The sequence below is a fragment of the Diabrotica virgifera genome, chromosome 1 (genome assembly GCF_917563875.1).
Source record: "Diabrotica virgifera virgifera chromosome 1, PGI_DIABVI_V3a".
Taxonomy (NCBI): Eukaryota; Metazoa; Arthropoda; class Insecta; order Coleoptera; family Chrysomelidae; genus Diabrotica; species Diabrotica virgifera.
In genome coordinates, this window is record NC_065443.1 from 27,604,847 (window position 1) to 27,676,935 (window position 72,089).

Genomic DNA, 72,089 nt, shown 5'->3' on the forward strand with positions numbered 1-72,089 from the left:
CATCCTATCATTGTATTTCCCATTTTGCAATTCCTTGTTAATTTCCAATTGTTGGACTTTTCCCCAGAAATAATTCAAAAATTTTTGTTCAAATTGTTGCCAACTGTCAAATTCTTCTTCTTTGCAATCGAACCATAGGCTTGCTTCATATTTTAGATGATTTCTGATAGTTTCTTTTGCTGTTTCGAAATTTCCGATGTGCTGTATTTTCTTTTTCAGGCTATTTATGAACGGCACTGGGTGTAATCTTCTTATATCCCCGCCAAACCTTATCTTCACGTCATCTGTGCTATGTATAACCATTTCTCTTCTTTCTCCTACATTTTGTTGAATATTGATTTCCGCAATCTTTCTTTCCATTTCTTCTCTGATTGCTTGAATAGCGTTTTCAAACTTGTTTTCCAAATTTTCTATTTCCTTTTTCTTGCAATTCGTTATTTCCTTTATTTTGATTTTGATTTCTTTAATCTCTAACTCCTGTTTCTTGCTTTTTTCTGCAATCTCTTCTATTTTTTTAACCATTTCCTTCTTAATACTCTCTATATTTCTGTTGTTTTCTTCTATGGCTTGTTTTGTTTCCTGTTGATTGTCATCCATTTTTTTCTGTGTTTCATCCATTTTTTGATCCACTTTATCCATTTTCTTTGATGTTTCTTCCTGATTTTTATCCATTTTTTGTTGTGTTTCATCCATTTTCTGTTCTATTCTTTGTGACTGGAGTTGCATCATTTGTAATAATTTATCTATTCCTGATAATTCTTGCTGTTCTGATGCCATGATTGTCGTGTCTAAAATATCTTCTTGGTCTGAATTATTCTCTTGATTTGAATGTTCTTTTTGTTTTTTGTTGTCTTTGCTTTGGCTTCTTGTCACAGACATTTGTTTTCAAGAAGTACTGTCCCCGCCAAATATGAAATTTTACTAGTATGTTACCAAGACGACTTTTTCTCACCCAAATATTATAAATTGTCAATAAATATATCAAATGTAAATATCGTAAAAATAAAATATTAAATCAGTTATGTAAAATTTGTACCTAAAGAGATCTAAAATTTTATGTTATCAAATGTAAGTATCTCACTTTTTACCACAGGCATATAAATTTTCAAATACCGGCTTTACTCTTTCTATCCTTCAAATTTGCCACTAGAAATACTTTATAATGCCCTCCACGTTGGACGACAGTTGTTGTGATCTTGATTATTGATATGAGATAATAATTTTATATGTCATTTAATTTAATCAATGCTTTAATAATAATCTAATTAATTTACCAGATCACATATCAATATGTTTTCAATCTCAGGGCTTTTTTATAAAATTAATTACTTACATACGTGGCTTCTAAGTATTTCTTAATGGTTCCTAATCGGGATAGGAAAGAAAAGAGTAGAATAATAACACATATGGGTTACAATTGTAATCAAAATATTGTTTATTTTATTTAAATGGCAATCACTGCTTAATATTTGCTATATCTTATTATTCTTAAACATAACATTTATACATGGGAATCTTATTTCCTTTTGATTTCCAAATTGAAAGTTTTTATTAACATTTAACTATTATGATTTATCAGCAACAATTCTATTTAAGTTTGATGACTTTTCTGATATTATTGATTATGTTTTTTCAATTTTAAATGTGGTATTTACTACGAAAAACCCATACATTCATGTCCAAACAAATGAGACTGACCTTTTTCTGGTGCACTGAGAATGTCTTCACACAAGACCCGTTTCCTGCTATCCTTGGCTGCAATCAAAACCTCGTCCTGGCTTCCAGTAATGTTCTCCTCCGAAACTAGCTCGTATAGCTCTCGTTTCCTGCTTCTGTCGTGATGCTGTGTTCTACCTTTTTCGAAACTGCAATCAGCTACCGGGAACTCTTGGCTCAAGGAGGTTCTTTTACTCTCAACTTGGCCTACCTCTCGTTCTACGATAGATACTCCACACTCACGGAACTACACCAGCTTTCTCACTCTCCGTACACTACCGTCTACGACTCGACTTCACTTCTCGACAGTTCAAAACATTCTGCTCTCTATTTGTCATTCATTCCCCTACTTTCTAAATATCCCTTCCAGATTCACAAATCAAACTTCCACCACCAACTCTCATTCGCAGTATTCCTCAAAACCAATTTTTAAACTTTCTAAATATGCTTAATGGATTTCAAAGAAAATAGTTAATTCCCATTCTAAAATTACTTTCTACTATATACAAATTTTTAATGACCTATTCTCTATTTCCACTTAGTCTTATTTAGCATCGGCTAATGATCGATCCTTCCGCGAACAACGATAATGACCTATTAACGATTTCACTTGAGTCTTATTTAATCACTTCTTAAAATTAAATATAACAATTTGTTGTATACAGGTTGTTCTAAATTTATATGCCCGTGGTTGAGAAAATTGAAAATATTTTATATTAAATTGAATTCTGTTTATAATTATCAAATTTTAATTTTCATATCAAATAGAAATATAACAATATTTATATATATTTTATATATATTTAAAACAACCATATCATTTACATTTAAAGGGTTTTTACCCAATACATTTTGGTGGCAAAGGCATGCAATTTTTGTAAGTATGGCTTATTGTTTTTAAAACCCCTGCCAATTTTTAACTTTTCTCTAAATTAATTAGGTTATACTTAATTTTAGGGCTTTTAAACACTGATGATGGATTCCTTAATCCGAAAACGTTTTGTATTGTGACCCTTATTTAGGGTATTTTAATATATACCTTTTACAAGAAACTTGGTATTTTTGTGATTTATGGTATACAGCCAGCTACAGGAAGTTTATTTTCCTCGTGGATTTTAATAAATGAAACATTAATTTGAATACAATTAAATTTATTTATTTATTTATACGCACAACAGGCCATTATGACCTAGGACATTTTATAAAATATAATCATAAGATTAACTAATTACATTATTTTAAAAACAAATTGAACTTAAGTAAAGGGTGATTCATTTTAGTATAGTATAGTTGATCCAAAAGATGGCATAACCCAGACATCCAAAGTGAAAGTTATCCTCCTTCAACTCCAAATTGTTGTATATGGTCCAGACAATGTCCAGAAAAAAGTCACACCATTTTGAGCGTCGGGTTTGGGGGGGGAGAGGGGTGAGAAATCGGTAAATTCGTAGTTTTTTAAGTTTTTCGCCAATACTTCTAAAACTATGCGGTTTAGCATGAACAACCCTCTATACAAAATTGTTCTACATTAAATTTGAAATAAAAAAGTCCCTATGCATAATCGTTCTAAAATGAATGGTTCCAAAGTTACGGAGGTAGTATAGTATAACTGGCCCAAAAAAAGGCCTAACCCAAACATCCAAAGTAAAAGTTTTCCTCCAACACCAAAATGTTCTATACGGTCCACATATTGTTCAGTAAAAAGTTACACCATTTTGAGCGTCCGGTTTGGGAGGGAGATGGGAGAGAAGCCGGTAAATTAGTAGTTTTTTTAAGTTTTTTTATTTTCCTTCCAATTTGTCAGAGGCGCTGATGTCGGCATCGTGATTGGTGGAACATGACTTTTGACAAATCTTGCGCTATCTGATTGGCTATCTGTGTTCAGTCATTATATGGCATATGGTCATGGTCGGTTATATGTTTCATGTGTTTGTGTCACCATAAAAAGCTGATATTCAGTCTTGTTTTTTGATATTTTTATTTAGTAATGAGTACCTTTTTAAAGGTTTTTCTGATTGTAAGGTAGAGATTTTCTGATTTTAGGTACTGTTTATCCAACAGTTTTAAAATACACATTTTATTTCGCGTTTTATTGTTAGGTCTAATGGCTCCGATCAGGTGTTGTGTACAGACGGTGGAAAAATTCAACAAGTAAACATATATTTAATCCAAATTAAATACTCATATTTCTATGTAAAATGTCACATTATTGTATAAATAAATAATTAAGAAACAAAAGTTGTTTGTGTTGTACCTTTACTATCCACTTGAATAAAATATTAAATATTGGAAGTACCGTATGGAGGCTATGATGTACCTAGCATGGAGGCTAGATTACGCCACTCTTCCTATCCAATCAACAACAAGAACGTTTAAAATTTCACACTTATCATGTCGAAGCTACAGACCACTTATGTGGAGGCCAGATTTGTAGTATCCTTCCAATTAACCAGGTGCTGAAGTACGTGACATATTTTTTGAAGAGTAAAATCGCATTCTACCCAATCACACAACACTTTTTTCTATGGTATTACGAAAATAGGCGTTTAATAAGGAATGTGTTTCGTGAGCTTAGAGCAACTTATAGTCCACAAAATTGGCTTACCGAAGGCACAATTCGCTATACCATCAGTATGTTTGAAAACCAGTTAGACAAGCCGAAAACGGCGGGTTCGTTTGAAAAAATATTTCCATGAGATTTTTTCCATAATCACATTCGTGAGACATCCCAGAATAAGGTTTGAGAAGTCGCCCACGTGAAAAGTGGTCCAAATTTTTTTTAACAATTTTTTTTAATCAAATTTTATATTTTTGGCGCGAACAAATTTTTATTTTTTTAGGGTTTTTTGGATCATTCTGGATAAAAAAGGTCTCTTATAATTTTTCTATAAAGTTGATCGTTTTCGAGTTATAAACAATTTGAAAAAAACGAGAAAGGGCCATTTTCAAGGCTTAACAACTAAGTTAAAAGTTATTATTCTGAAAGTCAAAAAGTCGCTAAATCAAAGTTTAAAGCCCTCCCTACAAGATACTGAAGAAATTTTTGTCATTATTTTATTACTAAGCTGTTATTTTTAAGTAATAATAATGAGCGCCATGCACGTGTTACGCGGCCTTAAATGCTGAGTGCGAGAGAGATGCCATTCCGGCAGTCCAATTGTGCATCTTACTCGCACTCACATTTACAGCCGCGTCAATACGATCTAACCGCTCATTGTTATTAATTAAAAATAACAGCTTAGTAATAAATTAATGACACAGATATCTTCAGGATCATGTAGTGGGAGCTTTAAACTTTGTTTTAGTCTTTTTTGACTTTCATAAGAATAATTTTTAACCGAGTTACTACGCCTTAAAAATGGCAATTTTCGTGTTTTTAAAATTTTAAATTGCTTATAACTCGAAAAAGGTCAACTTTAGAGAAAAATTATAAGAGACCTATTTTTGTCCATTATGGTCCAAAAAACCTAAAAAATTGTCCGGGCCAAAAATATTAATTTGTGCAATTTGATTAAAAAAAATTGTTAAAAAAAATTTAGACCACTTTTCACGTGGGCGACTTCTGGGATGTCTCACGAATATGATTATGTAAAAAAATCTCATGGGAATATTTTCCCAACGAACTCGCCGTTTTCGCCTTGTCTAAGTTTTCATTATTGGATAACACCCGATCAAATAAACTACATTCAGCAAGTACTGAAGGAAACATAGCCGCGGTAGCGGATAACGAAGAATCGATCCGTCGCCGTTCCCAACAGCTTGGCTTATCGTATGCAACAACTTGGCGTATATTACGTAAGAATCTTACTTTGAAATCCTACAAAATTCAATTAGTGCAATATGTGAGGCCAATTGACCTTCCGAATCGTCACCGTTTCAGTCGAAATGCTCTTGATAAGCTTGTAGAAGATCCACTTCTACAAGTATGTATGTATGTAACTAGTTTAGGCGTTCTATTCACTGCCATTCTTTCTACATATCTACAAGTTCTACATGTTCTACATACAATTAAACTTAGTTGTAATAAAAACTTATAATGGTAAACATGAGATTAACATTGCAAAGTATATCTTACACACGTGGCATACGCTATTTTTCATTATGCTGCAATGATAACGGGACATCGCTTGCCACTAGGCCTCCTCTCTGTACCGACACACTCACCATCCATATACCACTACCATCGATATGCGCTAGCGATAAAATACCAGCCAAAAGTATAAAATGCCGCGAAAAACAACAGAGAACTAAATTTGATTTGGAGTATTGACCGGGCCAAACATCGACCTCGGTCTCTGAGTACTGATCGTTCCATCGTCCTTTCTCGCTGCTCGTTGCTGGTATTGATCTATCCTATTTCATTTTTCTGATCAGCTCTTTTTATTTTGTGTTGTTGTCATTTTTAAATCCATTCCGGTGAGCGTTTCTGGCTTTCTTATGGTGTTATGTTGTTTCCTTTCTTTCATCTTTTAAAATTCCTTTTTTTAAAATGACAAATATGCAAACTCATGGTTGGATGGACAGTACAAACAATACATCATGTCATTGTTAACTCACATAGACTGGAAGATATTATACAGAAGTTAGGCCACGATTTTCTGAGTCCTGCCTTTTGCAATAATACTGGAAGGGTCGACGAGGTACTTACAATTTGTGGAAACATCCACAAATCCTGTGACATTTTCCTAAAATAGATTTTACCAAAAAATAAAAATAGGGTTTTGCGATGAATTTCTGTGTCCTGCCATATCCGTAGGATGACAGGATACTATGGATTTTATGAAGAAAATTGTTTGGACATAAGGGGTGCAAACGGGCTAACGGAGTATACAGGGTGTCCCGAAAAGATTGGTCATAAATTATACCACACATTCTGAGGTCAAAAATAGTTCGATTGAACCTAACTTACCTTAGTACAAATGTGCTCATAAAAAAAGTTACAGCCCTTTGAATTTACAAAATGAAAATCAATTTTTTTCGATATATCGAAAACTATTAGAGATTTTATATTGAAATTGGACATGTATCATTCTTATGGCAGGAACATCTTAAAACAAAATTGTAGTGAAATTTGTCCACCCCATAAAAAATTTATGGGGATTTTGTTCCCTTAAACTCCCCCAAACTTTTGTGTACGTTCTAATTAATTCATTATTGTGGTACCATTAGTTAAACACATCGTTTTTAAAACTTTTTTGACTCTTAGTATTTTTTCGATAAGCCAGTTTTATCGAGATGCGGCTAATTTTTCAATATATTTACGTAAAAATTTTATGGGGGTTTTGTTCCTTTAAACCCCCCCAAATGTTTGTGTACGTTCCAATTAAACTATTATTGTGGTACCATTAGTTAAACACAGTGTTTTTAAGACTTTTGCCTCTTAGTCTTTTTTTTATAAGTCACCTTTTATCGAGATGTAGCTTCTTTTTCAAAATATACCTAAAAATGTAAATTATAAATAAATTTTCAGATTATTAACAGGTCTTTATAACCGTACTTAACCATATATAAATATGTGGTGGATTCGACAAATATTCAAAATATCTCGATAAACACTGACTTATCGAAAAAGTAATAAAAGATAAAAAAGTTTTAGAAACATTGTGTTTAACTAATGGTGCCACAATAATAATTCAATTGGAACGTACACAAAAGTTTGGGGGGGTTTAAGGGAACAAAACCCCATAATATTTTTATGGGGTGCACAAATTTCACTTTAATTTTTATTTAAGATGTTGCTGCCATAAAAATGCCACATGTCCATTTTCAATAAAAAATATCTGAGAGTTTTCGATATATGAAAAAAAATCGATTTTCATTTTGTAATTTCAAAGGGCTGTAACTTTTTTTGTGTGCACTATTGTATATAGGTGAGTGAGGTCCAATCAATCTATTTTGACCCCAGAATCTGTGGTATAATTTATGACCAATCTTTTCGGGACACCCTGTATATGTATACAAACATGTAAGGAAAATAATGAAATTTTCATGATTTTCTGGGTCCTGCCAACTAAATAAATTAAACATATTTATTTCAAAATTATCAAAAAAATTCCCTTGTCCCTTGGAAAATTCTGCGGAAAATTTTCACCCTGATTCCATGATTTTCTGAGTCCTGTCTTTAAAAAGTTATAATACTCAAATTTACTCAATACTTTTTCGGTACTCGGCAGGAACGTTAAACGGTTCTTGTAAGACGGCAGGAGTCCTAGATTTTCTAAGAAAATTCGTGAAAAATTCCACGATTTTCTGAGTCATGCCATTTTGCATATGTTTCAAGAATCTTTATATAAGTCTATTTACAAAGAGTCTATAAGTCTATTTACAAACTTATGTTTTTTAATGGAACACCCTGTATATAATTTTAAGATTCCTAAGCAAATTTTAAGACAACTTAACACAATTCACCTGATTCAAAAATGTTTCCTAAGGGAGCTCGTGCTCTTTGAAGATGGCGCCTTGTAATTAGTTTTTTTATATCTCCAGAACGCTTCCACTTCGATAGCCAAAAACTGGTCCGCCTTTTTTTCTTCCAGAGATAAATCGATTCCATCAATTGCGAATCTCTAGTACCGGTCACAGGAGACCGTTATGGGTAGGGCAACGGTTATTTTATCGTCTAACTTTTGTGTCTTTAACTTTTAACCATTTTTAACACTAGAATATTAAATTGTGAGGTATTCTAGTACTAAAAGTTACTCATGCTTTAAGTCGGTAGAAAATGGTGTACTTACCGACTTAAAGCAATAGTAAATTTTAATACTAGAAAACCTCATTGACAATTTAATACTCTACTATCAAAAATGCTTAAAAATTAAAGACCAATAAGTTATGAGATAAAATATACGTTGATCTACCCAAGACGGACGTCCATGACCGGTACTAGAAATTCACAATTGATAAAATCGATTTATCTCTGGAAAAGAAAGAAACGTACCAGGTTTCGTTTAAACGGCATTTTGATATTTCTAACCGTCTTCGAGATAATCGACCTCAAAATCGAAAATGTGACGTCACAATCCGGTTATCTCCTACCAGGCACTAAACGTCAGCTGAAATCTTTGATTAGGAAGTAGGCTACTTTTTTAACCTGAATTTGTTAAGCAAAGCAAATGTTACTATTTACATTTGAGTTTGACACTTCGTGAATGTCAAACTAAATTTTAAATTATTTAGCTATTAATAAAATATAAATGACATTTTATAGTGAATTTAATTATTATATAAAATAATATGTGTAATAAATGTATAAAAATACAATTTAAGTATATTTTGAAAGCAATAATACATATTATACTATATTAATAATGAATCAGTAGAAACGATTATATTTAAATTTGGTAAATTATCTATAACTCCACTCGACCAGTGACCAGCGCACACAACTCAAAACACAAGTACGCAAATACGGTTGCGTGAAGCGTGGCGCAAAGCCGTGGAATTTACGAGACTCGCTAGGTCTGTAGATCCAAGTAAAGTTCATCAGTAAAAGTATCTTTATCATGTATGTATTATTTATTTTACAATATTGGAAAATTGTTATTTAAAATGTGGTTTGGAATAAAAAAGTATGTTCTGATATATGAAATTACATCCTTCTAATGGAAAAAAATATTTGACGAATTTTCTCAAATTATGGATACCAACATCATTTTCATTTATAACTCTTGTATTTTTAATTTGACGAAGAAAAGTTATTCTTCATAAAAATCTCTTCTTGGTCTAAGATTTATGATGCAACCATCACGAATCAAATTTTATTAATTTTATACGAGGTATGTAAAAAAATATGAATTTCGAGTAAAGTATCTTTATAGTTCACAACATTTATATTAGAATGATGTACTTGCACATTAAAACATAATTTTTAATTCTAAACAGTTTTTCGTAATAGCAATTTTCTATATTATGAATTTAAATAGGTATATAGACAAAGTTTTCGTTATGATAATGCTCGCATTTTCAGCTTGTTTTTTATAAAAATGTATACCATTTTTATTTAGTTTTTTTTAATTCTTTTTCCAAATTCAAAAACGAAAAATTTTTCAAATCGATTTTTCTAGAACACGGCGTATCCTACCGACTTAAAGGAAGAGTACCTTTTAGTACAAAAATACCCCAGAATTTAATAATACAGTGTCAAAAATGCTTTAAAGTTAAACACAGAAAAGTTATGCGATATATATCCGTTTCCCTACTCAAAATGGACGCTTATGACTGGTACTAAAAATTGACAATTGATGGAATCGATTTATCTCTGGAAGATAGGTAAATAGGTGTACAAGTTTTCGTTTTTCTAAATAGAAGCGTTCTGGAGCTATTTTAAAAAAACTAATTACAATACGCCATTTTTAAAGAGCTGTAGCTTCCTTAGGAAGCATTTTCGGACTAGGTGAATGAGTTGAATTTTCTTAAAATTTTCTGAGGAATCTCTGGTCTTCGTTTGTTAGGAGAGTTTCTGGACACCCTGTATAATAGTTACATTCCCTACTATAACCAATAAATTGTAAAAATTACTGATTTTCTTCCTATTATTTTTATTGCGTGTACATAGATAAAACTATGATATAAGACATTAATCAGGAAAATAATAATTAATACCGTACGATTGTTTTAACGATACAAAAATTAATTTTTATGTATTAAACATCTTTGCGGTTATCCTGACTCGTTGTAAACGGTTTTAGATTAGCGTTTTTTAAGCATACTCGATATGGCATGACTCCGAAAATTGTGGTGATATGAATAAATATGTTTGTATAACCACTTGCAATAATTTTATAAACTTAAAATTTTATTTTTATATACGAAATAACTATACAACCATTCTGCCTCTTTTTAAATATATTTAAATTAATATTATTGAGATATGTGCAAAATGGCATGACTCAGAAAATCGTGTAAATTTCCACGAATTTTTTTACACATTTTTTAATTATGTATAGTAAAAAAGGTGTAACTAAATATCATGCCATTTTGAATTATGTCTACTTAAATTATTTATTTTATAATAAAATTTATTTTATGACTCAGAACACCATGGAACCAGGGTAAAAATTCTCCACAGAATTTTCCAAGGGGCAAGGTGCAGTTAAACATTGGGAGACGTCATGCAACATTTTTTTGATTATTTTGAAATAATTATGTTTAAGTTAATAAGTTGGCAGGACTCAGAAAATTATGAAATTTTAATTATATGTATTATATGTTTTTGCAACCATCCTGCCCAAAAAATTTTCTTAATAAAATCGATAGTATCCTATCATTCTATGGACATGGCAGGACTCAGAAATTCATTGCAACTCCCCATTTTTTTCCTCATTGAAAATCTAATTTTCACAAGCAAATATCAGAGGAAACCCGTGGATATTTCCACAAATTCTAAGTACCTTTTCTAACCTTCCAGTATTGCAAAGGGCAGGACTCAGAAAATCCTTAAAATGCCTTAAGGTTTTTGAAATTCAGTGTGTTCTTAAACTAACAGCGTATCGGGCACACTAGGGTATTGAAATCAGTTAGGGTTTGGAAAAACAGTACATTTACAAATACTAACAGATTTGGACACCAGAGTGTTCAAAGCACTAGCTTTTTTAGTGGTTATACATGCATATATGATAACTGTTATTGACATTGATTTTATATACCTACTGCTGTTGAAAAATATTTAAGTGATTTATGTTTTCAGCAACCCAATCAAAGTTGTCATTGACCGTCGGTCACAGTAATTAAATATTTGATAGTGATCATTGTTGATTAGCGTTCGAACAACCGGCCCTTAGGTATTAAGAAATAGTAATTAAACGTTGTTGGGATATAAACATTAAGATATTAACCCAAAAGAACAACATACAAAATAATGTTGTTCTTAGGCTATTTCCTTGTGGCATTTTTATAATAATTAACTATTTAGATGGGAAATATGAATAGATATTAACACCCAATACTTTACCCTTGAGGAATACTTCATTACTCACGGGTCATTACTCACGGGCTGAAGTAAGTTTCAAGTAGTGCATGCCACTTTTAGTATATTAGTTGTATATAAACCGCAGATAATAGTATATTATTCAACGAGCTTCATCATGTAATGATGGCTATTACTCACGATGATGAAGTTTGCAGCACGAGCCGAAGGCGAGTAATTCATCAGAGTGAATAATAGCCATTACGTGCGAGTATAATCCTATACTTTTTCTACGACCTTTTTTTATTTTAATTAGTAAAAAAACATGATTATCAACTACTTGAGATTAAAATTATACAGAATTATAAAAAATGTAACAATGGTTGAGTATACTTTTACGTTTATACCTTGTTTAATATGTATGAATTTTGACGGTTATCATTTTTAGTGAGAGTGACATTAGCGCATTTGCTGTGTTTATTGGAATTTACCACTTACACTTATTGTGTTTATTTTATAAAGTTATATTGTCTTAAATATATTATAAAATATTTATAATATTTCATTTTCCCTTAGTTATAATATTATATTATATTATAAAGTTAAATTTAAAAACGTACAATATAACTTTATAACATACGTCCACGAATAATAGCCATTTCTTATTTATTACATTGACAATAGGTACAAAGTGTTTAAAATTTTCGGAAGCTCATAGAACTTGAATTGACTATTTCTTGTTGGATTTTTACAATACATAAGACAGTATTTGCTTTTTTTAAATTTTATAAAGCAACATTTATTTCTGTAAATTATAATTTGAATCCCGAATACCTAGCTGAGAATATTATTTTTTTTTACTAATTAAAATAAAAAAAAGGTAGAAAAAGTATAGTATTCTACTCTCATGTAATGGCAATTACTCCGATGAATTACGACACTCGCCTTCGGCTCGTACCGCAAACTTCATCTTGAGTAGTAGCTGCCTATCAATGCATGTTCGTTGAATAATATACTATGAAGACCTAAGTGGAAGAAGGGGGTATGTAACATTTTCTAAAATTTTGAGTTTCTTGGTGAATGAAGGTGGTATGTAACTTCACTATCATATGACACTTAAACTGTACTTCTAAAAAGCTTAATAAGAGATATTCCAGTGGATGAAGGAGGTATGTAACCTTTAAAATACGATTCTTGAATGGAAGAAGGAGGTATGAAATATTTTTCGTCTTTTTCAGGTTTAACTTGTTTATAACTCGAAAACTATTAACTGTAGAGAAAAGTTACAACAGACCTTTTTTGTTTCTAACGATCAAAAGAACCTAAAATAATGTACCCGGGTTGAAAAAATTGATTTTTTTAAATTTGTTTAATTTTTTTTTAATAAATGTAGCTAAATAACTACGAAATTATGGTATTTAGATATAGGGAATATAACACGAAAAATAATCAGCATTTCTTAAGGACTTCAAAACGCAAAAATATACTGGGTGTTCCATTTGAAATAAGAAAATTCATTAGATTTACAGAAAAGCGGAAGTTCTGACAACAATGTAATTGTCACTATTATATCGGCCGCTTTAGAAAACCCTTTGTCAGTAAAATCTATAAAAAATCGTGCATGCCGTTTCCGAGATAATTGAGGCTTTCCATATATAAAACTCAGTCTGTATAATATACACCATTTAATAATACAAAGCAAGGTATACGGAAGAAGAAAGGCCAGGTCGAAGAAGATTGTCATGGCTTAGACACCTTTGAGAATGGTTTAACAGATCCTCTGCATCCCTTTACCGAGCTGCCATTAACAAAATTACTATAGCCAATTTGATAACCAACGCTCAATAATCGAGCACGGCACAGGAAGAAAAAGATTATTTTGTATTCAATTACATAAATTTCTGTAAAGCTGATTATAGAGTATTATTTCATGCCACATGCATGCCACATATATTTCATTCCACAATGGAAGAAGGCGGTATGTACAGTTTTTATTTATTTTTAGAAAAAATACTAAAAATAAAAACAAATTATCAACATTATAAAGGAATGCTTATAATAGCAATATAAATGAAACCAAATAACACAAACAATATTTTCATGATAAAAGTAGAGGAATAAAAACTTTAACTGCCCATATCTCAAAAGGTAGGCTTTGTAACATACCTTCTTCTTCCACTTAGGTCTTCAATTAATATCTTCCATTAATATCGATAAAAGTCTAAATATTTTATCTCCCTTATTGACTAATGTAATTAAATTTGTTTATTAACTAATTTTTCATACTAATTTATGTAAACTGTTATATTCTCCCAATATTTTTTCGCAAACCAGCAACGCAATAGCCGCCATGCCAGTTGCATTTAAAAGCAGTCTCAATAGAAGCTAGCATCTATGTCAACACATATCTATGCATGTATGCCTAGTGTCAACACACGCTAGCATCTGTAAACATACTGTTTTTCCAAAACCGAGGCAACAAAAGGAAAAAAGAAGCAGAAACCTGATGAGAAAAATCACAGAGAACCAACCAAACGCTAAAGTGCATGGATCTGCGCAATACCCTAATATTTTTTTATGTTGTTCTTTTATGTTAATAAATATATTATTGTTTACATCCCAACAACGTTTAATTTTATTTGTTCATACCTAAATCACTTAAATATTTTTCCACAGCAGTAGATAATATAAGTAAATATATAAAATCAACAATAGGCGTTAGCATCTATTCATGTATAAAAACTAAAAAAGCTAGCTGCTTTCAACACTTTGGTATCCAAATCTGTTAGTATTTGTAAATGTACTGTTTTTCCAAACCCTAACTGATTTCAACACCCTAGTGTGAACACACGCTTGCATCTGTAAACGTACTGTTTTTCCAAAACCGAGGCAACAAAAGGGGAAAAAAGAAGCAGAAACCTGATGAGAAATCACAGAGAACCAACCTAACGCTAAAGGGCATGGATCTGCTCATTAAGCTAATATTATTTTTTAAAATTAACTATTTAGATGGGAAATAATAAACAATTAAATTTAAAAAAAAAATAATTTTATTAACGTTTCGACGCCCAAATCGGGTGTCGTTGTCAAAATACAAAATCCTACTAAATTAAACAAAAATATTGTTGCTTAGTAAAAAATACTTTAAAATGTATAATATATGTCTGAATTGCCAATATAAATGAGTCAGATTAAATAAATTATTACAAGAATTTTTTACTAAGCAACAACATTTTTGTTTAATTTAGTAGAATTTTGTATTTTGACAACGACACCCGATTTGGGGAAACGTTATTAAAATTATTTTTTTCAATTTAATTGTGGCTTATTTCACATCTAAATAGTTAATTATAAAAATGCCACAAGGAAATAGCCTTAGAACAACATTATTTTTATGTTGTTTTTTGTGTTAATATATTATTGTTTATATCCCAACAACGTTTAATTATTTATTAATACCTAAATCACTTAAATATTTTTTCACAGGAGTAGGTACATAAAATCAGTGTCAATAGCCGTTAGCATCTATGCATGTATAACCACTAAAAAGCTGCTAGCTAGCTGCTTTCAACACTCTGGTGTCCAAATCTGTTAGTATTTGTAAATGTACTGTTTTTCCATACCCTAACTGATTTCAACACCCTAGTGTCAACACACGCTAGCATCTGTAAACGTACTGTTTTTCTAAACCCTAACTGATTTCAACACCGTGGTGTCAACACGCGCTAGCATCTGTAATTGTACTGTTTTTTCAAACCCTAACTGATTTCAACACCCTGGTGTCTACACACGCTAGCATCTGTAAATATGCTTCCGGGTCATGTCAGTATACGAATTGTATGCTTGCAACTGTGGAACTAAAAATACATTTTTGTTCCAGATTTATCTTATTGTGACTCGTAGGAGGCTTTCGCAAAGTTGGACCCTTTTAAAATAATTATATTTTTTAAAGTATTGTTTGGTATTTTGTTGATGTTTTATATCTAGGAGAGATACTAGCACTAAAATTTGTTTTGTTATTTCTAATGTGTTGTTTAAAAAGAGACTTTCAATACTATTCGCTACAGGACTGTCCATGGACGTTATAACTCACGTTCTGTGGACAAGATAAAAACGCAAAAAATGAAACTCTTTAAATATGGATAATAACGCTTTTAAAACAGGGCAAATTTACCAATACAAAAATAGTTGAAAGGAATATCAATTATTATAATAATAAAAAGTAGTTCTGACCTACTTTCTTCCTATTTGATAAGAACAACCCAAATTCTAGTACAAATAGTAGTATAATGAAAATAATATATAATAAGATAGAAGATAAAGGAGATAAAAACTGGATGAAATATTCCACAATATTTACTAAGTCAAATAAATTGGGCAAGATTATTTAACGATATATTTTTAACACCCATCTGCGGCTTGTTTTTTTGCCTATAACTGATCCATCATCATTTTATTTCTAACGATAAATTCCAGCTAGTTGCCATTTACCTTCGAGTTTATTTTTTCGCCAGAATTGCATTAATTTTAAATAATCCGAAAGAAAAACTGGCCTAAAAAGAAAGCAAATTGCTTAATTAAGTACGGCCTCAATTTAGGCATTAGCGTTACTTCTATTTTCTTGTAAAAATTAAGTGACTACGCTTAAGCCCGAGAAATGGGATTATTCTTAAATTCATTATGATAATGTCAAATTTACTGAGATTAATAAAAAGCTCGCTACCGAAATACCGGCTGAAATAAAATACACAAAATAAGGCAGTTTTTAAAGTTAGGAGTTATTGTTAAACTTTATCTTACGAAATATACCGCGAGATAAAAAACAGTCTAAAAATCTTTAAAACTTTATTATTATTATGTATTTGCTTGGAAAACGAAAACAGTTATACCTAGGTTTATACCAGTGCGGCTGAGTCACAATTATTATAGTATAATACAATTGGTCCAAAAAAGGGCTAACTCAGACATCCAAAGTAGAAGTTCCTTGCCAACACCAAATTGTTTTATATGGTCCACATATTTTCAGTAAAAAGTTACACTATTTTGAGAGTCGTGTTTGGGGGGAGGGGGGAAGAAGTCGGTAAATTAGTAGTGTTTTACGTTTTTCGTCACTATTTCTAAAACTAATCGGTTTAGCGTGAACAATGTTCCCTAAAAAATGTTCTACATTAAATTTTAAACAAAAAAGACTCTATAAATAATCCTTCTAAAACGAACGGTTCCAAAGTTACGGAGGGTGTATATGACATGTGATATTATCGTAATTTTTAGTAAAAGATTTTTCAGTAAAATAAAGCTGAACAGCAACAACTAATGGCATTTATTAAACATCCATATTGTGCAATGATATTGTTGTCTATTAGAGGATAAAAGGCACGACAAAGGATTATCATAATATTGTATTTGATGGATACTGGCAAGGACATACAAAAGATGAAGGACACATACGCAGAGCACGTTCTAGCATTGAAATAAAAGGTGAAGACTCAGTCCATGTAAGTATAAACCAAAGTGAATTTTTAGCTATCGCTAACAACAAAATGGGCCTTATTTTACTTCTTACAGTGCACTTGCAAAGATGTGGTTGCACAGTTCATCAAGCATCAGGTGACGATTACTTATTAATAGTTTTAACAGCTATTAATGGAACTAAGAAATACATTGAATCTTGTATTATTGGTGATGACACGGACCTACTAGTCTTGTTGACTGTTCACGCACTATCAGAGAAGAAATGGAAACTCCTGATACCAATGAAAGGCAATCAGCAGGAAAAAGTCGACACTATTGCTGATATTCAGCGAGGCATTGGGAATATCAAGGATGTATTACTTGCAATATACGCCTTAACAGGATGTGAGACGATATCAGCTATCTACAAGAGGAGAAAAATTACAACGAATATGACAGTGCAAGCCAACGACGCTCTTCGTAGAAAACTTCTAGTCCTTCTTCTTGCGAAATTTGATGCCAGGAACATGGAAGACCTAGATTGCTTTCGCTACCAGTCTTACTTGAAGGCTATTGCAAAACAGCCTATACCCTATACAGGGTGATTGATTAGTAGGGTAAAGCTCAATAGCTCCGCTATAGTAATAGATAGCAATAAAAGTTAATAACAAAAATTTTAGCCACCTTTAAGCTTCACATTACAAAATTAGTTACAATGTTACAAGGTGTTCGATAACACAGTGGCAGACCTAACTTATGTTTTTTTAAACAGAACACCCTATATTTTATTTTATATTCGAAATCCTGTTAACTTCTCCATCACAAAAATATAAAGGTTTGTAATGTTATACAGGGTATTTACAAAGTTATAACCAATTTTGTATGAAGATCGTAACAAGTTCAACTCGCTGTATAAATAAAAATAAGCAAAACAACAATGGTTTATTAATGCCATATTTTTTAACGTATTGTCAAAATTTTTAAGAATGGTCGATATTGCTAATTTTCTTTGTATCAAATACAGGGTGAGTCAAAACGCAAGTACATTATTTTCTCAGTAATGTTAAAAGGAACATCCTATATTTTATATCATTATTGAAAAGTAACATTAGCGTACTTTAATTTTTATATAACATTCCCTATGCCCAAATTTATTAGTTTCCGAGATATTTTCATTTTTCAGAGCAAATTATTTTAGGTGTTTAAATTTATCCAAATTTTAAGTAAGCCATGACTGAATTGACAATTGAAGATTACCGATTATCAATCCGGTAATCAATGTAAGACTGTAGCAAATAAAGAAATAAAAATAATTTATTATAAATACATTTTACAGACAAAAACCCAACCACTACATGCAACATTTTTGAAACAATTAAAAACTACCTTTTTATGTAAATGCAACAAATAAACAAAGAAAATTAGTAATAAATTTTACAAAAAAACACACAAACACAAAATACAATATTTTGTGAAGACAATTAAACACTACTTTTGTATGTAAATGTAACAATGTAACAAATAAAAAACGAAACATAATTTATCAGATAAATCACCAAATTCTTGCAAAGTGTAAATAAGTGAATTAAGTAATTTAGAGTGTAAACTAAACAAGAATTTTAAAAGTAAGATCCAACCATTATTAACCTAACCTAGTTTTATTAAAAATATAATTTAAATTACTAACAGTAAAACAATAATTATCATTAAGTTTATTGGTACTGATAAGAAGTCACGGTCCGCTGGATCGACTAGCCGGGCTTCTTTCCGCAGTGATAATTACTAATAGATAAATTCAAGTTTTTTTCACCTATCGAAAAATACAGAGTCGTAATATTATTGTTCATATAAATAAATAATCGATAATTAAACAATTTTTAAATAATTTTAAACGTAAAATAAAAAATTAAAAATTAAATAATTAATAAATAAGATAACAATAATATTAATACATAGTAATAAGTAAATACAGAAATAGGTCTCTAAACAAAAACACAATGAAAAAGAAACTAAACGAAAGAGAACGGAAGGAAATGGGGACAGTTTTGAAAGAAATAAAAAAGCAAAGAGAACACAACAGAAAAATGAAGCAGACAAAGGTACAAATGCAGTTATGATTAGAATGATGAAAGAACTTATGGAGAGAAATGAAGAAATGATGAATGAATAAAACAGGTCAGGAAGGAACAAGCCGAAAACAATAAGCAATTAATGGAAATAAGGCAAGGGAATGAGAACTTGAAAATAGAAGTAAAGCAACTACAGAAAAGAATCGAATACATAGAAAAATACAGTAAGAAGAAAAACCTGATAATATCAGGATTAAAAATAAACACAAACGACGACAGAAACATTAGAGAAGAGATGGAAAATTTCCTAGTCAGAGAACTGCAAGTTAAAGTGAAATTAAGGAAGGCCACAAAAATTGGAGAGAATTTCTGTGTTATAGAAACGGAAACAATGACTGAAAAAATGGAGATATTGAAAAACAATAGAAGCTAAAAAACCATAACGAACGCATTTACATTAACAGTGACCTAACGATGAAAGAAAAAGAAATACAGAAACAATTAAGCAAGGTGGCGAAAGAAGAAAGAAAAAGGAAAAATGGCAAGAATTGGATACAAAAAGTTAATAGGAGACGGTAGAGAATGGAGATGGGATGAAAAGAAGGAGCAGCTATACGAAATAAAAAAAAGGAGAAGCTGCACCAGGGGGGGTAAAAAAACTAATAAAGAATAATCAACAAGAGAAAAATGGTAACGAAATGGCTACAATAAGGACGATGAATTCGGAGAAAGGAAAAGAAGATAAGAAAGGAAATAAACAAATTGAAAATGTACTGAATGTGGGCACATGGAATGTAAGAGGTACCTACGATGAAGGAGCATTAAGAAATTTAGATGAAATACGAGAGAAATATAGAATCGAAATAATGGCCTTGCGAGAGACCAAGCAACTAGGAAGTGAGGTAGTAAAAGTTGGGAAAAGTACCCTTTTTAAAAGCAGCGGGCCGAATAGATACCTGGGAACTGGTTTTATAGTGTCAGACAGAATAAGTCGAGTAGTAACTGACTTCCAAGCAATATCAGAAAGACTGTGCTATTTAAGATTTCGCGGGAAGTATAGAAAAATTAGCATAATAAATGCACATGCTCCTACAGAAGAGAAAGACATGGAAACATAAAATGAGTTCTACGAACAACTCGGCGAGCTAATTGGGAAAATACCAAAATGTGATTTAAAAATAATTGTGGGAGATATGAATATGAAAGTAGGAACAGAAGAAATTTATATGAACATAACAGGAGGTAAAAGCCTACATAAAGAAAGTAATGACAATGGCAAAAAACTAATAGAACTTTCAATGGAACATAACCTTAAGATAGTAAATACACAATTTGATCATAAAGACATACACAAAGTAACCTGGATCTCTCCTGATGGGAAAACGAGAAACCAAATAGACCATGTCCTCATTGAAAGACAACAGATCTGTGACTGATTGTAGAAGTTACAGAGGAGCAGACGCGGATAGCGATCATATATTGAAAATAGTCAAACTTAATCAAGAAACTCCCAAGCTACCAAGAAAAGGAACACAACGGAAAAAATACCAATTAGAGCGAATTTAAGATAAAGAGGTATCAAAAAGAACAGAGGAAAAGATAGACAAGAGTATTAGCAAAAATTATAAGAACTAGATTGAAAGCTTATGAATCAGAGATAATAGGAGAATACCAGGCTGGTTTCAGAGAGGGAAGAGGAACAACCGATCAAATTTTTTTGCTCAAGTTATTACAAAACAATAGTTATGAATAAAATCTAGGCTTACATATGCTCTTTATCGATTTTAAACAGGCTTACGACTCAATCTCACGAAACGGGCTATACGAAGCAATGAGAGCACTAGGAATATCAGAGAAACTGATACGATCAGTTAAAATGACGTTAACCAACACAGTCAATAAAGTCATGATAAAAGGCAGTTTTTCAAATCAATTTAACGTCAACAGAGGATTAAAACAAGGGGACCCCCTGTCAACAGACTTATTCAATCTAGTACTAGAAAATATAATTAGAGGAGCCAATATCCAGACAAGCGGCACGATTCTTAACAGAAGACAACAGTGTATAGGTTTTGCAGATGATTTGGTGTTTCTGACGCGTTCAAGAATAGAACTTCAAAAAATGTTCAAGCAATTTGAAGAAGAAGCAAAAAAATAAGGCCTGACAATAAACCAAGGAAAAACCAAGTATATGGAAATGAGAGGAGAAAATGCTGAAGAAAATAAGTGGATTACTCTAAGGACAAATGACAAAGATTATAAATTTGAGAAGGTAACTGAATTTGAGTACATTGGAGTCACAGTTACAAATAGAGGAGACGAAGAGAAAAAGATAGACAAACGGTTGTTAAAAGGTAGCAAAGCAGTAGGTTCATTAAAGGCACTGTTGAAGGCATAAAACGTGTCCAGGGCAGCCAAGATCCGAGCGTATGAAACAATAGTGAGACCAACGGTGCTGTGTGCATGTAAAACTTGGACAGTGAACCAGAAAGTAGAAAAGAAGCTAGAGATTTGGGAGAGAAAAATATTGAGAAAAATTTTTGGTGGTATAAAGGAGACTAACGGGGAATGGCGCAGAAAAACAAACCTGGAGATAATGTAGATGTATAAGAAACATAAAATAACTCAGAAAATCAAGGCACAGAGAGTTAGATAGTTGGGCCATGTTTTACGAATGCCGCAAGAAAGAAACGTCCTAAGAGTTTTATCAGCAGGAGAACAAGGGAAGAAAAGAAGAGGGAGACCACGAAGGAAGTGGTTTGATGCCGTCCGGACTAACCTAGAAGAAATGGGTACAAGAGACTGGAGAGGACAAGTACAGGACCGCAAAAAGTGGAAGAAATTAGTCAAGACTATCGAAGCCAAGGGCCTCTAAGGCCTGTAGGGCTGTTATATATATCAGTGTTTTTATTTACAAAAAATGGTACAGCTCTTACAAATAAGGTGATATTCGAATAATTCAAAAAAATAAATTTTAGTGATGCCTTCGCGATAATAAGGCAGGACTATGAAACAACATCAGCTCTTCCATTTTTCCATAGAATGTTTTAAAGTTAGGAAAAAATACAACGCTTCCATTCACCTCTGTATAATGCCATGCAAGCAAAATTTTTGTAATAGCGGAATAATACCAAACGATACTAATACATGTATTATACCTATAAACTGGTGTAAAAATCTTGAAAATCGGAGCACAAATGACAAAGTTATAAATTGTCAAACTTAATCAAAAAAATTGGGTGGCGGAATTTTGTGCCGGTGAGTCTATATAAATAATATGTTATAACATATTTATCACAATATAACTTAAAAAAAACACAACGTTAGTTATAAATTCCAATTAACATAAACAAAATGCGGTAATGTCACTGTCAATTAAATAAATGATAAACGTCAAATTTTGTTGGAAAACGCAAAAGAGGGAATACCCATTAATGGTATGCTTATGAACAATTTCAGATATGTAGATGACACCTTGTTACTGACAGGATCAATTAAACATCTTCAAGCGTTATTGAACCGAATGGTGGCATTCTGCGCGATATATGGACTCAAACTCAACGCAAGAAAAACAAAGTTTATGGTTATTAGTAAACAGGCAGCCGTTAACAATAATAATTATAACGTAACAATCGGTAGTGACTCAATTGAACGAGTAAGTAATCTTGTATATCTGGGTACTCATATTAATAAAAGCTGGAACCCTAGTACAGAAATAAAAAGTAGAATTGCCAAAGCAAGAACAAGTTTTATGAAAATCCTGTGCAGTCATGATCTAAATTTGGAACTTCGCATAAGAATGGTTCGATGTCATATATTCCCAGTACTACTTTACCGGGTTGAAGCATGGACCCTGACAGAATCGCTTTTAAAAAACCTAGAAGCATTTGAGATGTGGGTCTACCGCCCTATTCTGAAGAGCAGTTGGGTAGAAAGAGTCACAAACGAAAGGGTTTTGCAACGTTTGAATAAAAGTTGCGAAGTAGTTAACACGGTTGAAGGGCGCAAATTGAAATTCTTTGGTCACATAATGCGTCACCAAGAAAAATATGACATACTTCACCTTGTCATGCAAGGTAAAATAATGAGAAAAAGAAGTGTGGGCCGCCGTACAACTCTTGGCTTAAAAACCTACGCCAATGGTTTGAAAAAACTAGCACTGAACTATTTCGTGCGGCTGTAAATAAGACAATGATTGTTAATATGCTGGGCAACATGAGAGCCAACGATCGACAAGCGGTCTCGGCACCTTAAGAAGAAGAAGTCAACTTTTTTAGTAAACAAGATATAAACATAAAAAATATACTGACATTGTTACAGTTAAAATTCCTTTAAAATTTTTTCGGAGTTAAGTATTGATATAAATTGCCATAATTTTTAAATTATAATTAATTGTAATTATAAATAATAATTAATTTTTGTATTAAATAAACAATTTTAAGTAATTTTATTTGCAGTTTATATACGATTAATATTAAAAGTGGCATGCGTCACTTGAAGCCCGTGAGTAATGACCCGTGAGTACCTTCAGCCCGTCAGTAACGAACTATTACTCGTGGGTAAAGTAATGGGTGTTATTATCTATTAAAAAATAGCGAATAATGAGCATATTATTAAACGGTCGTAGAAAAAAATCAGTACAAATATTTATACTGAATATTTCCTCCTCTGCGATGTATGACACTTTCCATGAGAGATATTAAGGACCTTATTAATTTCCTGACTGGTTTATGAACAGTTGCTTCCTACTTCTCATCTAATGAAGTTTTAGTTCCGCTACTGTCGTTGGTGCTGGATTACGGACCCGAACCCTGCACTTGAACTCATCCCATAGATGCTCATGCTCGATTCGATTCATCTCCGGACTAAATGGAGGCCAGTCTATTGTTGTTATATTGGTGTTGGCCAGATAATCTTTTTTAATCCGCGCTGTGATATCGAGCAGTGTTATGCATGAAACCGTCGGCGTCGCCTATGTAGCCGGCGCGGCGCGGCGTAAGGAACAACCTGGAATTGGAGAATATCCGTAATGTAACGACCCACTCTCATACCCCCTCCGCGACCATCACCGGGCACGAACAGAAGCTCCGTTTTTCCATCTAAAGATATACTACCCCAAAACATATACAAACTACCTCCATTGCTCACTGTTTTGACACTACAGCACTGGATAAACGGTGCTCTGGGCCTCCGAGTGACGCGTCATCTTCTGTCACTCGATATAGTGTGTGTGTGTTGAGTAAGTGTCTTGTTACTTTGCAAAGTCGACGTCATTGTCTTTGCAAAGAGACGTTAATTGTATCCGAACGTCTGCGGTCCCTCCGGTGAGTGCCGATCTCATAAGGACAGAAACTATTTTCATTCATTAATTTATAATAAACGAAAAATTCCTGACCCTGGTGAGATTCGAACTCACGACCATTCGAACCTTTCGATCCAAAGGTAGGCGCTCTTACCACTGAGCCACAGAGGGCTCACGACCATTTGAACCTTTCGATCCAAAGGTAGGCGCTCTTACCACTGAGCCACAGAGGGGGTTATTTTTCAATATAAAATAGGCACTATTTTTTTGCATCACGTCGAACTAATCTGTAAACTGCATAACTCCATTTATCCAAATTTTACAGAAGAAAAAAAATATCTCCATAAGTATAACTAATGCGAATCCTTCGTATCTCCCATTTTAAAAGATACGATGGTAATACGGAAATGTTTTATAGATATACACATATCACTAACATTGTATATTTTTTAATAAGTAACTATATAATATTACTTACCACCAACTTATTCTTGAAAATATCACTTTCTAAACAGTGATAGGTCAGTCGTGTGGTATGACAAACTAACGAGTTGCGTATTTTTCGTACTAAATTTGGCGACAAGGGAGATACGGTGTATACGAATAAGAGGTCGCTTTTTACACATCTGGTAAAATTATGCACGTGGGCCCTTTCTTAAACGATAAGTAGGGAATTTTTGGAAGAGATGACAGTAACAACTCATTTTCAGATAATTATGGAGTTACGCAGTTTTCAGATTAGGATAACGATAACTTGTTTTAATTCAAAGAAGACAACATGAAATGACTAATCATAAACTACGATTCATTGAGTGAGTCGATTTTTTTCTTGCTAGTGTAGAACATATTATGTAATTTATTTTCGTACGCTACTGTTACCGATAATATAAATAATAAAATGATAGATATTTTGGTATATCAATACACCAATAATTTAAACACTAGCTAGTAAGTGTAATAGATAGTTGTTTGGTGTGCAAAAGTGTATGAAAGATCAGAATATGGCCAAAGATATAGATAAAACCATATCTGTTTTTGAACTAGAACCATTAACGCATGTGAAGGTGAAGGAAATCGTTCCAAATAAAGAAAAATCTGCATTACAGATTATAGCAATATTAACAGGTAAGCAGCACATCGATTCTATAATTATTATACTTTAGGCGTAGATCCCAAGCAATAAAAAAAAATATTAATAGCAAGCTGAAAATTTGTTAATAGCTTAACGGTATCTATTCCGTCTAGTCGGACAAACTTTGATGCACGGGAATACTGGACCAGGGGAAGATTTAATTGTGGAACAGGTTACAGGTTTAGAACGTCAGACTATGAAAACGCCCCCTGTTCTTTGTCGGACAGACCTTCCAATTGATTTGTTACCATTTCATTAAACTCTCATGCAAAAATCAGACTGCTATTTATTACCAACATAATTCCTGTCATGTGTCATGTTCTACGTGTCAGACTTATTAAAATGCCCAACATATTTGTCGGAAAAACATTTTTTCTTATAATATATACAAAGTTTGCTATTGAATAAACTTAAAACAGCCTGCTAAATTTCACATTTATAAACTTGTCAGGATTAAACAATTAAAATCACGTTCCACAATTAAAAGATTCCAGATACTGTTAAGCTGTTAACAAATTTTCAGCTTGCTAGTAATAAACTTTGCTTTTTTTTGCTACGCGGGAAACCCTTATCCGGTTAACACATTTTACTTATGTAACAGAGCAACTCGGGTATGTTCGACCCACCACTGTCCTTGAATGTATTATTCATTTTTACCTAGATATTTATAATATTCGTTTTTGATTTTTTATTGTTAAGGTATTTGTCTAAATAATAGATATATTCGGTTCGGTAAACTCAGACACAACTGGCTAGTGATTTTAGTAGGTAATTTTTGTTGTTTTTGGCCAATTTTGCCAAAATTGGCATTTATTGTTAAGGTATTTGTCTAAATAATAGATATATTCGATTTGGTAAACTCAGACACAACTGGCTAGTGATTTAGTAGGTAATTTTTGTTGTTTTTGGTCAATTTAGCCAAAATTGGCAAAATTACCAACTATTTAGTAATTATTAACTATTTAGTTATTCTTTTTTTTTTGTCAATTTTACCAAATTGGCTAAATTACTTACCAAAATCACTAGCCAGTTGTGTCTGAGTTTAGCGAAGCGACTATAAAAATTGTCGAGATCAGTGTTTCCCAAAGTGGTCTATATTGACCCTCGGGGGTCAATCAAAACCTGTATGTTGTCAACGTGGGCAAAAAAAATTGGAAGTCTATGAGATGCAACTGGCGGTCAATGGCAAGAAATTTAAAAAATTGCAAAAAAACGGTATAATTTTGACATTCAAAACATTACCGAAAATATAATATTTTAATATAATAATTATTAATATCGTCTACTCCAGGGAAATAAGCAAGAAATAGACCATGTTCGTGACACTGAAATATTCAGGTAGCTGACTACTGTTTTAGTTATTGTAGACCTATAGGATGAAATCCTACCTGTTTCCTGCCTAGAGTTTGCGTCCGTTTTTTAATTATTAACAATTTAGTGCAAAAACGCGATGTTTTCGATTTTTTGCACTCCATTGAAAACTAAATATGTAGTTGACATAAAATTACAAAATTTAATTTTTTATGTCATACCGGTTTAATACTGTGCATTTATTACTTAGTTACGAACCACATAATGGAATACTTTATGCCCGCGCGGGCATAATGTTATACCTTATGCCCGCGCTGGCATAAAGAAATTATTGCAATCGGAAACAACAAAAATTAAACATTTACGCATTCAGTATTATTTTCTGCCATCCATTGTTGTTTAGCGTATTCCTTGTCGTACGTTTCTTTGGATTTTTTCGGTAACAGATTCTTAGTCGCTTTTTTGGCTTTCTTTTTAATATTTCTTCAGAAATATTGAATTTCTCTTGTATTCTGACATTTTTTTTTGACAATCTCACATAGGAAAACTTTGTTTACGTTAATTACAAATTGCTAACCAACATCACTTTCCTAGCAACGGTACTAACTACCTGCTGCGATACAATATTACTTCTAATTAATATGAAATAAATTTAAAACTTTAATTTATGCAATGAACCTATATAACATAAAGTTTTCTACGAACCACGGGCATTATTAGATGTTTATACCCTCGGGCGACATATAAATATTGATACATAAGTAACTATTAGAACATTAAAAACCTTCAAAATGCCGATTTTTGAAAGTTAAGAAGTTAATTTGTTGCTTCGCAAACTACAAAATAAGTGAAAATCGTTATTTGTTAATAACTTTTACTTAAACTAACTTGGAACTTTAATATTTCACCCAAAGTTGGGTATTGTGGTACTTAACAAACCCTTAAAATTTAATACCGATCCATTAATTAGTTTAAAAGTTATTCTATTTGTTTATCACAGAGACCGTTTGAAACCATTTGAACTATATATTTGAAAATTCGTAGAGGGTCCTGTGAAGGTACAATGTTTGTGCAAATTTTTTAACAAAAAATACAAATCCCCTTCTTTAAAATGGGCGTCATTGAGATTCCTTAATTATTATAAATACATCAGCTGTGAATTAAAACAAACACATGGTTAACCTTGGCCCAAATGAATCTAGGCTTAAGTTTTTTATTTGAATATTCGTGTTGAGGTATTACCTTTTCGAATATATAAAAAGATTTTTTCTACGGCAATATAGGGGAGTGCAATTAGAACGAGAAGATACAATGTTTCGGAAAAAATCAAACAAGGTTATATTTTTCTAAAACTTTTTTTGTTAGTTTATAAATATGTTAAAGTAAAAAGTTCTACTCACAAATTTTGCCGCTAATTGTGTATTAATTGTTTAAACAATAACAATTGTTTTGTATAAGTAACGGTAAGAATATGGGTGAATTCAACATTTTATTTTGACAAAAAAAGTTTTTATTTTAGTTTTGATTATGCTGAACCCGAATCTGACATTACAATTTGCAAATCAAAATGGCGGATTTTTTTCTAAAATTCCTTAAAAAGCAGTTGTAAAATCCGAATTTTTTTTATAAAACGTGTTTGTTTACATATGTGTGGCTATTTTTTAGAGGTTGCTGAACCTGAATCAAATTTTGATAATTTAAATTATAAAATGGCAGATCCAAAATGGCGGATAACTTAAAAAATAGTTGTAAAATCATAATTGCTATACAAAATGTATTTATTTCTACATATATTTATTTTTGAGAGCTTTGATAAACCTAAATTAAATGTTAACATTATAAACTATAAAATGGCGGATCCAAAATGCGGATTTCCTTAAAAGAACATAAAAAAGAACATTTTTCTAAAACATTTATTGTCTTTATTTTTAACATGTTGTTGAATCTGAATTAAAGATTAAAAATTTAAATTTCAAAATGCGGATCCAAAATGTCGGATATTTAAATGAAAAACAAGTAGAATCCAATCAAACAAATATGTAATTTCATTCTTAAAAAAAAAGATAAACAGATAATTTTCACAATAATATTAAAAATTAAAATGTATTAGAAAGAAAGAACAAATTATTCAAAACCTATCTCTTCAATACTCAAAAAATTGTTGCAATGGGATCATAAATAAAAAGTAATTCTTAGTAAAAAGCTCTGCATATTCTAAAACTTTAAATACAATCATAAAATATCAATTTTTATCAATTTTGTACAAGACATGTCAATAAATAAAAATTTGAGTTAGGTGTAAAATACCTATGTTTTTCATAATACTGAAAATTGTTATTATGGAAAGTTGTTCAGAATTAAAAACGATGTGTCAATATGCAATTACACTTTTATGCAATTTTTTTACATAATACCTCGTATAATATTAATAAAATATAATATTTTATATTTGCATATTAAGTGTTAGACCATGCACAGCTATTTATGACCAAAAACTTTCTTCATAAAATTAATAATAAATCAGTTATCATAAATAATAAGTGAAGATTTAATGATGTTTGGTATAATTAATTTGAAACAATATTAAAAAAAAAACAAATTTTCGATTAGAAGGATATAATTACATATTGGAACATAGTTTTTAATTCCAAACAACTTTTCTTTATAAAAATTTTCGATATTGTGAAATATAAAGGTACTTTACTCATGAGTGAAATTGATATTTTTTGACATTCCTCGTAGAAAATTAACAAAATTTGATATTTGATGGTTGCATCTTATGTTATATACGATGAAGAGTATTTTATAAAGAACTTTTTTTCGTAAAACTGATATTAAAAAAGTTATCAATAGGTTCCAAGTTACGCAGACATACTGGATAAGAGCTAAAAAAAATTTTTTTGTTGAAAATTTATTATTGTTGAAGCTTATTATTAAATTAATTTTGGGTAAGTTTTACAGAAAAAAGTTTTGATCACTCTGTATATACATTTTTCGAGCTGGTAATTTTCGGTTTTTGTATTACATTTTTGTTATCTTTCTGAGTTTTCTCAAAAAGAAATTGTTTATTTCATTTTTAAACTAAAATAGTTTAGTGCTTTTTAAAGATTACATCCTAGGATTTAAAAGTATGTCAAAAAAATTGTAATAGCTTTATTCAAACTTGAGTAATACCGTCTTAAAATGGTGGGAATTCTGTAGAACTACGAAGTTTTCAAAAATTACATTTTTTGAGACAGCGTATTATTTAAATTAAATTTTTGAGATTTTTTTTTAATGAAAAATTGTTTAGTAAGATGATTGAGAGGAAAGTTGTGCAAATTTAAGAGCATTATAAGTAAAATTGTATTAGTTATACATTTTTAAATCATTTTTAAACAAAATTCATGTAAGTCTCATTTTCCGCCCACACCGTACTTATGTCCATACATTTTATTTCTTTTTATTACAACGATAAGATAGCATATTTCATCTTCTTTCATGTCCAATTTGTAAAATTTCTTTTGATCCATTGGTTAAAGAATTACATTAAAAAAACACAACCATGCACTTCTTCCAACGCTAGTTTACAGTGCGCCAATGTGTGTGAGAAGGGTGACTTTAGCGTTATAAATAAAAACTTACAGAAGCTAGAGATTTAATTTTAGAAAAATCTTTTTATAAGGTTTTTTTTTGTAAAATTTTCTGAATTTTTCAATTTTTCGTCAGTTTTTTTCTAAAAATTATATTTTCGGAGTTATTTAAAAAAACATCTAACTTTGCTGTTCATTTGTTTAATAAAAAATGAAGCACCCACTTCTCGAGTAGAACTTTTTGATATGTTGTTTATTAAACATTTCTTAATGAAATTACAAAAAATTTATCTTGTTTGATTTTTTCCGAAGTGAAAAACTAAATGCACTCCCCTAATATGTTTAAAATTATTCAAACTGTTTTTAAACTACACAATTTAAAAAATTTGGCATTAGAATTTTTGACTATATTAACTAATTTTTTTCTCTTTTTTTAATATATTTTGACAGTATCACTTTTCTACTTTCATTTCATTTCGATAGCGCAGAACTGCGCTATCTTTATTATTTTCTGCCTTATGTTATTGCAAAACAAAGGTCTCTAGGATAAACAAATAGAATAACTTTTAAACTAATCAATGGGCCGGTCTCAAATTTTGAGGGTTTGTTAAGTACCCCAATACCCAACATAAATTTTTAAGCTAAATTTAGTAAAGGTTATTAAACAAATTTCGATTTTCATTTATTTTGCAATTTGTGAAGCAAAAAATTGACTTTTTCATTTAAAAATCGGCAAATTTTGCAATTTTATGTCCACTATTTAGTTTTTTAACGGGGTGCAAAAAATTTAAAAAATCATATTTTTTGCACTAAATTGTTAATAATTAAAAAACGGACGCGAACTCTAGGCAGAAAACAGGTAGGTTTTCTAAGAAAATCCTTATTTCTCTGGACTAGTCGGTCTAAAACTGCCACTTTTGATCTCGAAGTACTTTATAGGGCATTTCATTCACAGTCATTTGTTTCGAGCTTCTGTCATGTGTCACATAATATTAATATATCTACGTCGTACGTTATTGGTATATATCCATTATACAAACCAAAGACGTATGACGTAGATATATTAATATTATGTGACCCATGACACAAGCTCGAAACAAATGACAATCGATGAAAAGCCCTAGACGCTTCTCACTCGCTTCATAGTACGCGCCTAATTCGCTCTGCAGTGTGCATCTCACTTACTCCACAGAACTGTGAGTCTTCTAAAAGATACACCGAGAGAACAATTTCTTTTCTCCTAAAACACCGATTTCTTTGAGCAATATTTCTTAAAATTAACATATCCTATTAACTTAAACATACCAGTTCACATATAAAGAAACGAGTTTTTTAAACACAACTCAATAATTTCTTACAGATAATTTCTTCAATACTAAGAAATGCATTAATGGCTACATTTAATTTTCTTATCCTAAAGTTTTTATTTCTTAAATTGAAAACTACAAATATTTTGCAGTATAAGAAATATAATGTTAAGTTAATGCATATTTATATTTGTGAACAAGAAATTTTCTTGCAATTAAATAAATATTTTAAACCACAAGAAATAATTCTTCAGAAATACCCTCTGTAGTAACTGTGGTTATAAAATAAAAACTTTGTCATTAATGCCGAAATGTTACTTGCAAAGAGATTTTCTTCCACAAAAGAATTGCGCAGATTAACTATTTATGATTTACTCGTCAGTGTTTGTCAAGATGGCGTGATATGTTCATGTTCATATAGATGGATGTTGGATTTATTGGTGTACTTTAAAAATTAACGGATATTTTGAAGGTACGTACATATATAGGTATTAAATAAAAGTAAATTGAGTAATTTAAGATGTAATAATAATATTGTTGCGTATCCGAATGGTTAAAAAAGAAATATAATAGTATCTTTATATGCTTTTAGGTATAATGATGGACGACTATGAAATAAAGGAGCTTATTATTCTAACTGGGAAATATGCCACAATTTAAAGCTGGGACAGATGATATAATATATATATATATATATATATATATATATATATATATATATATATATATATATATATATATATATATATATATATATATATATATATATATATATGTCTTCATATCAAGGCGAGATCCGTTTGTATCATAAGCTATACAAGATGAGATCCGTTTTGCAAGGCGAGATCCGATTTTGGATCTCACCTTGTATTCACGTGTATATAGTGACATCTCGATGTAACAATGGTTAGGGTACAAGGAAATCGATTTTTGTCTGGACCTCATTTGGCACCCCTTTTGGTGAATTTTATATTGCAGTGGTTCCACTAAATCCGCTGTAGAGGGCAGCGCGCGCGATCCGTTGTGTATATGGTAAATATATATTTTGCGGACAACCCGAGATCCGGTAAATTTGGAAACATCGCAAATGAATTTCACGGTCAGCTCTCTCACTCGGCTTATGTCTAGCTTGAATAAGAATGTTTACATTATTTAAGGGCTCTGTCCAGAAAGGCGATTGTCAAATATCTCGAGAACTAGACGGCATATCGAAAAAACTTTGGAATGCTTTTTGAATGGTTTTTCAAAATCTATATACTTATGCAATAGCAGGGTTCTTATTCTGCCTGCGAAAGCGGTGGGTGTAGCAACTTTGAATTTTCAACTGAAACACTTTATTTTTAATTAAATAGTTGAAATTTAGAATTAAAAATACACAACTTTTGTTTGAATCGATAATAGCTTCTTTAATCTAGTCGGAAAAGCTTCAAAATCGTCGTTTTGATGACATTTTTAGGGTTTAGGGGTACCTCAGGTAGTTAGCTTAAAACGTAAGAAATAAATTTGAATAGTTAATGTTTATTGATAAACAAAGCTCCAATTCTATTTTACTTCAACTCATTTTAAGGCTATTTCAATAAACTAATCGGTTCTTTTTTCAGTTTTTTGGTAAAACATTGTAACTTATAGACGAAAATTCTTAAAATCGGCTATTTTTCATTTAAATTGTCAATAAATAATTAAATTGAGAAAAAATTGGTCAGATTTACATAAATTTTGTTATTCCGTCCATATAGAAACTAAAACAATTGTTACGTAGTTACACTGAGTGTCATAAAAACCGTGTATTTTTACTCATTCCTTTGAGCTATTTCACGTAATATCGAGATATAAGTTGTATTTTTAACATAAGTTATATTAACGTTAAACTGACTTAATTTATAGTTTTATAAGCAACAATTAAGTATAGCGAAATTTATAAAACCTTATTTAAATTGTTTTACATGCTCTATAATGCGGTTATCTTAAATTTTGTTTTGAATGTTTTTCTTCTTACTGGTAGACAAAAAATGGCAAAATGTGCATTTTTGACATCAAATTGTTGATAACCAACATAGTTACTACTCAAAATATTAAAAAACTAACCGTCGGTATAACAGGTTGCCTGGAAACCAGATGCAGAACAGTACCATAAATGTTTTAGACTTTTTAGCACTTTCTTTAAGTGAAATTTAAAATCATTTACCACCCATGTACACTCATTACGGAATCTGTTACAAGAATTTCAGCGATTTCAGCCATTTTTTCAAAATTTATTTGGATTTTCTCTAGTAATCCTTCCAAAAGACAATACATAAATGGTGAATACCTTTTACACCAACTTCAAGGAGGGTAATTTATACAGGTACATACCTGGAATTATTATATGGACCGTTCACTCTTGTTAGAGTATAGTTCGCTCAAATATGAGCTCTTTTAATCCATTTCACGCGGTAAATTAGTCCGCTTTTCCTTTAGGTCTTAGTTCATAGGTTGTGATGTTTTTTTGCCCTCTCTACTATCTTCTTCCACTCTCTCCGGTCCTGAATCTTTTCTCTCCAGTTTGCAATTTCCATATTTGATATATCGTCTAGCAGTTGATCTTCCCATCTAATTTTTGGTCTTCCTCTTGGTCTATTTTTTACTGGTTTCCAGTTCATTATCTTCCTGATCAGTTCTTCTACCCCTCTTCTTTCTGTGTGCCCAAACCATCTGAGGCTTTGTGCTTTAATGAATTTTACTATATCTTCTCCTTTATTTATATTTATTATTTCATGGTTCATCAGCTTTCTATATTCCCCTGTTTCTGTCTTTACTGGGCCATGTATCTTTTTAATTTTTCTCTCAATTATTTTTAACTTTTCTTCGTCTTTTTCGTAAGGCACATTACTTCTGCTTCATAGGCTATCACTGATCTGATTGCTGCTGTGTATATTTTTGATTTTGTTTTTTTGCTCAGGTTTTTGTCCTTGAGTAGTTGGTGATCTTTCCAATATACTCTATTACCTGCTTTAATTCTGTCGTTTATCTCTATACTCCTTCCGTTTTTGCCGTCCACCATCACCCCCAGGTATTTGAAGCAATCGACTCTCTGGAATGTATTTTCACCTATCTTTATTTCTGCTATTCTGTTTACATTGTCTCGTGTGCTTATAAGATATTTTGTTTTATTCTGATTGATTATTAGTCCTCTCGTCTTTGCTTCTCTTACCAGGGTTAAAAGTGCCTCTTCTAGTCTTTTTTTATCTCGTGCTACCAGTCCCAGTTTATCTGCATATCCTATGATCTGTGTTGAGCTTTGAATAATTGTCTTTTTCAGCCCTGTGTCCCTAATTACTCCTTCTAGAGCGATATTAAATAGTGTCGTTTGTCGTTGACAGACTGTCTCCTGGTCTTACTTCAAGTTCTATTTTGATGTCATTTGTATCGCCCTCATTTGTTTTAACTTTTGCTGTTGAGTCTTTTATTGTCATTCTAGTTAGTCTTATTAGTTTTGCCGGTATCTCCATTTTTTTCATTTCTTTTAATAATTGTTGTCTGTATATGCTGTGGAAGGCCTGTTGGAAGTCGATGAATAGTATGTGTAATTCTATGTCATGTTCATAGCTTTTTTCAATTGTTTGTGTCAGTACGTGTATTGCATCTATTGTTGATCTTCCTTTGATCTATTGTTCTAAAACCCTGTTGATATGGTCCTATAATTTTTTCTGTGTATTGATTTAGTCGGTTTCTTATAATTGTGATCAATATCTTATACGTTGTATTTAGTAGCATAATTGGTCTGTAGTTGCAGCACTTAGTTGGATCTCCTTTCTTAAAGATTGGTGCGATGTGTCCGTTTTTCCATTCTATGGGCATGCTTTCGTCCTTCCAAATTGTAACCATTAACTTGTGCATTCGCTTCGTGAGCTCCTCTCCGCCGTTGATGATCAGTTCGTTGTTGATTTCATCTGGCCCTGGCGTTTTGTTTACTTTTAGTTGTTTTAATACCTCCATGAATTCCTGATAAGTAGGTGCGACTTCCTCTTCATCTCTGTTATCTCTTATATCCTCATCCTCTGAATATGCCTTATTGTCGTTTTTGTATAGGTCCGTGAGATGTTTTTCCCAATCTTTTTTGTTTATTTTTGTGACAGATTTTTTGGTACTGTGTTGTTGTTTTATCTATTCGAACAATTTCTTGTTGTCTTTATTATTCGTTTCTAATTCTTGCATTTGTTCAGAGATCCATGTGTTCTTCTTTCTTCTATAGAGTTTCAATGCTTCTTGTTTTTCTTTTCTATATTGGTCCAGTTGTTCCTGTTCGGCACTTTGTAGCCATTTGTTTCTTGCGAGGTGCTTCAGTTGACTTTTTTGGTGACATTCCTCATCAAACCATTCTTTCGATTCTTTGTTTTTTTGGAATCCTATTATTTGTTCTGCTGTCTCTATTATGCTGTTCTTTATGTTTTTCCATTCTCCTTCTATTTCTATGTGCTCGTACTGACCCAATTTCTGTTCCAGTTGTTCTGTATATTGTTGCTTTGTTTCTTGCGTTTTCAGATTGGCTATATTCCATTTCCTCCTTTTTCCTTCCTTATGATTATTTGCTTTGATTATTTTCATCTTAAGTTTTGCTATCAACAATATGTGGTCAGTGCCTCAATTTGCCCCTCTATATGACCTTACGTCTTGTACTATTTGTGTCCACTTTTTCGAAATTAGAGTATGATTTATTTGGTTTCCATCCATTCTTCCTGGTATCATCCATGTTATTTTGTTTTCTTTTTTATGTTTATGCCCAGTACTAACTATATATGTATTTTGTTGCTGCTGCTAGGTTGCAGATTTCTCCTCCATTATCATTCGTAGTTTCATGAATGGTTTCTTTGCCAGCTACATTACGATTATAGTCCTCCTTTCCGATCTTTGCATTGAAATCACCCAATATTATTAATATGTCATTCCTCGGAATATTTTCACAGGTTTCTTACAGGATGTCTTAGAATTCTGTTTTATCTTCTTGGTTTGCTCCTTCGGTGGGTGCATAGCAATTGACTATCGAGATGTTGGCTTGTTTATTTTCTTATGTAAGATATCCTTTCATTAACTGCTTTGAATTGTATCAGTTTTTCCCTCATTTTTTTGTTCACCATAAATGCCGTACCATTCGTTCCCTGTTTGTTTTCTCCCGAATAATACATGCTAAAGTTTTTCTTCTCAATTTTTCCTTCTTTCTTCCATCGTATTTCCTGTAGGGCTAGGATTTCTAGTTGGTATTTTTTCATTTCAAGAGCTATTTCTTGCATCTTACCTGCTGCCAGCATGGTTCTAATATTCCAAGAGCCCATTCTAATGGGTTTTGTTCTTTTCATCTTATTGAGATTCTTTCTTTATTTTGTGTGCGTTATTTTGTTTTCGTTAACCTTTTGCATTTCCGAGTCTTTTTTGCCATGTCAATATCAAATTTCAGCCGCTGTTCTTCGTTTACTAGTTTTTTGAATTTTCTATCAGCTGTTCTCTCTCTTCGTCCCATATCTAGATTTTGCCATGCACTATTAATTTCTTGTAGCCGATTTTCGTTTGCTTACCTTTGCTTCTTTCGTCCTTTGCTATTTTAGTTATTTCTTTTTGTATTTCTTTTTCTTTCGATGTCCAATCGTTGTTTATATAGATACGATCTTTATGCTGTTTTAGTTTACGTTCCTTGTTTAGGATTTCCATTTTATCCGTGAGGGCTTCTGTTTCTATTGCGCATACTGTTTCTCCTATTTTTTTGCACTTCTTAGTTTTATTTGTATTTGCAACTCTTGGGCTCTGAAATTTTCCATTTCTTCTTTTAATTTCTTATAATCATTTGTTTCTACTTTCAACCCAGTTACGATCAAGCTTTTCTTTTTGCTAAATTTCTCCAGTTGCTCCATTCATTCATGTAGCTGTTTTACTTCTTTTTTTAGTTTTTGTTTCTCTGCTTTTACACCCATTAACTCTTTATTGGTTTGTTGTTATTCTTTCCTTATTTGTTTTATTTCCTGAAGCATTTCATCGTTTTTATTCATTAGCTCTTTCATTATTGTAATCATAACATTTTCCATGTCTTCCTTGTTTTCGTTGCCTGCTTTGCTTGGTGACCGTTTTTTAATTTTACTTCTATTAAAACAATCATCCAAGTTTTCTCTTTTGCGTTTCGTTTCATCATCGGTTTCACTTCCTGTGACATTTTTTCCATTTTCTAGGAGTGCAGCGCTAAATACCTGGAATACCGATATTAGATTATCAACAATACTTAAAAAATGAAAGTTACCAATTCACCGGTAGTTAATGGGTTATTTAAAAATTACCGGCGCACCAGAGTTGCCAGTTGGTCTGTAATTAGGATGGGGACTAAAATAGATACGAATTCACCGGGACCCGGAAATATGCACACCCTGATATTCTAGTTACGTAAGCTCGTCCGATTGGTGCATGACGTTAACAACAGAGTAAAGCATAGTCCCGTCTATGCGTTCGTAATACGAACGCGAATGAAATTTGAGAATAGTACAAACGAATGAATTATGACTAAAAGAAACTAAGTGATTTTTATAGTTTAGAGGAAAATTATTAAACTATTTACTTTTATTTAAATTGATTTTCAGTTATTTGTAAAGTACCCAGTTTCTTGATTATATTGGTATCCGGAAAATAAAAATATTCATATAATCGATATCTACTAAAATTATTATATTTCGTTAGTTGGCAAAAATTGATTAGTGGCCTACACATTAGTAAATATAATTTTTACCAAGGGGAAGAAAAGCCCCAAAATAAAACCATAAATTTAATGGATTGATAAAAAAACAAAATTTTTTACTTTTTAAATAATGTATTTCATCAGATTTAAGTAAGAGGCTTGGAAAAGACAAAAATAAGTTTTACAGTTTTCATGCCATGCACTTTATTTAAATTTTGTGCATGTGAAATAGACGTACATACAGCAACTATGTAGCAGTTTTCATAATTTTTCTTTTACGCAATGTCAGGTTGTTAAGAGACTTGTTTAATTCTTTAATTCGGAAGTACATCCGAGACCTAAAAAATAACTTGTTCGCTTTGTTAGAACAGTCTACAGTTACACTTTTGGACATAAGGTTTTCTAAATAATTTTTAGTTACCAAAATGGAATCACCATTCATGTGGAAGGAAAAATTGCCTCCAGTTCCTTAATATATGACAAGAGAGTGTCTGATGGTTTACATAAACCACACTTACTCAAATGATCAACCCACGTGTACGTTGAAACATCTACGGATTGAATACTGGAGTCCTTCAATTTATGGCAGATATAACCAGCCAAATTCTCCAAACCATCATACTCGAGGTCACTAATGTTTTTTCATTCTAACTCTCATTGAAAACTTGAAAATCCACAACTGTTTCGTTGTTAGAATCCAGCCTTTGGATCAATTGTCCAGAAATTGGTAAATCTGGGATGTCGTCTGTTTAAACGTTCGAAAATTCGTTCCGTTGTCTCTCCTACCCGTATATAACTTTTATAAAATAAAATAAAGCTTTTTGTTAACACTTTAAAAAAATTTTTAATGGGTTTTCCCCGAAAAGAGCTTCATTTTTTGGTACTATGTATCACGTTAAAATATTTGATTTGGAATTTGAAGGATAATATCGTCTTTTTTATGAGCTACAAATTTACTTTTACTGGTTCTATAGACTAAAAATATACTAAAAATATAAAAATTTTTCGTTTTTTTTATATGCTACATTTTTTCCAAGAATATTTTTTCGATATAATACTTACTTTTTGAGTATTTGCGAAAAACCGCCGAAAAACGTGTTTTTTTTTTTGTTGAAAAGTAAATATTTTTAGTCGCAAGTGACTCTAGTACCTACTACTAAATTAACCTAGTACCTAAGTTAAAAAAACTCTATAGAACAAAAGTTGCTTAAACTTAGTCAAATCTGTTTCCGGACTTATTTTAAACGTATATTTTTTCACCCTCCAAGTAAAAGCAATCAACGGCACAAATTCAACTTTGAAGTGGGGGATGGGTAGAATCTAAATCCAAATTTTCATGAAATTAGGAGTTGACCCTTAAAATTATGTGTGTTTCTTTTTATCTTTTAAATCATTTTACTTAAAATCATTTTTTAACTATCAAATAATAATTTCTACATATTGAGTTATTTTATTTTTTATACTTTAATAATATTTATAAAAAATTTTACTTTCTTGTAATGTATTTTTAAAACAAGCAATCATTTAAATAATTATTTTGTAACAATTTGTATTATTTAAGAATATAATAATTACATTTTGGTTTCGTAGTAAGTGTTTTTTAAGAATATTAATGTATAGTTTTAAAATATTGTATTGCAAATAATTATCATTATTAAATGGTTATTATTTGTCAAGTATTCTTTTTCTTTTTTCACACCCTTATGTATGTAATAAAACTAAGGGACTTTCTGAAAGGTCAATCGTAGACGTTAAAGACACAAAAGAAGCGATACTTAAAAGTTACGCCCATTATATATCTTTATATCGTGGGAAATATACAATACAACACGAGCTCCAACCGCTCGACTAATACTCTTTAGAGCTGGCATCAGTGTGTGATCTCGCGTTGAACGGTAAATATCTAAAATTTCGTATATAAGTCCTCCCCTTTATTTTTCAGCGACGGATCTCGTTTCGCTGTAAATTTATCAGAAAAATTTAAGTACAAAAATCTTTTCCCCTCTAAGTGTGCCATGATTAATATGTTAATTATAAAGATACTTATGAACAATATACTCCAATAATTAATTTCCTATTGGTGGATCTCGGGTTGTCCTCGATTTAGTCGGATCTCGCCTTGATATGAAGACGTATATATATATATATATATATATATATATATATATATATATATATATATATATATAGCTTCAGAACAATATTAAGAAAGGAGTTATTAACCAACTGCGGGACCTTCCAGAATTTCATACATGTAACTACCTTTTTAAAAATGTGTATACTTATGTATCAACTATAATAGGTTTCTTGAATGTATCGTCTTCTATAAAAATATACAATATAACGCTATATCAAACATGGCGGGTGCAACGCTGAGGATTTTTTCTGTTAGTTTATTTGAGATAAAGAAATCAGTTAGTCTAAAAGAAATATATGTTTATGGTTAAGAAATGTTATTGCCGAAAACCGTGAATTAGTTAATATGTATTAAATGACTTAGATGTAAACTAATAATACTTTCCCGTAATAAAATTTCTTAATGATTAGGTATGCTGTCTCTTTTAGATTATAAAAATTAAGAAAATTACATATTATTATGTCTGCTTCAATGCTTTACATTGGTTGTATTTTCCCTCTTGTTTTAGCTAACAATGTTTATTGTGTGACTTAATATTATACAGATAAATAATTAATATTTCATTAACAAAAAGAAAAAAATAAACAAATATATGTAGGTTAAATAATGCCATATGCTTGAACTAAATATGATTGATTATTATTAGTATTAATAGTTCTTACGTGGGGCCGTGTATTTGTTTTTTTTTGTATTTCCTAAATTTGTCAAAATAAATATACATATCTTTATAAAAATTTTTTTATTAAAGTGAGTTTACTCTTTCTACATAACGATTTTGTTTTAGTGAATTGCTGATATACAAAGTGCTATTAACAAAAGAAGGAAAATTTGAGGAAGTTGGATTTGCCTCTCCATCCTTTTATTGTTGTGTAGAAGCCAGTGGTTTAAGGGTGGAGAAAATATTTGTATGTAATAATAACGTTTTATATCTTGTTTTATTAATAAATAATGATTTTACCTTAACACAATGATTTATTTCGCCGTATGTAATATCACTTTATTTTCAAGAAATATTAACTTAACTCTAACTCTGCAAAATATATTTCTTAACATTAAATAAATAAATTATTAATAGTAAAATAATAATATTCCTTACTAAGAAATATTATTGCTCAGAAAGAACAGTTTTCTAATGTGTAGAAAATATATTTTTATGACTAATAAAATTAATTAACATCAAGTGTAATTTCTTTCTGATAAATGGGTTTGAAGTTTGCCAGAAAGTGATAGTTCAATCATGTTTAAGATATATTTCTTTGGCTATAGTAGAATTTATTTGAAATATTTTAGAAAATTATATCTTACATACAAAGATATATTTCTTAGGCAATATGCCAAGTCGATCTTTCTTAAATATTAATAAAGTTTCTTTATGTCAAGAATTTTTTTCTCTCGGTGTAAGCAAAAAATATCCACGCATAGCATCGACTCCTGAAATCTTATTCTTAGGCCTCATTCAGATTTTTCGAGTTGTTTGGATTATAGTAGACACAGAAGTTGTATGGTATGCCGCGTCCGCATCGGTAAATTTTTCGTGCGTACCAGCTGTTCGTCGCAAATACTTGCGTGCTCGAAGTAAATTGTGCTAGTGTGGACGTGTTCGTCGCATAAATCGGACGGAAGAATTTTCGACGCACACAACGCACACGCTCCATACTTTATCGAGCGAAGATCAAATGATTTGAGCACCGCGTCCTCACTGGTAAAAATTTGCGTCGCAAATTCTTGCGTTGCACAGAGAGGTATTTTTCCCTAAAAGTCGGACAAAAAGATTTTTTGCGTCTTATAGTATTATTAAAGTATTTTGTTCTACTTTTAGGTATAATAGACTAAAAAAAATGCAAATATTATTTTTAACAGGTTTTATTTCTAATTTAGATCATCTTCAGAATCATTTTTAAGACTAATATTGCAAATATCGTTTTTCTATGGATGCTATATAATGTGCAACTTCTCGCACTACTTACATACATTCAAAACGAACAATTTCTCTGACAGTGAGAAAAGTCGGCCATTGTAGTGAGAAATATTTTTTCTCACGGGTTCACCGCCGGTTTACATACATACAATCGCCATTTCCATGTAACATGCACAATACAAACACAATTATTTTTATCATGCAAAATGTCAAACAACTTGTCAAAACTTATCAAAAATTGCTTTTAAGACTGTTCAACTGTGAATTATAATTTTAAATAAATGAATTATATAAATATTAAGAATATTAAATACCTATGTGTATATATGTATTTTATTTCAATTTAGGCATATAATATACCTAAAAGCACCTAAATTATTTAATTTTGAAGTTTGAACTCTTGACAAAAACGCATCCATAGAAAAAGTACAGTGTACAACACGAGAGAAAATGACATATTTCTCTCTCGCTTGATTTGAACCACTCGCCTCGTGCCTCGGCTCGTGCCAACAAACTTCTGCGCTCGTGAGAAATATGTCTTTTTTCTCTCTTGTTGTACAATATACTATTTCCTCCAAAATATTGATGGTATCCGCTGAAAGAGTGGTCTTCTTCCTTTTATGTCTAGCGTTCCTCATTCCAGTCAGCATGGGATCGGATGTCAATAACAACCTATTGAAAACGTCTGTGTTGCAGGCTACTCTCGAAAATTTACTCTCGACGCAACACCTTATGTAACGTCGGCGGCGTTGGGTAAAAATTGTACAAAAAATACGTACAATTCAGCAGTTCCTTTGCAATAAATTTCGGATTTTTTTGTATTCATTTTTATCCCGCAGCACATGGTGTCTAGAATGATTTTTAATCGGTAGATTAAATTCTGGTCAATCCCAGTTATTTCGGCAGATTTTTCGTATTCTTCGAAAAATCGTCTGCTGGTATTGCCATCATTTGTGTTTCCAAAGTTAGCCTTTGTAATATCCACTAGTAATCCTAGTTCTTCACGAAACTTGGTTTGGATTTCTTTTTTCGTGTCTCCACTAATTTCTTCTCTTCGGCAGTCAGGCGAGCCCTCCACTTCATGACCGGTAATTTATAAACTACATGCAGAATGCTCTCGAAAAATCTTATTCAAGCATGCAGCAAAGACAGACCAAATCGCATGTTTTCCGTATTACAGGGTCTGTCCTTTGTAAGGTCGTTGAAATCAGTGGATGTGGCGCTACATATGTAACATCTCATGGTTGACTTGGTATGTGTTGCTGCGTTACATACCTTGCCGTCCACCATGGTAAAAACTATTTTGTGTCTGACGGATATGTTGTCGATCTTGGTCTTGTTCAGTTCGTTTATTTGATTTTCAACGTATCCGATCTCCTCATTGGTCACGTCAGTGTTTTCTTTCACAAATCGTATGCGTATTGGTCTGCAATACCGTGGTGATGATGGAGTTCGATTTTGCCATATAATTCTTTTTTCGTTTCCATAGACTAGTTCGAGGGGAACGACAGAGCTTTGAAAAATGTTTGAGTCGGAATCAGTCTCATTTTCAAATTTCATTTTATACTGAGTCTGTTAAGATCCGTCACAACCCCATTTGCTGATAAGCACAAAGGACTGCTTTTCAGATTCAGTCAGTTGCTCCAGGACGCTCTCACCAAGATGCAAAATAATAACCGCTTGATTGTGTGATCCATTAAGCTTTGTACCCTTACTTCAGCACAGGTTTCAGTTATGCTGTAGATTTCGGGGTAGCATTCTTTATACTGAGTACCCACTTCATACTGGGCCTGGGTAAGTCCCGCCTCAACAAACATAAACAGGGAACGAAAGTGTGTCAATTTGGTCGAAATTTCTTTTTCTTGTTCAGCTGTCTTTTCTTTTATTGCTGCTGCATATTTTTTTACTTTCTGAGAACTTCTGGTGAGGACCTTTACGATTTTTGATGCTTCGACTTCGCCAGTTTCTCGCAATTTCATTTGTGTTTCGTATGCCAGCTCATGTAAGTCAGACGTTCGAAGCTCTTGAGTTTTTCGCCTTTTACTCCTTTTACATAATTCTGAGAACGACTTTTGAGGTATACCTATACTTAATCCTGTAACAAAAGATAAACCTTTATTAGTAACTGATAAAATTCCATGAAATATAATCGAACTAAAAAAGAAAGTGAAATGAATGTCGACTTATTCAATTATTAATTTCACTTATTCCTCGATAGAGGACATTCTAACCATACTGCGGTATAAATAGTTTCTTTTATACCGAGAAACTACGGACGTGTTGGTGTAAATTTGTCTTCTGCAGAGCCTCCTTGACAATGGGTAGACCTAGAAATAGTACTATCGGAGGATGGAGGGAGACAGATTTAAATCAAAACGAAACCGTAGATTTTCTATTTTAAAAAAGAAAGTCTCACGTAAATAGGTACCTGATTTTGGTAGGAATATTGTACCCTTGAGCCATTCTTTATTCATTTCCAGGAATCTGGCATTGGTAGTGCGAGCAGCTGACCACTTTTGCTTGAATTGGTGACGTATGATCGACAGCTTGTGCTTTGCATCTGCATTGTTTGGGTCACCTTCAGAGTATTGATGCAGAAGTTCCAACTCCATAAATTCCAACTTTTTGTTAAAAGTTGGAAGCGTTCCATTATAGTTAATAAATCGTTTCTAGTTAAAACCCGCACCCCAGAAGACCCTGGAAACAAGATAAACAGATTTTCATAAATAAACAGAACATGTGGTTTTTTTAGTCCATACAAAAAAATTATTGCCAAAAATAGAGGGGTGGGTTGGGGTGGCTGAGCTAAGCATTTTAGAATACTATAGAGTCTACTTTAAGGCAAACCACATAAATTTTTACTTAGAAATGCTCAGAAATGCTCAGATTTTATAGGATCTTTTGAGGGCTAGTTACCTAATGGAGCTAAAGGTACGAAAAATCTTTCTTTTGATAACAAAACTAGATAAAGTATTAAGTACATACCTGATTGTGTACAATCCATAGTAGAAACTCACAGGAAATTCACTTTTTCAGCATAAATTTAATTTGAAAACAACGAAATTTGAGATTATCGAATAATTACACGACAAGTCAAGTGAACAGTAACTTTTGACTGACTGCACGGAGCGGGGGAAATACTATAGCGTATCGGGTGCGCGCTATTGGACGAGGTGCCGACCCTCGCTCCCTGGTATCCCTCGTACTGCTCGTACCATAATACCTATTATCGATCGCCAGATGCATTATTTTAAATGCGCGCGTTCACCAAAATTAAGAGTAGGATCCTAGCGATACCATCTTTGGTCTCCGTAGTAAACAAACCCTTAGGAGGGGATACCGTTGTATTTCGTTGTCCAACTTTTAGGGCCAACGAACCATTAGTTCAATACGCACGAAAAATTTACCAATGCGGACGCGCCAATATAATAATATAATATGACTGTATGTTAGGAAATACCTGACATAAAATACTATAAAATAATATGTACAATGTTATAGGATTGAATGTTAAAAGGAAAAGTTTGTAAAATATTTTAATGTAAATAATCCTCTAGGTTTTGAAATTACGTTTAAAATGTTTTTTATTCGACACTGTAGCCTCCAAATTAACTGAGTTATCGCACAGAAACTAATATTTGCATTTATTGGAAACAAATTGGGAGCATCAACTTATTAGTCGGAGAGATAGAAGCGGATTTTGTGCCTGATAAGTAATATGGAAAAACTATACGAGGATATGTTGAATTAGTTGTGTACATGACTTTCACCAACGGCCGGAAACCAGAGTTGGGGCCGAGGGTAGTTATAAGGGGTCAAAGTCGCGAATTTTATTATTTTTTTTGACGCTCATGATCAAGATAGTGCACCAAAATTTGGGAATAAGTAGGTCATGACGTAACTAAGTAAAATCTCTATGGGCGGAACGCTGCGTGGCCGACAAAGGGGTGGGGGTAGGGGTGAATATAAAAAATATAAAGGGTTTTTTGCGACGTTCGTGATTGAGATAGTGGACCAAAATTTCGGAATAAGTAGATCATGACATTACTAAGTAAAATCCCCAGAGCCGGAAACCAGAGTTGGGGATGAGGGAAGTTATAAGGGGTCAAAGTCGCCTTTTTTATTATTTTTTTTTGTGACGCTCATGATCGAGAGAGAGTGCACCAAAATTTGGGAATAAGTAGGTCATGACGTAACTAAGTAAAATCTCCAGGGGTGGCACTCTGCGTGGCCGACAAAGGGGTGGGGCAGGGGTAAATACAAAAAATATAAGGGGTTTTTTTGCGACGTTCGTGATTGACTGAGTGCACCAAAATTTGGGAATAAATAGACCATGACATATCTAAGTAAAATCCTCAGAGCCAAAAACCAGAGTTGGGCATGAGGGTAGTTATAAGGGATCAAAATCGCCGTTTTATTATTTTTTGTGACGCTCATGATCGAGATAGTGCACCAAAATTTGGAAATAAGTAGGTCATGAGGTAACTAAGTACAATCTCCAGGGGGTAGAACGCTGCGTGGCCGATAAAGGGGTGGGGGTAGGTGTGAATATAAAAAATATAAGGGATTTTTTGCGACGTGCTAGATTGAGATTGAGTGCACCAAAATTTGGGAATAGGTAGACCATGACTTAGCTAAGTAAAATCCCCAGAGCCGGAAACCAGAGTTGGGGATGAGGGTAGTTTTAAGGGGTCAAAGTCGCAGTGTGTATTATTTTTTTGTGACGCGGCACAACATTTGTCCCCCACGCAGCGTTCCGCCCCTGGAGATTTTACTTAGTAATGTCATGATCTACTTATTCCCAAATTTTGGTGCACTATCTCGATCACGAACGGCAAAAAAAACCCCCATATATTTTTACACTCACCCCTGCCTACCACCCCTTTGTACCCCAAGCAGCGTTCCGCCCCTGAAGATTTTACTTAGTTACGTCATAACCTACTTACTCCCAAATTTTGGTGCACTATCTCAATCATGAGCGCCACAAAAAAAAAAATAAAAACTGTGACTTTTACCCCTTATAACTACCCTCGTCCTCCACTCTGGTTTACGCCTCTGGGGATATTACTTAGTTATGTCATGTTCTACTTATTTCCAAATTTTGGTGCACCATCTCAATCACGAACGTCGTAAAAAACCCCTTATATTTTTTTATATTCACCCCTGCCCCACCCCTTTGTCGACCAAGCAGCGTTCCACTCCTGGAGATTTTACTTAGTTACGTCATGACCTACGTATTCCCAAATTTTGGCGCGCTATCTGGATCATAAGCGACACAAAAAAAATAATAAAAAACGGAACTCTGACCCCTTATAACTACCTTCCTTCCCCACTCTGGTTTCCGGCTCTGGGGATTTTAATTAATTATGTCATGGTCTACTTATACCCAAATTTTGGTGCACTATCTCAATCACGAACGTCGCAAAAAACCCTTTATAGTTTTTATATTCACCCCTACCCCCACCCCTTTGTCGGCCACGCAGCGTTGAGCCCCTAGAGATTTTACTTAGGTACGTCATGACCTACTTATTCCCAAATTTTGGTGCACTATCTCGATCATGAGCGTCATAAAAAAAATAATAAAATCCGCGACTTTGACCCCTTATAACTACCCTCGGCCCCAACTCTGGTTTCCGGCCGTTGGTGAAAGTCATGTACACAACTAATTCAACATATCCCCGTATAGTTTTTCCATATTACTTATCACGCACAAAATCCACTCCCAGCTCTTAGACTATATCTGTATACGTATAGTCCGTCCGCTATAACTTTTCCCATGCAGTACGATTCATTTTCAATCAAATTAAAGTCAAAACAGAAAGTGAAACGTACGCCGATATGTTTAGTATATATTAGACAGTATACAAAATTGAGAGTTAACACATACGATTTTTAGTTGATTGGTATTGCTTTTAAACTTATTTGTCTAGATTGCCTAATGTCGGACTCGTAACAATTATTTCTCGGTTTGTTGGAGACTGCGGTTGGTAAAATTCTTGTACTTGAAGTCAAAACGACGAACCATTGAACCTTCAGGCCAGATGCTGGGGCTGAAGACTTCATTTTTGTAATCCAATGGATATAAAACTTTAAAGCTTGCTTGGTACTCGGTAACCTTTATCTTCTTGTAGTAGAAATTGATATTTGGAGCATTTACCTTTAAATAATTGGTCAAGTCTTTGGTTGTCGTTTCAGGATGCAGTTGATAAACACTTAAAAATCCAAGTTTTGGAACTGTCTTCACTTCTATAGATCAATTAGAGTTAGAAGCTGTTCCAGTAATGGGTTTGTTATACATCTTCGCTGCTTCGACTGCATCTCGTATTTGTTCATTAGTGATTATATTTACCTTTGTATTGAGGTTAGAGTTATCACGACGTCGTTCATATCTGCCACTCTATCATATACAGAAGTATGTTGTGTTGTCGATTCTGAAGGCGTTAAGCCTGTTGATAGTTGGCGCGCCACCTGTTCCTTTTCTGAGATACCAATAGAGGAATTGGACGTCTGATCTCTTGATGTTTTTATTGATTTTTTTTTCGTCAAGACAGAATTGCAATAATTCGATCAACGTTTCTTGTTCATAAGCCCTTTTCTCGAGGTGATGAATCAACTTACCCTGTGATTCTTTATCTTGTTGTAACAGCCTATTGTCTATGTAAAGTACCCTGTAAAGTACCCCTACCATATCTGCACTCTTAATACAGGGGCCTGCGTTGGGGGCAGTGCGTAAAAAAATCTAACCTTAGAAAAACTCGAAAATGTCAGATTAAGCCAAGGTAAGTTGAATACATGAAGAACGGTGTAGCTATATGTATAATTCAAAAATCTGACAAATTGAGCGGCGCATAAGGAAATGTGTGAGTCACAAAATTTCACAAAAAAGCGAATATTTAGCAAAATGAACATAAGATCGAGAAATTGAAAAACACGTAAAAATATATCGAATGACACCAAACAAAACCTCCACGAAAGTGGGGTAGAAGGTTACTTTAAAATCTTAAATAGAAACCCCCATTTTTTATTGGAGATTTGAATTCCTTACGTAAAAATAACAAAAATTTTATTTGAGCCATTTTTTGAATTTTGGAAAAATTGCGCTATAATCGAAAAATAAAAACCATTTTTGGAAACGGAAAATTAAATTATAAAATGGAAAATCCCCACAAAAATGTAAAACTTAATATTTTTTTTTGTTTTAGGACCTAAGTTTCACAACCCAGTGGGTTCCCATGACGCTTTAGTAACTTTAAATTTAGCAGCCAAGGCCACCTACTATTATTACCTATAACTCACTTTAATAATATTAAAAGGTTTTTTAAGAAGGAATTTATTCGATTTTTATTAGCTTCAAGTTATATGATAATAACGTTTTTGTAAAACCATATTCTTTAGTCCAAGTTATTAAGCTTAAAATACGACATAACCTCGCAATTTTTACAGAATGGATAGATTTGCTTGAACTTTTGAGAATAAGTAGTGGAAAGTCCAAGGATCAAAATCTATATGATGCCGAAGGGTGCTTTTACCATGGGGATGGTTGCCACCCCATCTCGAGGGTGGAAATTTTTTATTCTATTTTGACCGCAAACGTTGGCAAAAACGTTCATTCTAAGCAAAAAACGTTCTATACATTTTTTTCATAAAATTAATAGTTTTCGATTTATTCGCTATAAAAAGTGTTAGTTTTATTCGAAAAAATCAATGTTTTAATAAGTTTTCTGCTAATAACTCCAAAAGTTTTCGTTTTATCAAAACAACTTTACCTAAAAAAATGTACCTTTTGAAAAAATAAACAAAACCGTTTTTATTAATTTTCTTTAAGACCAATAGTAATCGAGCTATACTTTATTATATGTTAGCTTTTCTTCGTCAAATGCTAAATATTGTAGATTCAAAGTCAAAAGACGGGAAAACTATGCATTTTTCGAGGATAACTTGTTCAAATTGATTTTAACCTTTAACTACACGCGCTGGCGTATTTTGTACGCCAGATATAATAATTCTACTGCAAATATATTTAAAAATTTAATTTTTCACCTTGTTTATCTCTCTTACCTATTACTGGAATGTGCTTTACAATTTGGTTTTAGTTTCCTTATAATCGGCGTTCTGGGAAGATAGTAATTTACAGTTTATTATTTGTTGTTTCCGGTGGTCGACAATATACGCCATGATTATATTAATATAAGTAGTAGTATAAGTACATATTTCAATTGTTTTTTAGTCATTATGGCACAAAATATACTTATTTTTCTTTATAAACAATACTTTTTCTCCTGTAAAAAATCACATTTCAAAAAATTTTTTATTAGTAATTTTATTTATCATGGAATCCAGTTATTCCATGATTCCAGTTATAAATCCCAATTGGCTTACTGAGAAGGAACTCGCAAGTATTTACTGATGCCGAATAAGGTTTATAACAAACAACTAAGTGTATTTAAAAAAAAAATAAACAAATCCGCTGTTTTTAAGTGTATTTTCTTGTGGCGTATAAAGTACGCCACGCGTGTACTTATGTTATAACTTGATGAGCGGGTAGTTAAAGGTTAAGTATTTAAAATAATCTATCTACAGAAATAGTAAAAAACTCTCTAGCTCGAGTCAATTAAGTGACTTGTAATGGATATAATATCAGTCCCAATTTTTTTCAGCGAAAAAGTGATTGAAAGTAACCCCCTAATCACCACCCTAATTAAAATTAGTCATTGACTTTAGTTGGTCTTCTTTATTTATGTATAATTAATAGGTTTTAGAAGTTTGACCGGCTTAGAATGATTAGTTTTTAAAAAAATGGAGTTAAAAACGAATAACGAATTTTTGTAGTTTGGAAAAAATGGATTTTCTTCAGAATAGGAAGATTAGCATCAGAGATACGAAAAAATGTTTAAATATGAAATTGTAATGATTTTTTCGATGTGATTTTTGCTATGTAAAACTAACACTTTCGATAGCCAATAAATCGAAAACTATTAATTTTATCAAAAAAAATGTATATAGCATTTTTTGCTTAGAATGAATGTTTTTATCAACTTTTGCGGTCCAAACAAAATAAAATTTTCCACCCCTGAGATGGGGTGGCAACTACCCCCATGGTAAAAGCGTCATTCGACATCATATAGATTTTGATCCTTGGACTATCCACTACTTATTCTCAAATTTTCAAGCAAATTGATTCATTCTGTAAAAATTGCGAATTGAAAAGCTTCGGTTCCTGGACTAATTATAGTTTTTGATTTATTTATGAAAAACCACTTTAGAGTATTCATTTTTTCACGAAAAATTAAAATTATTAATCTTTAATAGATCAAAAAGTATTGATTTATTTTAATTACTTGATCTAAAATTTTGTTTAGAATTTGCTCCTCTATCGATTTATGGGGTTATTTTTCATAAAATAATGGTCACCCCCCAACAATCGATACGATCCACCCACCAACGCTAAAAACGCAAGTTGGCACCATGTCACATTTTTTCTTGAGGTATCCTCTAATACTCTAACTACTTACCAATTTTCATGAAAATCCATAAAGGCTGAACGAAATCGGAGGTGAAAACCTTCAGTTACTGCACTATAACTATAGATCACGATTCGTTATGACTTATGTGTAGAAATAGTAGAAGTTAAAGAAACAATATATATCTTAGATTTTCGATATCATTATTTATTATTTTCCCATATTTTCAGTTTAAACCCATTCGCGGACACGTTTGCATATGCAGGTAGTCATTTCCCTTTGTAAGTGCCAGCATATATGCAGTCGGGACCACGAATGGGTTAAGAATATTTTACACTTCATATATTTATAACAATTTATTATTTTTAGGATCACTTGGGGGATTTACATGTGGAATGCTCCTTGCCTGGCCGTCACCATTCTTACTGAAAATAGTAGAAGATAAAATTAACTACAACATAACCGAACAGCAAGCCTCATTTTTTACAGTTTTAGAAATTGTAGGAGTAGTGGTTCTAACACCCTTACTTATACCCCTCGTAAATCGCATTGGAACAAAAAAAGCCATAATTTTGTCATCGATACCGCATATAGCAGTTTGGTTAATCAAAGCTTTTGTTACTAACTTGTATGGATTATATGGTGCAAGGTTATTGGTAGGTTGTGGTGATGCACTAGTATTATCTTGTCTGCCCGTGTACATTGGAGAAATAGCAACCCCGAAAATAAGAGGTCTTTGGGGCAACGCTTTCAGTTGCTTTATATTTACAGGTCAGTGCGTAGTCAACATTTTAGGTGCTTATCTTAGTGTAAAAACAACTTCCTTAATTTCTGTGTTTATTCCGGTCCTGCTGCTCGCAATATTTCCTTTTATGCCAAATTCTCCTTATTTTTGCATAGCTAAAGGTAGATATGAAGAAGCAAAACAAAACCTTAGAAGACTTAGACAAAAAAACGACATTGAGGAAGAGTTCACAGCTATGGAGGCAGCAGTTAAACGTCAGCTGTCTGAGTCTGGTTCCTGGAAAGATTTGTTTGCCATAAGAACAAACAGGAAAGCTTTACTTGCAGCGACTTTCTTGAGGACTTCTGTACTTTGGGGTGGTTTTTTGACATTTGCGTCATACACGCAATTTATATTTGTAAAATCTGGAACTAACGTTGATCCTAAACTATCTGCTATAATTTATACAGCAGTTAAATGTATTAGCCATACATGCTCGTCTATATTTTCAGACAAATTGGGTAGAAGAAAAGCTTTTATGCTTTCCACGTTTTTAGCGGCTATAGTGTTAAGTCTTGAAGGTGGATTTTTTTTGGTAAGCGATTATCATAAACACGTTAATCTAGAATTAATACAATGGTTTCCATTGTTTGGTTTTGTACTATACATACTGTTTTGTTCGTTTGGAATAGGCCCTGTTCCTATTTTAATGTTAGGCGAACTTTTTTCATCGAGTGTCAAGTCAAAAGGCGTTGCTATTGTTACATCAAGTGTTGGCGTAACTGCTATTATAGCTAACAATGTATTTTATTATCTTTTTACCTACACAGGATTATTCGGCCCTTTTTTTCTATTTGCTTCCTTTAATTTCCTGGCTTCGTTATTGTCATTTTGGATTGTTCCTGAGACAAAGGGTAAAACTTTAGAAGAAATACAACAAATGTTATAAAACAGAAATTAAACAAAAAGGTCTAGGCCTGGATCTAGAAAAAAAGTTGATTAATAGCAAGCCGAAAATTTGTTAATAGCTTAACGGTGTCTAGTCGGACACAACTTGATGTATGGGAACACTGGAAGAGGGGAAGTTTTAATTGTGGAACAGGTTAAAAATTTGGAACGTCATACTACGAAAACGTCCTATGTATTGTGTCGGACAGAACTTCCAATTGATTTGTTACCCTTTTCTTTAAACTCTCATGCAAAAATCAGACTGCTATTTATCACCAACATAATTCCTGTCATTTGACATGTTCCACGTGTCGGACTTATTAAAATGCCCAGTTGGTGATAAATATTGGTCTGATTTTTGCATGAGAGTTTAATGAAAGGGCAACATATCAATTGGAAGTTCTGTCCGACAAAATACATGAAACGTTTTCGTAGTATGACGTTCCAAATTTTTAACCTGTTCCACAATTAAAACTTCCCGTGTTCCAGCTTTCCCATACATCAAAATGTGTCCGACTAGACACCGTTAAGCTATTAAAAAAATTTCAGCTAGCTATTAATCAACTTTTTTTTGGTACGCGTGATCCAGGCCTAGTCGTTTTTTAATATATTTTACAAAGAAGAAAAAATAATGAAGCAAGTTTGAAAATAAAAATGAATGAAAATTTAGTTTATATTGTGAGACCACTCCCTTACGAAAAAAATTCTGATGCGGTTTCTTTACTGATTCCTCTTACAAAATGTCTGTAAGTCTGTAAAGTGTGTAAAATATTGTTTATATATAATTTTAAATAAATTCCAGAGTTTAACTTTTTTTGCTTTTTGAAGTTACAGGTACTTCTTTAGGCGCGATTGGGAAGAATGTCGAGAGTGAATTTTTATAAAAACGACAGTATGACCTACGCGCACACAGACAGTATGAAGTTTGTTGCTAAATCTTTCAAGTTTATCGATAAGTGGATTACCTCAGCAGTTAAAAAAGTCTTTTTTTTGCAAAAATGACCGTTTTTTAATTATTTAAACAATGATCCCCTTGTATGATTTGGATACTTCATTGAAAATATCTTTTGTACCCAGCTAAACTTTGATATAAAATTTGTTTTAACCTGTACGAATTTACATTTTGATTTTTTTTTATTTTATTAGGCTATTATATTTTGTTAACGCAGCTGGCTGAGTTTTCTGTCGTTATCGTTGCGAATTTATACAGGGTGATTCGTTAAGAATATCCAATATCTGCGTTGTGGATTATAGACCTCAAAATATTCAGATTTAACCCAAATCACTAAAATAAAATGTGACTATTTACTGAGTTACAACGTGTTTTATTTATGAATTTAAAAACTATTTAAAACCAGTATTTTAAAATTATTTGATATATCCTTCATACTTGGCAGAAAGTGTAGGTACTATTATAGTATATCATACATTATAATAAATTATGACAAATAAAGGTTTTGGCTACTACCAGAGGCGTACGACATGGGTAGTAAATGATTGAACCTTCCCAAATTCTACGCCACTAGTGGAATTGCTACTTTAGTGAAATTATTTATTTTCTCCAATCTTCTCTAAGTAAATAATATACTCTTCACTCGTAACGATAAAGTCATTAGTTTTCTAGATATTTAAAGTTAAACATGTAAAGGCACAGTTATTTTGACGCTTAATTATTATTGTGGCGCTTAATTTTTAACTTCAAATATCTCGAAAACTAATGATGTATCGTTACGAATGAAGACCATATTATTTACGTGAAAAGTGTTGATGAATCTAAAAATGACGCTAAAATACCTAGCAATTCAAGTCAGTGGTGTAGAATTTGAGAAAGATCAACGTTCCCATTCCCCTATCGTACGCCTCTGGCAGTAGCCAGAACGAGAAACGTTTATTTAACATAATTTAGTAGGGCGTAGGGTACCCACGCTTTCTGCCATGTATGATAAGTATATGTCAAATAGTTTTAAAGTACTGGCACAAATAGTTACCGTATGTTACCCTTTGTTTGCGGCATAATACATTAATTAAAATAACTGTGCCGTTACATGTTTAACTTCAAATATCTCTAAAACTAATGACTTTATCATTACGAGTGAAGAGTATATTATTTACATAGAGAGTATTGGAGAACAGAAAGATTGTGCTTAAATAACAATTTCGCTAATTTCGGAAGTTTCAATCATTCACTATCCCCTGTCTCTTTCTTGTTTTCTCTTTCTATTTCACTTTGTGTGTCTACGTAAGTACGTTCTTTCCTGTTTTCTTAAATTGGTTTACTTTCTCAAGCAAGCAAGCAAGCAATTTGATTTAACCCAGCATGTGAGATATGTTCGCCCCTTAGAAAATTACATTCGGGTGTAACAATTCATTGGAGCGAGCTATATTAACCTGAGTAAAAACCAGAAGTCACTCCACCCCACTTCAATGCTCCAGCCAGATCATCCATTTCCCCCATATAGCACTCTGATGCGCGATACGGGCCCAACTATCAGCAAAATTCTCTTCACGTGGGAATCCTGGGTAATAGAATTCCAACGTGGTGCACTAATCGGTTGCCAATTCAGGCCAACGTGAAGCGCTTTATTCCTGTTATCCTCTTATGACTTACCTGCGAACTAAAATTGTTTGCTTGGGCCCCAAGTCACTGAACCGAGCTAGGCTGGATTCAGTGACGGTGCTCAAGGTTTGGGCCCTACGTGTCCGGGTTTTTTATGTCTTTTGCTTTTTTTGGTTGTCGTGCACCGGATTTTGTTAGTTTTTGTTAGTTTTTCGATTTTTTATATACTTTTTGGTGTTTTTTTTTTTTGGTAGGATGTAGTTGTGATAAAAATCGTGATATTGGGCCCATGCAGGGGTTTGCGCGTATCGTCTTTGACTTTGTTGACTAGAGCTACGAACTGTCGTCTTCTTTTGTTTTTATTTTCACTCTCTCAGGGGTCTTTCATTTACTTTCTCTCTCTCTCTCTCTCTCTCTCTCTCTCTCTCTCTCTATATATATATATATATATATATATGGGGTATTCTTTATTTATTCTCACTCTGGAGGTGTTTTAATCCCTCTCTGGGGTTTATTCACTTTCTCTATCTGGAGTATTTTATTTATTTATTCCTCTTTATTTACTTTATTTATTTCTCTTTATTTACTTTATGACTTTTATTCCACTACTTGTTGTTTAGGACGTTTGTGCTTCCATCGGTGTAAAGTATCATACCTTAACATCTTTCCGGTTTACTTTGTCAACTTTAATTTTTCTGTACAAAAACTGGCCTATTACAAACCTTCCTTTCAATTTGGACTGTTTGCCAATTCGATCTGTCGATTTAGCCTTAATTAAGGTTTAGTTTTTTTCCGATACAAACAAATAAAACATATCGATTATTAGTGACAGCGTTATTTTTGATAGAGGAAAATCGCCAATTATGGAATACCATTTTGTTTTGGGGATATAAAATAATACCTTTATAGAAATGAAAACAATTTAATGTTATAACACATCAGTCATACATTTTTATGTAGTAATTAAAAGACTTCAATTAAATATCTTAATTAACAAAAAAAAAATCGAACAAAAAAAAACAAAATCCCAAATAAGTAACCAAATATGGAATAGGAACCCATATATGGAATATAGGCATAAACCAACATATCAATAACAAAAATAGATATAAACATCTGAGATCAAATAAATTTAAATAAGAAAATTGTGAAAAATGAAAGAAGTAGCTTAATTCACTTGCAGACATCACAGATCCATGTACGAAACTCTGGACCAGCACATTCATAATGAGCCCACTTACATTTAATCCACTATTCCATAATTAGACACCAACGATTGTCCGTATTTGGATTTGTACATTAGTTCAAACTAGTATCATAATTTTTTCAAGTCGTGATATTTTAATTACAGAAAGTCATAAAATATCAAAATAAAGGTATTATTGATATACGCAATAGCATAACAAGTTTGTATTCATGCATAATAACCAATAATACTCGTTGAATATATTTACCTTTGAAATTTTCTGCGAGACGATAAAGCAAAACGCGCCTGTCAGACACGTATCGTTCGCGCATCTGACACAGAGGTGTGAATACGATAATAAAGAGAGTGACTGAAATAGAGGATGGTCTTGTAGTGCGCTTCCTTATATTTTCTTATATAAACTTATATTTTCGGAGAAATCAAGTAATTCCATATTAGGGCACTATTCCATATTTGGTCACTTTCGTCTAAAGATTTTATTTCATAATTTGTTTTGATATACTAGAGAACTATAATAGTTAGGTACCAATTGGGAACCAATAATTGGGTATTATATAATGATATGATATGATTTTACAACTCTTTATTTAGAATAAAAATCGACTTTGGACAAAAGTTTGAATCCCAATTTTCTTAAATTTTAAATCGGCAGCGAACCTCCAAAAAGATGACCAAAGATGAAGAAAACATGTGGTCAGCTACGTTATTTATGAACATTATTGACATTGCAGCAGTACATACTTTCGTGATGTGAGTTCATCTCCATCAAAAATGGAAATGTTAATATTTAGACAAAAGAAGGACGTTTTTGATAGAGTTATGCAAAATGATTTTAGAACCACACTTAAAAAGAAGGATAAGCCATTTAAAAATCCCATCTAGTCTGACTAACAAAACAAAAAAAGTATCAACTGCATATCTAAAGTACTGAAACATTATTACAACACGTAGAAGAACATGTGGAGGATCCGAGTTCATTCATCACAATCAAAAAGAAAAGGAAGGTGCCATATTTTCCCAAGGAAGAAAGATTACACAAAGCAAATGTTCTAAATGTAATAATATTGTATGTCCAGTACATAGCAAGAAAATTATAGGGCTTGGGCCAACCATTTACACTAAAAATGTATTACTTTCTTCGCGAGACCTTTTTATCCAGTTATTAGAGTCACTCATGAAATTAACGTTATTAATTAATTTTACTACCATGTAGCAGTGGCGGTTATCCCTTTAGGTCAATTGGTCAATGACCTCCCTGTAATAATTGTACAATCAAACGATTATAATGTAATTATTTCCTTAAAAAAAGAAAATTTTCTGTATTAAAAATGTTCGGAATACAATAGTATTCAAAGTTAAATTTTGCTTTTATTGTATTGACTTTTCAGTCATTTTGTTGTAAAATATAGCGATAAAGATGCCGCCAGATTACCGATAACTAAACATGAAATACGAGCTGTTTGACGGTACCGAAGCCGAAAAGCCAAATTTATCTTTGACTGAAACTACCGCAATACGCACACAGCTAAATACGAACATTCACGATGGTCAAGAAATTTATTTGACCTCACTGTGAGAATACATACTTGGAAACCGAATGTTCACGAAAATACGCATGTATATGCAAGTTGGTACCAATTCGTGGTCAATGACCGTAGAGCGTGTCAGACTGGCTTTGTGGATATCAGGTATCGAATGCATTTTATTGTTTTCCGTGTTTACTATTTTCTAACGATCCAGTGTGGTGCAAAACGGGGGTTACTGATCCGCATAAAAATGTAAGTTTTTATTTATTTTAGGTTTTGAGTTTAAGTAGTTTGTTGATATTCTGGCTGTTATAATTACATATTATATCATACTATTTATCTGATTTATTTGACAATTAGTAATGAAGACTTGTTCCTTTTACTTATTTCATATTTACTTGTCAAATAAAGATCCGCTTAAATTTAAACAACATATTGCAAAATAAGTTATAAGGAACCAATACAGATGATGGAATAAGAAATTATTTAAAATGTTATTTGTAGGTCTTGTTTTTCCAAAAAAATCTTGAACTACCGGATATGACCTCCCCCTTCACTTACAGACCAGCCGCCACTGCCATGTAGGCATATTAAAATTGCTTGAATTTATTATCCTCTAATTATTTTCAAAAATTATTTTGTCTTATTTTGTCGTGCACTCTGTAGAATTGATTTGATTCTACAATTTTTTGAATAAAACACGATACACCCTGTATTTTTCTTTTAACTATTGGTCCAGTCGTAATTTGGAAAGTTTGAATGCGATTTAATTTAAATTTAGTGATGATAGACACTGAGAAACTTACCCAAAAACCACTTGAGCACTGGAGGCGGGTTTCCATAGTGAGACACACACTTTATAACTGCCACTTCTCCGTGAAGGGTGGTGAGGTTGTGCCCGGGTAACACTTGGGTACCATTGTATTCTATGCGGGGTCTCTGGGGAGGCACTGAAACGAAAACAGATAATTAGTTACTGGTAGAGGTCGGCTGCTGGACTTTCCAGACGATATATTTTTGGGTTAAGGGTCTGGAACAACATTTTCATTATTAGGAGAGAGCACACTCAATAAAATGGCCTTTAACTATTTCTCTATTTGCTTTACAGATTAAAATAATTACCCGAGTAGTTGGGATTAATTTAATTTGTGTAAAAGAAAATGTGATGATTTTATTTCCTTAAGAAAAATTGTATCTCTTGTATCTATCTTTTTACTTATATCTCAAAAATATTTATGAAATAAATAAATGTATTACAATATAAATATTTTATATAGAGTCAGCTGAATGACTCAGACAGGGGGTCATTAAATTACTTACTTTCTTGTAAGTAGTTTAGTGGGTACTTGGTTTGCCAAGCAACTCAAGCCACGCTTGAGTTTGCAACTTTTAAAATATATTAGGTATGTGCATGCCACTTTGGAGAAAAATCTCGAGACATGTCGATTTTTATTTTTTAATTAGGATTTTTTGGCATTGTATATCTATATCACACTAGTAACGTCATCCATCTGGACGTAATGCTGTAATCGATGGTTTTCTTAAATGAGAATAAGTGGAGAATGGTCGTGTCCTAGCTCATTTGAAAGCATATTTAATTCTCTATTCAGTAGCATAAATACTACAATATTTATTTATACAGGGTGTCCAAAATTTCTTTTAAATTAAATTAGTTGACACAGAAGAAGAATGTATGTAATTTACTTAATTCAAAATATATTTTACTGCTGTCAGAAGACAGAAAAAGTACTATTTGACAAATAAACATGGCGTTTGCTTCAATTATTGTTTAACTGCCAAGAGGCAGATGAATGGCAGCTTGAATATATATATCTAAGGGGGTAAGCGCAAAATCTTGGTGCAATGCTATTTAAATGCATTTATTTTTTTTTGGAATGTTTAGAAAACTAACAAGTATTTTTGAAAATTTTAAACGCAGAATGAAACATTACATTATTACTGAGGACCGACGCAACAGTCCTTTAAAACTTAAATATAATGTTTATTTTAATAAGTTACAGGGGTAAAAAAAAGAAAATCAGTGTGGTATTTAATTTCAAATATTTCGTTCAAAAGAAACTTTTTATTTATTCTAAGGGAATTTCGGTCCTCTGTAATAATGTAATCTTTCATTCTGCGTTTAAATTTTTTAAAAATATTTATTAGTTTTCTTAGGATTCGAAAAAAATGAATGCATTTAAATACCATTGGACCAAGATGTTGCGCCTACCAACTGAAGCGAGAATCAACGTTTATTTGTCAAATTTGTTTTTCTGTTTTTTGAAAGTAGTAGAATGTATTCTTAATTAAATAAATTACATGCATTCTTCTTTTTGTTTCAATTAATTTAACTAAAAAAATTTTTTTGGACACGCTGTTTAAATAATTAAGTATGTTAATGTTCATTTTACTGAATAGAAAATTTAATAACCCTTCAAATGAGCTGGCACTAGATTATGTCGATCTTTTCAAATAGATGACGTCACTATTATGGCGTATTAAAAATAAAAATCGACCCATCTGAGAATTTTTCTCCAAACATTAAAAGGTTGTCATTTTCTGTGACTAAAAAGAAAGTTTTTGTTAAGGTATAAATCGAATATTTACTTCAAATAATGGTTGTTAAATGGATTATGTTCCGTTTTTGTGTATATTGGCTGCTTTTTTGTCTGGAAGAACGTGTATTATCTTATATGAATTTTGTAGGTGAAAATTTCTCCTAATGAAGGATAATGCTTGGCCGCACATAGCTACGATAACAATATAATACTTTACAGATGTTGATATTCTGTTACTAGCCTGGCCTGCTAGCATTCCAGACTTTAACCCGATTTAGAATTTGTGGAACAACTTGGGAAGAGTGGTTTTACAAACCTATGACGAGTTTAAAACTGTGGTAGAGTTAGAACAGGCGCTAATAAACGAGTGGGAACAAATACCGCAAAACGAGATTGCTGCCTAGATTCGTAATGCTAGAAAGTATTATTATCCGTATTATTTTAGAAATATGTTATAATTTTAATTGAAATAATTTTTGGCTCCGGATTAAAATTTTTTTGTAAATTTTAATTTTTTTGGTAAATTAATCAATTTGTTGGAATGTGTTTTCTATTCTATGGTTTGTTATTGAACATAGAATGATAGATATTTATGTACCAAGTCAGTAAAGTTACTCTTTATCGAACGAGTCTGATATTATGAGCAAAGCGAGTGTAGCGAGCGAGGCGAATAACAGACGAGTTCGATCAAGAGTCTTTACTGACGAGGTGCATACAAAATTTTATCGCCAAAAATTAGATATTGGTTTTAACTTCTTCTTCTTAAAGTTCCATCTCCTAGCGGAGGTTGGATATCATAATGGCTATGGTCACTTTGTTGGCTGCTGCTCTGAACAGTTGTAATGAACTACAGTTAAACCATTCTCTAAAGTTCCTCAGCCAGGAGATGCGTCTTCTTCCTATGCTTCTTTCTCCTTGGATCCTTCCTTGCATAATAACTCTCAGCAGCTCATATTTCTCTCCTCTGGTAATGTGACCCAAATATTCTAGTTTTATTGTTTTTATACTGTTCATAATTTCTAATTCCTTATTTAAACGTCGTAGCACTTCAACATTGGTAATCCTTTGAACCCACTGAATTTTCAACATTCTTCTGTAACACCACATTTCGAACGCTACTATTTTTTTTCTTATATGTTGCCTTTTCAATGTCCAAGCTTCCATTCCGTATAGTAATATAGAAAATATGTAGCATCTTAGAGCCCTCAATCTGAGAGGCAACTGAAGGCCTTTGTTTGCAAGCAGTGTCTTCATTTTTATAAATGCTTGCCTTGCAGTTTCAATTAGGACTTTAATTTCTTTACTTTGGTCATTTTTGTCATCAACCCAGGTTCCCAGATATTTGTATGTCTTTACTTTTTCTATTTGGGTTTGCTCTAGTATTAACCTTTCATTTCCATGTTGTGTTTTTGAGACAATCATAAATTTAGTTTTTTTCTTGTTTATTTTGAGTCCATATCGAATGCAATAATCGTTAATTCTACTTAACAATTCTTGTAGCGACTCAAGGGTGTCTGCCATTATAACGGTGTCATCAGCGAATCTTATGTTATTTACTGTTCTTCCGTTTATAGAGATTCCATGACATAGTTCCGCTATCGCTTCCTGAAATATGGCTTCACTGTACACGTTAAACACTGTCTTACCCCTCTCTTTATATCAATATTCTCGGACTCTTGTTCGTCTATCTTTATATTGGCCTTTTGATTCCAATACAGATTGATGATAATTCGTAAGTCTCGTCTGTCTATATCTCTGTTTTTCAATAATTCTATTAGTTTTTCATGTCGGACTCTGTCGAACGCTTTTTCGAAGTCGATGAAACAGGAATAAATATCCAGGTTCATATCTAAGCATCTTTGAGAGAGGACATTAAATGCAAACAATGCCTCTCTTGTTCCAAGTCCTTTGCGGAACCCAAATTGGGCATCATCCATATTTGGATGATACCCATTGGTTTTACCACTTAATTACAATTTACAATTTAAGAATTTTTTAAATTTTAGACGTAATAAAATTTTTATGACAGTGATGACAGATGGCTTTTGCATGATGGCCGCTTTCGATTTTTAATCGATAGTTATCAATATTGAATAATTACTAAATCGGTAAAGTTTTGATTTATTTTATATGAATATATTTACAAAATACTACAGAATTTCACTTTTTGACATACATTTAATCAACATTGTCGTAAACTTTGTACAATATTTTTAATAATTAAAGTAAATAAATTGTAAGTTAACTCAAATAAATAATCGATTACTGCCATAGACCACTTACAGTCAATCTCCATTAATCGCGGCAGGTAAAGTAAAATTCTTCTTTCAGTACAATAAAGTGTTACTTTACTACCGCAAATGAGGGCAAATGAGTACAATAATGAATGACTTTAGTGACGGTTGGCGATAAAAATAATTTATTGGAATTGAAGTATTTCTAATACTTTTACTTAGTGACCAGTTACTTTTGCGGGTCGACGTATTATTTGTTTCATCTGTTTTTATTAGAGAAATAAAAGTAATCAATCCAGGACTAAACACCAAAGTTATATAAAACAATTAACAAACACTAAACGGAAATGGAAACTAAAAAAAGTGTAATGGGAATATACTATTCCTTAAAGAACAGAGTAAACGAAGCTAACTAGCGCGGATACTGTTTTTATTAACACTAGGGGTTAAAATTGATCATTAGGGTAGTAATTGGCAATTAAAGTTAAACTCTCTTTGTAAATAAATGAAGAAAGTTTTGCTTTCTGTAGGAAAATTGTTTATTTTTTCACAGTGGTTTTTAACACAGATAGTTTTTTAAACAACGCGCATTTGGTAATTTATTGTTTTAATTGAGGTAATTTTAGAATACAAATTTTATAATTAACGTAAAACTTTCTCATTATACAGGGTGCCCCGAAAATATTGGTCATAAATTATACCACAGATTCTGGGGTCAAAAATAGGTTGATTGAACCGCACTTACCTATATACAATAGTGCACACAAAAAAAGTTACAGCCCTTTGAACTTACAAACTGAAAATCGATTTATTTTCATATATCGAAAACTCTTAGAGATTTTTTATTGAAAATGGACACGAGGCATTCTTATAGTAGCATCATTTTAAAAAAAAATTAAAGTGAAATTTGTGCACCCCATAAAAAATTTATGGGGGTTTTGTTCCCTTAAACCCCACCAAACTTTTGTGTACGTTCCAATTAAATTATTATTGTTGCTCTGTTAGGTAACCACAATTTTTTAAAAACTTTTTTGCCTCTTAGTACTTTTTCGATAAGCCAGTGTTTATCGAGATATTTTGAATATTTGTCGAATCAACCACATATTTGTGTATGGTTAAGTACGATTATAGAGAGCTGTTAATAATCTGAAAATTTCTTTATAATTTACATTATTAGGTATATTTTGAAAAAGAAGCCACATCTCGATAAAAGGTGACTTATCAAAAAAAGAGTGAGAGGCAAAAAAGTTTTAAAAACACTGGTTTTACCTAATGGTACCACAATAATAGTTTAACTGGAACGTACACAAACATTTGGGGGGTTTAAAGGAACAAAACCTCCATAAAATTTTTATGTAAACATATTAATAAAGAAGCCGCCTCCCGATAAAAACTGGCTTATCTAAAAAATACCGAGAGGCAAAAAAGTTTTAGAAACATTGTGTTTAACTAATGGTACCACAATAATGAATTAATTGGAACGTACACAAAAGTTTGGGGGTTTAAGGGAACAAAACACCATAAAATTTTTATGGGGTGGAAAAATTTCACTATAATTTTGTTTTTAGATGTTCCTGCCATAAGAATGCCCCATGTCCATTTTCAATAAAAAATCTCTAATAGTTTTCGATATATTGAAAAAAATCGATTTTCATTTTGTAACTTCAAAGGGCTGTAACTTTTTTTATGAGCACATTTGTACTAAGGTAAGTTAGGTTCAATCGAACTATTTTTGACCCCAGAATGTGTGGTATAATTTATGACCAATCTTTTCGGGACACCCTGTATATAATCATAAAAATTTAACAATCGTGTTATATCCATTAGTCTAGGCGCCAGAGGGGTCATTGTGTCCTTTTCAATTCTGATGGACAAACTCAACGGTTTCTTATGGATTTTTGGCTGCTGATTACGAGTTTCGAGGGTGGATTTCGATCCGAGTGGTAAAAAAATTGTTATAAACACTTTAATTGTTTATAAGGCTCTGGCTCATAAACTAAAAGAGATAATAAAGAATGTTTCAAATAAAATTTGTTCGTTGATAAAAAACGAAGAAAAAACGTTTACTAAACGTAAATCCAACAATTAGAACTCAAGATATTGTAAAATTAGTGCACAATGCAAATTGCAAATTGCAAAATAAATATTTTTCGAAACTTTATCGATCCTATCTCAGCTTCTACGCATGCACATGATTCTTAGAAGGTCTAATTTTTAAACTTCATTAATAGGCTTCCAAACAAAGTTTGCTAAATTAATTGATCTTCATTTTTTTTTAAGTTATACCCGTTTGAAGTTATAATTTTCTTAAGAAAATTGTACATTAATTTGTTTATAAGGTTTTCAAACAAATTTGAGCTGTAAACATTTATACTTTAATTAACAATAATTATAGGAGAACCCAAAAGGAATAATTTGAGCTTAAGAAAATGTTCGTAAGTTTATTTTTAAAGGTCAAGATATCGATATTTTAATGGCGCGCTATGTCAAGCAATCAAGTACTTTTCGACGCTTTATCGATCGTAACTCGGCTTCTACGCATGCAAATGAGCCAATATGTGATATCCATATAAAAATGGATCGAGTTATTTTGCAGCATCATCATTGCACATATAACGAGCATTTAAGTTGTGGCGGCATACACACAATTGACGTGCCTTGATGATGCTGCAAAAGAACTAGATCCCCTTTATATGGATACTATCCACTATCCACTAGATAGTGGATAGATTATATCTAGATGATATACAGAGAGAGTCTGTAATTTGGAATAAATTCAATATCTCAAATACTAATTGTTTTTTTGAAAAAGGCTCAGACCCGTCGATTAGTATTTCAAATTGTCCTTTTTGACATAAAATAATAATGTATACAGGGTGTCCCAATTTAGAGATATGACGTCATCGTTGATTTTCTTAAATGGCAACACTTTCATTTTGATAGCTATTTTGATAGGGTGTGTAAACTTATACACAACTGCAAAATATCAAATTTTTTTTCTCTACCATTTACAAGATAATAGAAAATAACAAAGTTATGTTTGTAATTTGGAATAAATTCAATAATTATAATACTAATTGTTTTTTTGAAAAATGCTTAGACCCGTCTATTATTATTTCAAATTTTCATTTTTGACATACAATAATAATGTATACAGGGTGTCCCAATTTAGAGATATGACGTCATCATTGATTTTCTTAATTAGAAACACTGTCATTTTGATAGCTATTTTGATAGTGTGTGTAAAGTTATACACAACTGCAAAATTTCAAATTTTTATTTCCTACCATATACAAGATAATAAAAAAATAACAAAGTTATGAACAAGTAATCAAATAATAATTGAGTTTAATTATTTCAAATAAGCAAATGCTCATAACGTTGCCCATTGACAATTTGAAAATAATTGAGGACAACATTATGAGTATCTGCTTAATTGAAATAATTAAATTCAATTATTATTTGATTACTTGTTTTTCATAACTTTGTTATTTTTTATTATCTTGTAAATGGTAGGGAATAAAAATTTTAAATTTTGCATTTGTGTATAACTTTACACGCCGTATCAAAATAGCTATCAAAATGATAGTGTTGCCATTTAAGAAAATCAAGTATGACGTCATATCTCTAAATTGGGACACCCTATATACATTATTATTGTATGTGGAAAATGACAATTTGAAATACTAATCGACGGGTCTGAGCATTTTTTTAAAAAACAATTAGTATAATAATTATTGAATTAATTCCAAATTACAGACACAACTTCGTTATTTTCTATTATCTTGTAAACGGTAGTGAATAAAAATTTGATATTTTGCAGTTGAGTATAACTTTAGACACCCTATCAAAATAGGTATCAAAATGACAGTGTTGCCATTTAAGAAAATCAACGATGACGTCATATCTCTAAAATGGGACACCCTGTATACATTATTATTGTATGACAAAAAGGACAATTTAAAATACTAACCGACGGGTCTGAGCATTTTTCAAAAAAACAATTAGTATTTGAGATATTGAATTTATTCCAAATTACAGACTCTCTCTGTATAGATTATAGTGGACAGATTATGTCTATATCATATAGATAATTAGACTCTGAAGCCCCACAAAGTTTTAGTTTTACTGCCTACAAGAACAGACTTAGTACCACCCTGTAACTGTAAAAATTGCTCTAAGAACTTATGCAGATGTCAAAAAGCTGAGATTCCCTGTATATCTCGATTCAGATGCATGAAACAAACAGTTTGTAAAAATAATATTAATAAATAATATCAACTTACTTTTTAGTTCTATTTCTGAAATATTAGTTTTTAATGTTGTTTTTTCTCATTTACTACAAAAAATAGAAGACAAAGAAAATAGAATGAAAGGTAACACGAGGTACATTATGATGATTTAATTATAAGAATTATATGATAAAATTGTATTAGGATCTTCAAAAATGAAAAATGAAGATAAAGCATATATACATAGAAATTATAATTTGCATCGAGAAGTTAGCGCGTGAACCTTTACGCGGTGAGCCGATCTTGCGCCTCGAAGCGCTCTATTAAAATATCGATATCTTGGCCAAAAATAAACTTACAAACCTTTTCTAAGCTCAAAATGTTCTATTTGAGTTGTTGTATCATTATTGTTAATTAAAGTATAAATGTTTATGGCTTAAATTTGCTTGAAACCCTTATAAACAAATTAATGTACAATTTTTTAAAGAAAATTATAACTTCAAACGGTTGAAACGAAACAGTTATCGTGGTTCGGACATATGGCGAGAATGAGTGAAGGTAGAACTGTAAAGAGGGTATGGAAAGCGGCATCTGACAACAAACGAAGAAGAGGCAGGCCAGCAAGAACGTGGAGTGCAAATATTGGAAAGGCTTGCGGAAAAAGAAATATTGGGTGGAGAGAAGCATAAAGACTAGCTACCGACCGAAAGGCATGGAGACGTCTCATTTCTCCACTTACCTCGACACCGTAAGGTACAAGAGGACGGCTTAAGTAAGTAAGTAAGTAACTTCAAACGGGTATAACTTTAAAACAAATGAAGATGAAGTAATTTAGCAAACTTTGTTTGGCAGTCTATTAACAAAGCTTACAAATGAAACCTTCTAAGGATCATGTGCATGCGTAGGAGCCGAGATATGATCGATAAAGCTTCGAAAAATATTTATTTTGCAATTTGCAATTTGCATTGTTCACTAATTTTACAATATCTTGAGTTCTAATTGTTGGATTTACGTTTAGTAAACGTTTTTTTCTTCGTTTTTTATCAACGAACAAATTTTATTTGAAACATTCTTTTTATCTCTTTTAGTTTATGAGCCAGAGCCTTATAAACAATTTATAAACCATTAAATTGTTTATAACAATTTTTTTACCACTCGGATCGAAATCCACCCTCGAAATTCGTAATCAGCAGCCAAAAATCCATAAGAAACCGTTGAGTTTGTCCATGAGAATTGAAAAGGGCACGGTGACCTCTATTTGGTGCCTAGACTACATTTACAAAGATAAAAACGGCCAAATGCCACAAAAATAAAAATCCACGAGGAAAATAAAATTCCTGTAGCTGGCTGTACGAGTATACCATAAATCACAAAAAATACAGGATCCTTCGTAAAAGGTATATTTAAAAGACCCTAATAAGGGTTACATCACAAAACAAAACGTTTTCGGATTAACAAGTAATCCATCATCAGTGTTAAGCCAATAGCATGCATGCGTGATCCACCATTTTTTTCCATAAAAATAAGTGGCGCACATAATATTTTAGCTACAAAATAGCTGATATGCATATTATAACGTGGCGAAAAAATGTATTTTTTTTACGAGCTTGCAAAAAAGTCTACTTTTCCGCACGCGTTTTAGTTTGGAAAGTTTTACTTTTCCGCACTGAATTTACGTACATATTGTATGTGAATTTTTTGACATTTTTTTCAATTTTTAATACTGCCTTGTGCATTGAATGGCATGACCACAAAGTATTTGGTTTGCAGATTTTGGATAGACTAATAAAATAAGCTAAAAACACTTCTTCTTTTAACCTATTTACACTTTTTTACTTTACACCAACTCATAAAAGTGTTGTATTCTTTCTTGTACCGGTTTGTTGATTTTTCCGGTAACAGATTAAGATTATTGGCAACGTCGAGAATAGATGGGGTCATTCTTCGTCACTTGATGCCATCTAAATCACTGAATTATTTTAAAATTCGTAAGTAATAGTAGGGGAGTAAAGTATGCTAAATTTGCAGTCACTCGAGCGTTATGGAGACCAATTGGGCTGTGATTATTAGGTCCTAAAATCAAAAGAAATAAAATTTTTCATTTTAGCGGGCGCTTGTCATTTTTTGATTTAATTTTCCATTTCCAACAATCGTTTGTTCCGATTATAGCGCCATCTATCCATAATTCGAAATAATGTCTCGAATAAAAGTTGCTTATTTTTACGTAAAGAATCCAAATCTGCAATAACATTTGGAGGTTCCCTTTTAAGATTTTAAAGTAACCCCCACCCCGCCCCCGTGGGAGTCGTGTTTGGTAACATTCGATAGATTTTTCAAAAACATTTTGAAAGTGTGTTTTTCAGTTTTTCGATCTGATGTTCATTTTGCGAAATATCGCGGGGTTTGTATTTAAAATTTTAAATTTACCCCCCACCTCTCTTCGTGGGGGTCATGTTTAGCACCATTCCATAGATTTTTGAAAAATATTGAAGATGTATTTTTTAGTTTTTCGATCTGATGTTCATTTCGCGAAATATTCGCTTTTCTTTTGTGAAACTTTTTGACTCACCCATTTCCTTACTCCCGCTCAAATCTTTACATTTTAGAAATATACACTCTCTTGCATGGACTTAACTTACTTTATCTTAATCTGACAATTTCGAGTATTTTTAACCGTATATATTTTTTTTTCGGGCCCCCCTTAACGAACCTCCCTGTGTTAAGAGCCAATATATGGTAGAGGTACATCTGCAAGGTAACAAGTGTCTCCCATATGATAATCTGACGCGCTCGAGTAACTGCAAAAATCCCCGCTTGGGCTCCCCTACCATAAAGATGCGTGGAAATTTTAAAGTGTAAAGTTTAAAATGACTTTAAAATATTAAACTGCATGGCAGCTTACATGTGAAACATATCCAAATCAGGATATGTTAATCTACAGTCATCCAAAGGCTATATTCAACTTGCCAACAATAATAAAAACAAAAAATGAATAACCATTTTCAATGTCGTTTCAATATTTTAGTTCAATCAGAGAGTGCAGCAGGCACCTCTACAGGTTTCGAAACTTATTAGTCTCTCATCAGGAGGCACATATGCTGCTCTCTCTGACCCAACCAGGGCAAACTCCGGCGTGCAGTTAGGCATTGCAACGAACGAAATGTCAGGGATGCCCTAGCGGCAACTGCTAGCAAAAGACTAAGTTTTTAATCTAATAACACATAAAATAATATTAAAAACGTTACTCTACATCCCACCAGATTAGAAACAATGGGAACCTTCTCTGGTTGCATCTCCGAGGCTTCTAAAATTTGCAAGCCATGACGTATGCTGAGACTAAAGAAGATGAGGGAATTTTACAATTTATAATTCACGTCTCATCTGCTTAGCGCGGTAAAGTTCCAACGAGCATAGTTCCCTTAGAACTCCAATCAGAATAAACATGTAAATCAAAAATGAATAACCATTTTCAATGTCGTTGTAACACGAAACTACAGCCGTAACATATTCTTGTTCAATCAAAGAGTGTAGCAAGCACCTCTATGGGTTTCGAAACTTATTAGTCTCTCGGAAGTGTAACCAGAGAAGGTTACCATTGTTTTTAATCTGGTGGGATATTGAGTAATATTTTTAATATAATTTTATGTGCTATTATATTGAAAACTTAATATTTTACAACTTTTTTTCATTTACGAATATTGACAGACAATATCTTAGTAATTTACGTGTGCTTTGGTCCCAGTTTTCTTTCCGTGGAACCCTTTGATATAGCAATTCAACCTGTTGAATACAATAAGGATTTACCAGGGTTAAAGCTAGAGTCAATATCAATGAAAATCGTATCTACTATAGAATTAATTTCCTTTGAACGTTTCTCCAATTTCACCTGTCTGCAGCGCAGTTTAGCCTATTGTTTCAGATTTATCCATAATGTTAGATGCCCAAATTCTTCGTTTAGGTATTCTGGTTCACTTTCTTTTGAAGAATTGCAAAATTCTGAAAAATATGTAGTCAAGATAGTTCAACGTCAAGCCTTTAAGCTTGAAATTAAAACACTATTCATCCTAAGTCCAATATTATTTCTTTATTCTTTACATCCTTTTATTGATAATTATGGTTTTCTCCGTGTAGG

At 32.2% G+C, this 72,089-nt stretch overlaps 1 protein-coding gene across 3 annotated transcripts; it reads left to right on the plus strand.

The window, feature by feature from the left end:
* Nucleotides 1-25,368: 25,368 nt before the first annotated feature.
* On the plus strand, nt 25,369-54,942 carry LOC114330977 (facilitated trehalose transporter Tret1-like). Of its 3 annotated transcripts, none has more exons than XM_050646346.1 (3): nt 25,369-25,567; nt 52,341-52,742; nt 54,472-54,942. In XM_050646346.1, exons 1-3 carry the CDS (start codon nt 25,429-25,431, stop codon nt 54,525-54,527), a joined length of 597 nt encoding a protein of 198 aa, XP_050502303.1. In that variant the 5' UTR covers nt 25,369-25,428; the 3' UTR covers nt 54,528-54,942. The 3 variants fall into 3 exon arrangements, with proteins under 3 accessions (XP_050502303.1, XP_050502333.1, XP_028136226.1); XM_050646376.1 differs by having other exon boundaries at nt 54,478-54,942; XM_028280425.2 differs by lacking the exon at nt 54,472-54,942 and having other exon boundaries at nt 52,341-54,456.
* The last annotated feature ends 17,147 nt before the right edge of the window (nt 54,943-72,089 follow it).

Bases quoted from the DNA above. Each gene is read 5' to 3' on its own strand.
- LOC114330977 (XM_028280425.2), top strand. From the start codon at position 25,429: ATGAAAGATCAGAATATGGCCAAAGATATAGATAAAACCATATCTGTT. The intron at 25,568-52,340 runs GTAAGCAGCACA...TATTATTTTTAG, and splicing joins GATTATAGCAATATTAACAG to GATCACTTGGGGGATTTACA.